The sequence below is a fragment of the Epinephelus lanceolatus genome, chromosome 12, assembly GCF_041903045.1.
Source record: "Epinephelus lanceolatus isolate andai-2023 chromosome 12, ASM4190304v1, whole genome shotgun sequence".
NCBI lineage: Eukaryota > Metazoa > Chordata > Actinopteri > Perciformes > Serranidae > Epinephelus > Epinephelus lanceolatus.
The window spans coordinates 16421733-16482994 of NC_135745.1; the positions used below are offsets into that span (position 1 = coordinate 16421733).

Sequence of the window (61262 nt, forward strand, 5' to 3'; positions counted from 1 at the left end):
GGCTTTTGTTACTTGCTTAGCAGGTACAAAATATAATCAATAAATAAATTATGGTGTAATATTACAGTATAAGACACAACTTTATTGATTTCCAGTGGAAAATTCACAAACTACCCAGCAAAGTATAGAGAGCAGAACAACTGCAACATTAAAGCAATACATGAAGGCGTCAATAATTAGAATCCAGTTACAACATTTATATTATCCAGAAATTGGTCATTCTGTATAATGAATAGCTTTACTTTTGGTACTTTAAGTGTGATGTCCTCACTTTTGCACTTTTACTTACTGAAAAATTGAAAAGAGTTTTACTTGTAACAGAGTATTTTTACACTGTGATATTGCTGCTTTTAGTATATCTTCAAGATCTGAGTACATCCTCAACTACTGTTAATGGCTTATAACTGATCTATGTAGCATTTAATTATGTATTAAGCATTAGTAAATTGCTTACATTTTTTGGTTCAGTATAGTTACTTAACCCTTTAAAAAGTTAATGAAAGTATTGGGATAAGCCACAGGTGATAGTAATACCAACAGGTAGGGATAATACGACCATTAACCCTTTACTGAGCCCAGCAGATACATAGTGAGTCCCTGTAGAAACAGATTAAAAATACATACATGTGATTCGGTAATTTTGTATTTATAAATGCGCTGTAAACTAACACAGATATTCAGAGTGAATTTAATTAGCTGTTTCACATGTTCTGTTCATTAAATCTAAAAAAAATATTTCCCTGTGCGTGCGTGCGTGAGCGCGCGTAGCAAAGCAGATGCAGCCAGTGAGCTCGCGGAGCAGAGAGCGCTGCTGTGACAGTGGGAAGCACAATCCGCGTGCAGCCAGCGCGAGGCAAAGACCTACTAACAAGCTGTGAACTATGACTGGACGCACAACGGTAAGAACAGCCTTCACCACGTTACCCTACTGTACTTAAAATGTGTTTTAAACGTTTAATGTTGTAGTAACCGTGTTGTCATAGAGACTTTTTGTGGCAATGAAGACGTTAGCACATTATTTATGTTGTGTTATGGATTTTAATGCGGACTCAGTGTTTTTACTGTACAGTTTGACCACCTCAACATCTGCCTTTTCTCTTTTGAAAATGAGCATGGTGGAAAAAAATAATAAGCATTAAGAAGTATACATCACTGTAAATGTTGGCAGCTATCTGTAAACATTCAGCGTGACTCCAGCTGGCACAACCATTGTTTGGTGGATTTGCAACAGCTTACAGCCACTAACATGTCAAGAGTTTATGATAAATGAGGAAAAACATCCCCAAATACAGGGAAAAAAGTTCTTCAGTGTTTTTCAAGAAATGTTATTATCAGGTCTAATTGTACCTCTGTATCAGGGATTACACAAGAACTTGTTTTGATTGTGCAACAAGGATTTGAGAGGGGCAATTAATAGACATGCCACTCTATACTGTAGTGAACTCTTACCCAAATGTGATATTTTTTCCCTCTTATTACTTATGGGACTCTTCCTTTCCACTCCTCTGCAGCGCACTGATTTATGTAATGTTGCTGGAATGAAAAGTGCTGCGCAGGGGGTGGAAATCTGGCTTTCTGGAAGCCAAACAGATGAGAAGGCTTGTTTTAATCATTAGTCTCATGGTATCACTGACATGGAGCTTGTGCTGGGGAATCATGGTTTATACTCGCAGGCCTCTGCCAGTGCTCCCATTGCGCAGAGGTGTGTGCAGTGAGTACTGAGTCACAGTTAATTTCATCATTTACCTCATTTAATCTTATATATGTGGCAATTAAAGGGGTAATAAACAACATTTGTACTGTTGCAGACAGCACAGTATTACTTACTTACTAATATGCCTTTTGAGGGGCTGATCAGGTTGTTGATCAATACTAAGCGATTATTTCACCAGATGCTCAGATTGTTTGTTCAAGCACTCAGATGGAGCATAGATGGGTGCTACGAGTGAGAGACAGCAGTGAGCCAAGATTTGTCTCGCCCCCCTAAAAATATGTTTGCCCTGGCAGTGTATGTTCGATTTCAATTTCACACCAGGGGAAGAGAATAACAAAAGCATTTCATTTTTAGTGAATTGTTTTCCTATGCTGACTTTATAAAATGTAAGCAACAGTTTCAAAATGATTACAAGTGAAGTATGAACCCCTAAAACAGGGTCCATTGATTCTATAAGAGAGTTGTGAGGTTCTAGATTACTTAGTCATTCATTTAGACTAAATGAAATTAGTCCACTTGCCTGTGCGTATATATGTGGCCAAAAAACTAACAAAAAACCAACAAAGGGTGAGATGAGGACACATTGTCAGTGAACACTTTTGTCCAGCTTGGCGGTTTATCCTTGACCTTGGAAACATTCTTTGAATTTGCTGAAGAGACTGCGCGATGAGGTCAAATGCTCCCAAACAAGCGAGTAAGTTGATCTTGAGTTAAAACTGTTCCTGATCTTGGAAATAATCATTTGGAAAAAATAATCTTAACTCAAGGTCCACTTACTGTACAAGCGCTTTCTGGAGCATTTAACCCCACAATCCTCATCAGCGAATGAACTGTGACAACTCCGGAAAAAGCTGTAAGTGGATCGTCAGTGAAGATCATTTTGCCAAATGAGCACTACTGTATTTAGGATCCTGATTTATTGCCTCTTCCCTCAGTGTCTGTATGTGTTGGATCCATAACTGGACCATTAATGGCCCAAATCTTTGCTGTGACACGAGGAATCAGAGAAAAACACCTAGATATTAGTACAAAAGTGTTTTCATACTTGGCTGAGGTGGAATAAGTTAACGTATCAATACAGAAAGGTTGATGGGGATGCAAACACTACTTCTTTCCTTCCTTGCTTTATTTTTGACAACATAAGATTCCACATAAAGGAACAATTCAACAGCTTGGGGAACAGGCTTATTGTCTTTTTTGCTGAGAGTTGAGAGAGGCTTTACACCACTCTTATTTCTAGCCAGTATGGCCAGCAGATGGTTGGCTTATCTTAACATAAAGACTGGTAACAGGGGGAAACAGTGAGTCTGGCTCCGTCTGCACACCTCTACGAAAGCTTTCTTATTAACACATATCTTGTTAGCACCAGCCACGACAGCAGGGCTGGTATTGTTCTCACCTTGTGAGTTGGTGTGTGTGTCATCATGGCAAAATCTGGTCCTGGAGACACCTACTGTAGGAACTACCACAGAATCAGTTTGGATTACTTTGGCAGGTGTTTATATAAACGTCTGTCTGTCTTTCTGTGGACAGATTTTATCAGCAGGATAGCGTTGCAACCGTGCAGAATGCAATCACAAAACTTTACAGGTGTGTAGTTGAGATCACAATGAAAGTCGGGTCGAAAGATGGGTGTGGTATGAGCAAGCCACTGTAAGTAGAGGCAATAGGAAGAAGGGAAGGGGCTGTTGCTTCCCTCGACTTTACACCCCGGCCCACATTTTCAGCCTTGGATCGGCATTGCGGCTGGTGTGATCTTATCTCAAGATGGTGATGGTCTGTAGTTTAATCTGCACACAAACAGAAATGTAAAAATGACAATATGTGGTACTATGTTAACAACATGCGGTTATGTCCTGACAAACAGCGTCCAACTCATAGACTGTAAAAATTAATGGACGTAGCCACCATCACGTCACCCTTTGGTTTGTGGACTCCTGTTTTAAAACTTCGAGTTTGGCACTTTATCCGTTGTAGTCTTGTTTTTTTGGAGCCAGAAGTGATCGTATTTGGACGAGAGTTTGGAGCTGTGCAGGAGCGAGGGATGGATTTGACTGGGAAGCTGAGGACAATATCGGCAGAGAGCCTGTCTCTCACAGCGGCCCGCCCTTAACTACGCGTAACTTTAAGCCTTAATAAAATCTAAATGGGTGAGTAATATAAAAAATCACCCCCATACAGTTGTCATAAAGGATGAAATAATCTATAGAGACCAAAATTGTTTTTATACCAGGCTGGGGGTCTAGAGATTGACAGGCTTCTGGAGCCAGCCTCAAGTGGCCACTCAAGCAATGGCAGTTTTTGGTACTTACGTGTGGGCTTAATTTTTCAGGTTGCTGCTTGGTCCAATGGCACTTCTGTTCAACCTCTCAATTGGCTGCCTGGCAATGTCAGTGTAAATGCCAAAAACCAGGAGGTCACTTTGCATTTTTGTTCTTCAATAATTAGTTACAGACTGTAAAACCCTAAATTTTACTTTTACATTTCTATTTCCAGTGACGGAAAGTAACTAAGTACCTTGTATTGTTCCTTAGTACACTTCTGAGGTACTTGTACTTTACTTGAGTATCTCCATTTTATGCTACTTTATACCTCTACTACATCTCAGAGGCAAATATTACACTTAACTCCACTAAGTTTATCTGACACTTATAGTCAGTAGTTACTTTTCACGTAAAAGTAAATGCTCTTACATGTGTTTGTTCACGATAAAAACAGGATAATTAACATTTTGTAATAATATAACACTTTTAAAGGAGCCATTCTGCATAGTGCTTTTACCTTTGATACTTTAAGTACATTTTGCTGATAAAACTTATGTACTTTTACTTTATTAACATTTTGAATTCAGGACTTTTACTTTTAGTTTAGTATATTTAGATTTTTCAATGTTTCTACTTTTACGTAAGTAAAGGATCTGAGTACCTCCTCCACAGCTGTCTATTTCCGTGTGGATAAGGAGATACAAAGCTTTAAAGGTGTTGGTGGGTGTATTTTTGAACTACGGACAGAGCCAGTATATAGCTGTTTCTGGTCTTTATGTGAAGCTATGCTAAACTAATCACCTCCTCTAGCTCAACACTACGTTCACAGATATCACAGTGGTGTCGATCTCTTTGTTCAAACTATTCCCTTATCCAGTGAGCCCCAAAACTAACAAACACAAATGGCAGTAAATTAAAAACATCACATGTAGAAGAAGCCAGTTGTGTTCTTAAAGTAGGGAAAGTTGGAGTTACTGCAGGTCTTTATTTTATTTTGATATGTAATGTTGTTACACCCTCCTCTACTTGCATAAAACCAGCTGATGGAAACACCTGTTGAGGCAAAATTTCTTATGTTGACTTTTAGTAAATTTGATTAAAATCTGAGTAATATTTGGATGAACTTATTACTGCAATTCCCTCTGGTGGCCAACAGAGGTCATTTAAAGTCACAGCTTACTTACTAATGCCCCTTTAATACTTATGTTTACATTACATGGAACAAGATGACCTAATCTATTTAATTAAGGGTTCAAAGTCGCTGAGAAACTCCGATCATATGGGACTTATTAGTGTTAGGCAAGAAACAAATTTGCTTTCTCTTACATAAATATTTGTTGCCATGAAAAAAACAGCCTGGAGTCTGAATTTGTCACATCCGATCTCATGCTAGCTCAACTGCTGTTTTATGACAGCGCTGCCTGTGTTCATGGCATACTGATGAAATGGTTCGTCACTTGTTTTTCTCAGCTGCCTGGTCCCTACATACCTTTCATGGACATTAACAGTGATTGCCCTACAAGCAGAGCTCATTTTGGTTTGGTTCAGAAATATTATTCCTGGCTTGGAGGTGCGTGCTCTTTTGCAACACCCAAGGGTGACACAGCTGGGTAATACGACCCGCTGCAAGTATCAGAGGTAACTGTTTCAACATTGTTTCTGGTGTGTATTAACTGCAGGCCAATGTCTTTTTAAATCATGTTTACTTGGGAAATTATTTCAAGTCGCAGAACTTTTCTTCTTAGCACAGTCCAGTGAATTACTGGGATTATAAACGTTCCAGTTAATACATGGAGGGTAGTTTATCTCTACATGATGATTATAAACTCCAGATTCTTGCTTGGGGTTATTCTCACAATACTTGAATAGAAAACAAATGCATTAAAGATGTATGTGTGTGTATGTTTCTAGTCTCTTTGGTTTGATTCCATATTTAGTTGCAGTCAAACCCTTCTTCTTTCTGGTTGAATGCTTTGTTGGAAGGTGAGGGAGAAAGTATTCAGATCCTTTAAATAAAGTAGCAATACATTACATTACAAGTTAAGTCCTAAATTTAAAAGTACAAACATTAGCAGTAAAACGTTAGTATGAAAATACTTTAAAAGACCTTAAACCTCCTCAGTATGTTCAGCAAAAGTTACTTGGTGTCATTTTAACTGCAAATTTAGCAGTAAATACAAACATCATATAAAAATAAGTTAGAAAATCAAACAAACAAGAAGAATTTGAATGTGTGTTAATACAGTATACCATTTTCGCAACAAAATGAGCGTGTATACTGTAATGCAGGTTTTTTAAGTGCAAAAAACCCCTCTAAAAATAGACAATAGACTAATTTCTCATTGCCAATTGACGAGTATGCCAAACACCACAAGCAGGTAAACAGTAAGAAAGAAAGCATGGACACCAGTGAAAATGTCACAGTGGTTACTTTATTTTTAATGTCCGCTACTTATTCAGTCTTTCTTTCAAACTAGGTGTCAACTAGTTTGGAACACTGTCCGAGTGCTGCTTGGACAGCAATGGACAGAATTTTGTGGCGGCACATCATTGCGCCATGCCAAAAAAGGGGCAAAAATTAGGGTGTTCATCTTGGTATCATATTTCCATTACTGTCGATTTGAGATGATCAAAGCTAGGGCTGATAAATACCCATGACCACTGATTGCAACCTCTCCCATCAAATACAAAAGCCAGAAGTTAGTGGGGTTTTTTTGTCCAGCGGGAAAGGGACTATATTGTCAACAGAGAGGCTGCAGGAAATTTGGGGCAAGTGGCGAAAAAAAGACCCCCTGCTGGCAGCAGAAATAATATGTTTAGTTTTTAAATGGTGTTTTAAATGGCTTGGCTCGAGAGGCCGCCAATTGCTGCACGATGTCAAGTGCTCGGAGTGGGAAAACAAAAACACACATGCCCAAAGTTGATTACTTGTTGCCCCACTGCAGTGCGATTGGGTGTTTGCCTGTTGTCGTCACTGGCTCATAGTCGCCGGATGTTGGTATTTCTTTTAAAGAAGATCGTCACTGCAGTTTATATGATGACGCAGGTTATTTTAACAGCATAAATGTGAAACTCTGCCTTTTGTAGAAAAACCTAAGATTAACCAGCTCAATAAACCACATGTCTGGTAAAAAAGAATGATCAGATTTGACATGGAGTCATTCTCCAGGACAAAACAGCTAACTGCTAGCTTGTCAGAGAAACGTCCCGTGTGTTATCTGGGAAGTGAAATATGTTGCCAAGGGTCAAGTACAAGCTTTCAGGACATGAAACATAATTACCAACCATGAAAGCAGCAGGCAACATGCTTAAATTGGACAAACATGTTAGCCACCCAGACTGAGAGCGAATACAAACAGGGCGTAAATTTGCATTTCCTGGTATAGCGAAGGAATGACTTGCCTCACCCTGCTTTACTCTGCATTTGACTAGCTTACCCTGACATTCTTACCCTAACCAGTCTCACTCCTCATGCCTAAACCTAACCAATCCAAACAATGAAGGCAGCGAGCAGTTGCCAATCACAGGGAGAGTAGGGTCGGTCATTTCTTCGCTATCCTAGGAAACACAAATTCACAAATGGGGCAGGAGTACAGGTATGTGCTCAGCCTTATTATTAACTATGTGGGAAATGTCAATTAGTGCATTGTGTCATATTGTACAGTTTTATAGTTTTCTGACTTTTGATCTGTGTTGCCACATGATTTCTTTACACCTCAGAACGCCACTGTGTGTATAAGTGGGCCAAGCTGAAAGTGTAGGTAGAAACATTAACGTTATTTGAGTAACTGCTTGCCTGATTATTGGTCAGGTAGTGGTTAACTCAGCCATACTGTGTGTCATATTACTGTAGAAGCCTTGTAGCTAAAGTCTTTGACATTTTGAAGCAGTATCAATAGACTTTTGGGGACGACTGAACCAGCTGAAAACACATTATCTGACATTACCTTAAAAAAAGTGATATGCCAAATTTGTTAACAAACCGTTGCCTACACATCCAGCAGACACAGATGCAGACTTGCAGATAGCATTCGATCGGAGTTTTGTTTCTGGCCACCGGATAAATCTAGTCCAATATTCACTCTCTTTTTAGCTCTGGTCCTCTTTCCACCAGCTCCTGAGGGAAATATCTGTCTCTTTAACAGCTAAATGCTCCACTATGTTGTTTTTTGTTCTTGAAAAGTTTACAACTTGGAGATGAAGACACAAGGCTTTTATAAGGATAACACAATAAAGCTAATTAGTTTATTTCCCATGAGGTCTGCAGTGGGAGGTCAGAGTTGCAGCAGCACAACAGCATGAGAGCAGAGAGTTTGATTAAATCAGTGCAGCACCAGCAAACTATATTGCAGCACACATATTGGTAAATAAACTCAAAGAGTAATAGTCTTAAAAAATGAGAATATTATGATGTCAAATTAAAAATATATGTGTTACAGAGCACGTAGTCACAGCCAGTAGCAACATGATGTACTGTTTTGCATGAGTTAGTGTAAAGAGTGGACCGTGTAGAGGGAGTTGTTACAATAAAGTTTAAATATTATTATTGGGAGCTACCTAGAACTAACATACAAGCATAACAAATAGAGCAGTTAAATTAAAGAGATCTGTCAAGATTAATGATGCCTCGCAGAATCGGTGAAGCAGACGTACACATAGCTTTCCTCATTTCATCCGCTCCCAGAGGAAATATGAATTTACATTTCAAAAGTTTAGCACAAAAGAGGATTCAAGGGATTCAGAGGTGCTGCTGGAAACACAGGGAGAAATGTTAAATATGAGCTAAAATTGGAGTTTTCATTGATATTAAACTGTTGTTTTGGCAGGAATACATGTTGTAAAGTTACAACCTGGATCAATTGTGTTTACAGTATTAATTCATTCTGGCCTAACTTAATAAGCCTTTTTTTTTAACCACACTCTCTCAGCTTCATTCCCTCTCCTCTAATCCCAAATGTATTTGAAATATGACTCCAAGACTTTAACTGTCCCTTTTTAGAGAGCTATTGCTATCTGTTGGCAGTGGTCTGGTGCAAAAATCTGGGCCTCATATGTATGTGCAACCCCAGTGGGCCGTCTCCTCCTTTTAATACAGTCATTGTCTTGCATGAACAAATAACTAAATCAAGTAAACACATGCTTTTGTAGTGGTTATTAGTGTCATCAGTAGTGTTTGTAACAAACACACATATTAGAGTGGCGTGCACAGACTTTTTGAAGGGCAGGGGCGAAAAGAAAAACAAGGGCACATACAGCACATTCTCGCCACTGAAGAGGGCACTAAGTTCTGCGTGTTTTCGAGGGCACTTTAGACATGTTTATATGTTATACAAATGGCACATTATATAGCCTTAAAACAGACTAACTAGACAGACTACTCAAGTTAGTTTGTAGTTAGGATCAGTGTGCATGAGAACTGTGTAGATTCAACGTTGGACTGTGAAGAACACACAGAGACATGGATGTATGAAGGAAATAAATCCCTGGAGGGGTCTGGGGGTCCTCCCCTAGAAAATTTTCAATTAAGTAGATGCCATTTCCTGTATTCTAGTGCATTTTAACACCATATTTGCACCAGATAATCCAAACTGGTTCTGTGAGATATAGTTCTGGCTCAATATAGATCAAAAAAGGGCCCAACATAAAAGTCATTGCAACAGAAATGTTTCATAGTATTTCTTGGTCCTAATAGTCTTCTGGAGTTTAGTGTGTTTTCTTCACCCAAGAGAGCAGTTGTGTTTTGGCAACCAGGAGGGCACTTAAGCACACGTTTTTACCGCCCAAGAGGGCAGTTTATCATGTTTTAACCAGCCAAGAGGGCAGTTTAGTGTGTTTTGCCAACCAGGAGGGCACTTTAGCATGCGTTTTGGCTCCCAGGAGGGCACTTTAGCGTGCGTTTTGGCTCCCAACAGGGCACTTTAGCGTGCGTCTTGAGTCCCAGGAGGGCACTTTAGTGCGCATTTTGGCTCCCAGGAGGGCACTTTAGCGTGCGTTTTGGCTCCCAGGAGGGCACTTTAGCGTGCGTTTTGGGTCCCAGGAGGGCACTTTAGCGCGCATTTTGGCTCCCAAGAGGGCACTTTAGCACGCGTTTTTCAACAATTGGGCCATGAGGCATTGTACTCCGATATACTAGCTTCTTATGTTACAGTAATAATAATTAATATTACTAATTACCTTATGTGTATAGACTATTACTGCTACAGATAACCTTCTTCAGTTACATAACAATCCTGTTGTATTGTGGTATGCCTGTGAATACCTGTGTTAGGCCTTACATTGTTTTTTCAGTTAGGCTGGTTGCCTTTTTCCAGAAAAAGACTTAAAATAGCCATGCCAGTTGTTACCTAGCCAAAATTTGCCTACATCTGGGGCATTACTTACCCCCCTTTCCCACAAGCTATGCTGTTATGGTACATACAGCACTGGTGCCAATGGATGCCATACATCAGGGTCGTCCAAACTTTTTGAATTGGGGGCACAAAAAATACCTGGGGGCCAGCTGCTTCTCACATCATACATGTTATTTTAAAAAAATCGATTGAAAAAAATGCAACCGTTTCATCTTTCAGTGAAAAGTATTCAACTTTCCATCGCTCCTGAAAGCAGCAGCCCTGGCTGTCGACTTGCTTCTTTGCTGTGGCCGTGTCTGCTACCTTGCGTGAAATAATGGCTGTTAGGTAACTGTTTGTTAGCCTGTTTGCCATCTGTTTATGAAAACACATTAGTTTATCCATCTTGGTGCATGTCTATGAACTGTATGATAGTCCCGCCATCGTGAGGTGAATGGAAAAAAATGCAAAGTGGTCTTGTTTGATTAACCAGTATTGCGTGGTGGGCTGCATGTAGTTTATTTTGAACAGCCGCGGGCTGTTTAAAATCAGTCCTTGGACCACGATTGGGAGGACCAGACTTTGGACATGCCCGCCTTAGGTTGTCTAGTTTCACAAGATACCACAACCTTTGTGCTTTCTTAAAAAATGAGTGCGCTACAGCCTCTTAAAGTCAGTAATATTAGCCTCTAATTATTTTTCCCTGGGGGAACCGTGGGCGGTCTAGCAATTGTATCAGGGGGCAACAGAGTTGTAGCAGTCTTTTAAAACTGTTTCTTCAGCCAGCAGCAGTAATTGACTCATCAATCTAATAATGTAAAAATTCAAAATTACGTATAAAAACAAACTTTAATTCCAGTCTTTAAGGTACTTAGCTCCACTACTCCCCACACTACTACATCTCTGTCAGCTAGTTGTGTAAAATTTATTCTCCCATGACATCAAATGGTACTGCTTGAAGTGCTGGAAAGTCTTGCTTGATATAGTCCTGCCTGATCTATTGGCAGAAATACTGATGTTTCACTAAATGTAGCTCTATAAAAAAACCCACTAGATGCAAAACATAATCTATTTTCACAAGGTTTCACAGACCAAATACCACCCAAAATTTGTTTTGAAAGACACGTTGGAGTCAGTCAGTACCCACCGCACCAGACTCAGTCCATTGCAGAAGAGTTTTAGCAGACGTCTTGCGAAGCTGCTCCTATTTCAAGACGCTGGCAGGCCGGGGAGTCCAAGTGGAGTCCATAGGCGCTCCTGCTGCTGCTGCTGCTGGCCTCGCTGTATATGGTTCACGGGCTCTGCTCACACTGTCTTGTGGTTTGGACCGAACCACTGTCATTTCACTGGAATTTCCTGCCATCTGCACACAGTCAAAGTTTCTCACAGATCCACACCTGCTTGTAAATGTTTAGGTTTGCCAGGAGGAGACCACGGAGGGATAGGTAAGCACTGATGGAGGAAGAGGGAGAGATCCACACCTGCCATTTGACTTGACTTTAGAAATAATGAGACAAAAACTCACTTGTTTGTAAGACAGAATGATGAGAGGTTAATACTAACCATAGGAAAATAACTGAAACATATACACATTTCCTGCACTCATATGTTATTTCCTGCACCAACACTCTCATGCTTGTATTTACTACACACCAGTGGTGGAGCAAGTTGTCAGATCCTTCGTTTCAACAATGTAAAAACACTAGTTTACAAGAACTTAAAACTTACAAGAAAAGTCTGACATTTTGGAAAATAAGCTGATATGCTTGCAGATATTTAGCTGATAGAATTGATACCACTTTCATTTCTATGCAGTTAATATGACACAAGAGCCATCCAGTTAGCTTAGATTAGCATAAAGACTGAAAACAGAGAGAAACAAATAGCTACCCAAAGGGAGCAAAATCCACCAATTGGCACCAGTATAGTATTATTTATTATGTACATAACTGGCAGCTGCGGAGTTTGAATCTGACGGACTGTAGCTGTGATCATGATGATAGCCATGAGATGAAATAGCTTTAGCTGGTGTTGTCACTTTGATTGTAGCTGTCGTGCTGGCTGTGTTTTGGTTGGAATGAATAGACTGTGGCACATTAGTTTATAAAGCATCAAACACTAACTACATGCAGAGGCTGTGTGCGTGCAGTGAATTGACATGGTTGTGCCCGCTGTATTAAAGCAACCAAACTGCCTTAAACATGCTCCTATTTTACGTTCTGTAGATACATTGAAACTTTATGTTTCTCAACAACACTATGGGGAAGGTGTGGTTAAGTTTAGGCACAAAGATCACTGGGTTATGGTTAGAAAAATATCATATTTTGGTGACAAAACCTGGAAAAGCAGGGACAGGTCAGCGAAAAACACCCAGGTTCAATGGTTCATACGCAGCTGGGAAACACTGCGACGTGTCAGTATAAAACACCAAGGTTCAGGTTCGGTGGTCTTAATTAGAGCAGTATGAGCAGTTGTCATAATACAGCTACTGAAGCCATATCCACACCACCATAGATTCAACCACAGCTGCAGCCAGTCCGAGCAATAACCACATCCAGAGCCACAGCTTCAACCACCACAGCCAGGCAGAGCTGCTGCAGCTGTGCTCACAGCCAGTGGATTTGTAGTACTGTTGGGAGCATGGCCTTGAACAATAGATGCGTAATTAATACATATAATAAGAAACATCTCTTCTTTCTGTAGTATTTGCAGTGTCTTCACTGGCAGTGTAAATTACTGGACTAAACCAACACCCTGACTGCTCTTGAAATGCAAAATTACCATCATGAACTTTTCGGGGCTCTGTACTATTTAAATACTAAAAGTAAAAGTCAACATTTTAAAATAACAGCACCTATTACACAGAAAATGGCTCCTATGACTGTTTTATTGTTTTTTGAAATATATTATTGTATTATTTTTCTGATGCAATAATGTATTCGCAGCATTATACTGTTGTAGTTGGTAAAGGTGAAGCCAGTTTTAACCACTTTATATACTGTTGAGTCATTTATAGCAATGCATCATATTTCATGAGTCTTATGTTTTGTATGTTTAGTGTAAATCAGGAACACATCTAAGGCATGTGGTAGCAAAATAAACAAAGTAAAGGCAACAGCATTTCCCTCTGAAACACTTGAAGTATAAAGAAGCGTAGAATGTTAATACTCAAGTAAAGTACCTCAAAATTGTACTCAAGTGCTGTAGCTGAGTAAATGTTCTTCTTCCCTCTCCGTCTGTACGTGTTAACATGCACTCACATTTAAACAGTGAAGAAATATCTGATGAAACCTCCTAACTAGTTTATAGAAAATGGAAAATGAAGATACGTGTAATACTGAAGAAAGAACATCCAGTAAAAATAAACAATGAGACCAAACTCTACTGCTCGCTCAGAGTCACAGTTGATTTCACTTTTTTTTTTTTAAAAAAAGTGCTATTTGGGGTTTTAAGCCCCGGGAGGATCACTGTGTTTAAAGTTAACAGCAACTCAAGACTCTCGCTCAGATGACATGCATGAATTCTAATCCAATAACACATTCTTATTTTGTGCAACAATGAGACTGTGTTATTCACCTGCTCCCACTGAGTTTACTTTGACCCATATTACCTCTCAAAATCTGGAAGGTGCCAAAGAATTTTTCTGGCTACAACTGAACAATGAAGTAGCCTGCAGTATTATGGAATAGGGAGTGTTCACACATCAGTGATACAAATGATCACATTTATCATAATAACTGAGGTGATGTTTTACCAGTGCAGATGGTGTGAGAGTTTTACAGAGTCTTGCTGCACAGTGTGGCCACACTGATCATGTCTATAACTTGAGCTTAAGCCGAGTTAAAACAATTACAGGCCGCATGCATGCTTCCAGGACATTGTTATTGGGGTGGGTGATACCACAAAATCTGGTTTAGATCAATATCAGTACCGATACCAATACTTTTTTGTGGCTGATGTACTATCATCTAGGTTAGAGAAATGTTACATGATTTATGAGACAAATTAATCACTAACATACCTTTTCTCCTGATTACATTTTCATCAGCACTTAGTGTAAGAAATTGGGTATTATGACTGTTTTCTGCATTTCATTTTCATTTTTTCATTTCACTTTCATGCACGGTAAAACACAAGTCAGTCTCTAAATGTTAAATAACAAGTAACAGGATGTTTGCTGTGTGAATTTGCAGAGAAGCAGAGGGTGCAGCACTAAGAAGAGTGCTCATAGGCCTCAAAGGTGATCTTTCTAGGTTTGAATGAAACCTTTATTGCCCTAGTAGGAATTTGCTTTGCACAATCGACCACAAATAAATATAAAAAAAAAACATAACAAAAAACATAAGCATCATCAACGTTGTAAAACATCATAAATGGCATAATTTGGAAATTGATAAAGGACAATATGTCCAAGAAGTGCTAATTCCATACCATATGATCAGAGCTTGTTAAGCAGCTGAATGCTGCAATGGGACAAACGATGTGATATTGATAAGGGACGCTAGTTCAGAATGCGTTTTGTGACCTCAATAACTGATCATTAACCATTAGGTTGGGGGGTGGTTAAATGTTTAAAATTGGTAAAATTGTAGAATTGTAACTGTAGACCTGCTATTAGCATAATCCTTCGCTTAGCACCACAAATTACAAGGCTAACCATTAGCATCACATGGCTAATGTTACCTAACGGGTTAAATGAGAGAGTCGAGGCGTTTCGGTGTTGGAAGTTAGCTGCTGCTGCTGCGTTAACTAGTGCTAACTGGGCAGATGTTGAACTGACTGTTCTGTGTGATGGCAGCAACAGAAAGTTTGCTGATCCTTTCCACCAGTAAGGAGGATTTGTATCCCACGAGAGGGTGAATTGTCTCTCACACTGTATAGGGTTCAACCTCTGCCTCATCCTGCCCTCGCATAGGAATATTCTTCCACACACATATCACACATAACAGCCCTGTTAATGATATATACTGTATGAATTTGGATCTTGTCTTATCCTTGATGCTTGGCAAAATCTAGAATAATCCAGGATAATTTCTTTTTTTTCAGGGAACCAAAACTGATTTATGGATGTGACAGTTTTTTGTTTTTATTTGTGAATGTTTGTTGTCTTCTAATTTTGGGTTTGAGTTGGGTAAGAGTTGGATTGTCTTAATATGAAATTGTCATTTTTTTCCTGGTAAATGTTGAGGTTATTCGCCATATCCTTACTTTGGATCTTGATTTGTGGGTTATTGTTCAGAGGGAATTACCCTGAAAAAAGTACCTTTATGCCTTTCCCCTCTGCATCATGTCTGCCTCTTCCAGCTGGAGTATCGATATAACCAGGGATGGAAGAGTAATCACCTCTTCTGTTGGGGTCTTGTGGTGGTTTTACATTCCTCACTTCATTTTCAAGCTGTGTTTCCACAATCATCAGTGGTTTTGTCACCTGGACTTTAAGCAAAGCCTCACAGTTTAGACATGACTTAGTGGCATTGGCATCACCATTGAGTTTCGTCACAGTATTGCCACAGCTCCTGATCACTCATTTGGAGGGTGCGGGAAATTTCTACTTGGCATGTCTTGGAATTTCTGGAAAAATGGTCATCAGCACCTTTTTCTGTAGACTTGGCTGCAGGAGTCAGACTGGCACACTGTGCCGTCATGTTCAGTAAAGAGGTGGCAACATGCAGCCATGAGGCCCCTCATCAGTGGGGTTAATATCATTAGACTCCTGGTACACCTGGACATTGGCATGACCTTACTGTCCACAGGTGTTTGATTTCCTGTACGCACTTGAGGTTAACATTAAGTAAATGCCTTCTTGTTCACAGTAGACCTTTTTTATAAGTGCTATATTGTAAGCAACTGAATGATGGTCGTTCTAGTTTGACGTAGATGGCTTCTTTTGCACCTCTTTTAAACATCTGTCTTCTCTGGCCAAGATATGAACATTGCTGCCCTCCTTATACGGAAGAGGTGGCCTACGACACCATTTATCACCCACCTACAATGCAGTCTTGGGATCCCTCCCCAGACGACGGCTAACCCTATAATGACATAAAAGACTCACATCCTCAACGACTCACATGTGATCTTAACAACTCTGTGAGGGTCCACACCCACATGGAGTTTAAAGCCTGCGACTCCGCACCAGTTCATCAGAACTGAAGAAGCCTCTTGGATGAGAGGTGAAACATCATCAAGAAACTCAAGCAAGTCCAGTTGCCTACGATATAGCACTTATGATTACCATGACCTGGATGACTGAGAATCTTCACCGACATGTCATTCACACTATGGCCTCTAGTTTCGCAGACCGGGCGAGGCAGAGGCACAGTGCACCTGCATTTCGCCAACTGGGTGTGGCCAGGCGGATTTTGCAAGTTTTGCACACCGTGCGTGCTGGCGCAGCTACTCCTCTTTCCCACCTCCATCCCTCCTACCTGCGCAAGTCGGAAAGAGGGAGGAGAGAGGGCGTGGAGTGGGTTTTACACCCATCACACCAATCAAATGAGCCCCTCTCCTCACCCCTAAATGTGCCGCGCGAAGGCGAGTTTACTCAATTCACCATGGCAGTAGTCTTGCTCAGCAGACCTTTCTCAAGAAAAGAAAGGTCTGGCTGGGCCGACTCTCACTTTGAGATTGGAGAAAAAAACGCCCTGGCTACTTGTATTTCTTTTAACCAATCACAATCGTTCTGGGCGGTGCCACAGCAACGGTGTGCTTGCAAAAATATTGCTGAGGGGAAACAGGTTTTGGTGTAACACGCCCACAAAAATATCGCCTACAGGATGCGAACCATGGCAGAAAAATGGCTACATCCCCGCAAGATCAAACACCGCAAAAGTTAGTAAAGGACGTGTTGAAAACGGTTGAAAACTGCTACACAACTGGAGGTGGTAGGGCGGGACTTCAGTGGGTGGCTCGTTCCGCCCAATGAGAGGCTGATCTATGCAGCGAACTTCCGCCCACTCAGACTACCATGTCAGAAGAGAGCAGCAGCGTCAGACGGCCAGATTTCTCCCAGGAGGAAACTGATGTTTTGGTCCGGGAGGTCCAAGCTCGCAGTGTCCGAATATACGGAACTGCGAGCAGACCTCCACGGGCTAATGATGCAAAGGTAGCCTGGGAGGAGGTCACCACAATTGTAAATCAATGTTGTGTTTCTTTTGTGCGCGCTCTCTCTCTTTATTTCTCGCAGTCTCACTCTATTTCTTTTCTTTTGACTTTTCTAAGATGACAGATGCTGAATATATACTCCCTATCTGATGCTGTGGCTGTTTGTGGTTGGCTGAGAGGGATGTGAACTCATTAGTTTGCAGCTGTGTTAACCAAATCAGGTTGGGTTTCCATTACGCGTGCCAAACGTGCCAAACAGTGCCAATTCCCTTTGATCTGACATCAGATGTGACGGGACAGTCGATATATAGAGATACATTTATGTGCTGATTGCAGATAGTTGCACTGAATAGTGGTTTTGTGGCTATTTATTGCATCGTTAATGTGCCTGACATTCTGGAAACCTGCCTGTGAGGTTTTGGTGATGTGTGCGCACTGTCCGCCGGTCAGCCAAACTTCCACTTACACCGGCTGTGCTCTGCCTGCACTGGCAGTAGACCTGGTTTCAGCTGATGATCTTTTAGCGCACCTTCGGCGAAGCTTTTTGGCACGAAACTGTCACTGCGCCAAGCTGGATCTGTCGACACCTCCCTCTGCTGCACCGTGACACCCATCTCAGTTTGCCAAACTACCAAACTGAGCGCGCCTCGGGTTGCGCTGCTCGAAACTAGCTCTGCGCAGGGTTCGCCACCCTGCACCACCCTGCGCCGCGCCGGGAAACTAGAGCCCTGTATGTGAATGGTCATGGAAAATGGTCATTTTCAAATAATTTACTCACATTTTGTTACCTTGAATTTGTGAAGGAAGTTTGTTTTTCTAGTTTCTGCTAAACTACAATCCAAAAACTGAGAAAATTCTTGATGAATTTAAGTAAAGGGGGGCTGCATTTAACATGGGCAGAACTATATAAAAAACATCTGTTTACAAACACTCACACAACTGTTACAGTATAATCCATGTCTCAATGATACAGTTGAATGCTCAGTAAGGCTGTTTGGTAGTAGTTGATATTTTAAACCCTTCCACATCTCTACGTGGACAAGTATGCCTGGACAAGCACGTGCATTTGAACCTTGCTCATGCGTTTCACTGAAATCCCACCGCCACGCTCGTTCCTTGGCCAGAGAGAGAGAGACAGGCGTGGGTGAGTAATATCCAGGGCCGACCCTAGACTTTTGGGAGCCCTAAGCAGATTTGGTTTGGGGGCCCTCCTTACAGTAACGTGTTGCTACTTCACATGGCACTAAACCAATGAATGTAAGTCTTGTTTATATTTGTGTAAGCTAATATTATGTACAGTTCCCGGTTCGATCCCAGGTGTGGGAGCCCTTCTGTGTGGAGTTTGCATGCTCTCCCCATGTCCTCCCACAGTCCAAAGACATGCAGGTTGGGGATTAGGTTAATTGATAACTCTAAATTGTCCGTAGGTGTGAATGTGAGCGTGAATGGTTGTCTGTCTCTATGTGTCAGCCCTGGATTAGTCTGGCGACCTGTCCAGGGTGTACCCTGCTTCTCGCCCAATGTCAGCTGGGATAGGCTCCAGCCCCCCCACGACCCTCAAGAGGATGAAGCGGTTAGAAGATGGATGGATGGATGGATGGATGGATCATTATGTACAAATAAGCGTATAAAAACTTAAAGGGATAGTGCACCCAAAAATGAAAATTCAGCAATTATCTACTCACCCATATGCCGATGGAGGCCCTGGTGAAATTTTAGAGTCCTCACATCCCTTGCGGAGATTGGTGGGTGGAGCGGCTAGCACACCTAATGGCTGACGGCGCCCCAGGCTAACGTCCAAGAACACAAAATTGAAGCCACAGAATATCTCCAACATGCTCATCCGTAGTGATCCAAGTGTGCTGAAGCCGCTACATAAAAAATTGTTTGGAAAAACGTCATTTGAACTTTGTTTTTAGCCTCACTGTAGCCTGTAGCTCTGACTGCTTCTCTGTGCTCCGTGCTCACGTTTGCGTGCTCACAGTGATCGGTGATGCACGGTCTCTGAAGAGCAGCAGTCTCGTCAGTACTGATGTCCAGATTCTCAAGTGCAGGCATCGCCAATTCCCAGTCTGGGGCAGCAAAGACTTTCCTCATCCGTTGGCACTACTTTGCATTTGAAACAACTACACCACCAGGTTTCCAGTGCTCGACTCTGGTATTCTGCAGCTGGCTGAGGCTCATGAACTGCGGCGGCTGCTTCCTCCAGTAGCCTGAGTTCCGTCCGTATACTCGGGCTCAAAAAAATACGGCTCAACAAAGAAATGTTCCTCCTCAGTTTCAAAGTCTTCAGACATGTTGGGCTGTCCTTTGCTAAAAGACCGTAGTGCAAATTATCTTTTAGCTCTGTGGTTACTGCTGTCCCCCCCTGCATGTGTCACATGATGTAAACACGGGTAAGCAAAGCTCATGCTTTCACTGGTCTCGCGCAGGCGCACACACGTGAGTGTGGAGCACAGAGAAGCAGTCAGAGCTACAGGCTACAGTGAGACTAAAAACAAAGTTCATATGACGTTTTTCCAAACAACTTTTTATGTCGCGGCTTCAGGACACTTGGATCACTATGGATGAGCATGTTGGAGATATTTTGTGGCTTCAATTTTGTGCTCTTGGACGTTAGTCTGGGCGCCGTCAGCCATTAGGTGTGCTAGCCACTCCACCCGCCGATCTCCGCAAGGGATGTGAGGACTCTAAAACTTCACCAGGGCCTCCATGGGCATATGGGTGAGTAGATAATGGCTGAATTTTCATTTTTGGGTGCACTATCCCTTTAAGTGGGACCTACTAGCAGCAACACCATCTTTAATTAGGCTACAGTAAATACAGTATTTGTCTTTTATCTCCTAACCCCATGAATGTTCCTTCTCAGGGCCCATTGTTTTATCTGGTTAAAGTTTGATGCACATCTGAGTATTGTGTTCTAATCTGAGATGGCTGAATCTCACTGTTTGATAAAGGATATGATAGAAATAAGACATGAAAAAAGACATGCACAAGGCAACCATATAGTAAAGAACATGTATCTATTACAAAAATCTATTGTATAAGGTCTGGTATGGTGGTCAAATGAGAAAGAAGGACAAAAGGAGCAATGTTTCAATAAAATATTAATGTAAAATTGCCCCAAAAAAGGGCGAAAAATATCTAGGAACAGATAAAACATAAGCCTAAACATTTTAATAGTGATAGTATTTGTTGAAGACAGCTGCACTGGGCCTGTGTTAGTACGGGCTGAGGCTGGATGTAGATTTACTGAATCTGTGATTGTACTGGCAGCTCATCCAACAGCTCCTCCACTGACAAACTGAAGCATAGCACCTGCATATTATAGATAACAATACTATTCCTCCAGATTTCCTTTGTTACATTTTCATATATAAAATTATTTATGCTATGGCTTGACTGAATTCTTGACGGTTATTAGCTTATTAACAGAGGTGAACATTCATATTGCCCAGCATGCAGCTAATCAACAGTATATTTACAATATTTAATCAGTAGTTGGTATCAATCTATTACTTTCCTTCCTGCATTAGTCTAGAGTTGTTACTAAACCTTGACTGAGAGAATAGATCATTGTCATGTCTTAAAATAAAATGTGCCTGTGATGAGTGCCATCATCCTCATAGTAGTCTGGACTGGTCACTTAGGTTGCTACTGCAAAGCACAAGTTTAATTTCATGCATGCGCATATGAACGCATATCAACGCACGTTGCGGTTATCTTTTCCGAGCTGCAGTTTATGAACACAGTTGCCTGTTGGTGTTTATCAAATGTAATGAATAGTTGTATTTCACATTCACTTTTGTCAGGCCCAGAACACAGCCCTGGAAGTGACTGGCAAACAAGATATCTACAGACAGGAGAAATTCACTGCCCTCCTCCATTAGCAAGACAGTCAGACAGACTACAGAGAAGGATATGCTGCAATCTAGCAAGACAACTTAACCTAACTGTAATTTGCTGATATCAGTCTTGGAGATGAGAGAATGCAGTTTACCTGATGTTCTCACAATTTTCTCTCATAGTTTTTTTTTTTTTTAATCTCTTTTTGTGACCAGAAGGATAGCTCCGTGTCATCCTCTCCTGGAAGTTTTAAATATTGACACCCACTTTGACATGAGGAGGATGCGGGCACCTTGCGTAAATTGCGGAGAATGCGCAACTTTAGTCATGAGTGGCTTGGCTCTGTTTGTGGGACATTTCAAGTGCTCTTGGGGACCCTGTGCCGGCCCAGGGGGCTCTAAGCAGCCGTATAGTTTGCTTATGCGTCAGATAAGCTCTAGTGACATCAGAGGTAGTGGCCAAGTTATAAATAGTAAGGTTTCAGTCAACATAACTGCCTTTGGGAAGTACTGAGCATACAGTTGGATATGTAATACTCTGATTGTACTGCACAGGTTGTGTGAGAGTTTGTAAATGGATGTTTTGGTATAGTTTTGCTGTTGTTAAATGCGGCCCCTCTTTACTTAAATTCATCAAGAATTTTCGTTTTTGGATTCTTTGTTCGAGAAAAGTTTTCTTCACAAATGTATCGTAACACGGTGTGAGTGAATGATATACAAATGGTCATTTTAGGACTGAAGGATTCCTTTAAGTGATAATCATTCATAGCTGCCATTCAGAGCGACACATGGAAGCATTTTCTGATCTGATGACCGTATTGGCATTTTAAAGAACAAATGTGTTTTAGGATGTGACAACACAGTTAAGGTTTGGTTTAGGCACAAAATCAACTTGGTTGAGGTTTGGAAGGACTGTGGCCATGGTTAAAAGAAACCAATGTTTAGTGTTGGTAGGAAACAAGAATGGTACAGTTGACTCTTGTGTCAATGTCCGACATTAACCAGCTCGACCTCCTTTTTCTACGGACTCAGTTATTCTACAACAATGTCACATTATTTCCTGATTTGCTCCCAATAGGAAAGAGTCATAATTCCTTGGCAACTAGAGGACCTGTGTCACTTGAACATAAACATTTTTTTTGGCCATTTGCTGAAACGAGAGGAAGATCTCTGATGTTATTTTAATGAAATGTCCTTTGGGGTATTAAACCCTATTTTATCAACAAATGAAAAAAATGTAGAAAATGTTACATTTTGCCTGTTGTACATTGTAGAAACTTTGTGTGTTATTTTACAATGTTTTTATAATGTGTCACATCTTGATATACTGCACCTGACAACACTGACAATAGCTTTGAAAGACTAAATTCTTGAGTCAGTTCTCAGAATAATTAATTTGTGCTCAGTTCACTTTTTTTGAGGGGGGTTGGAGGGGCATCATTCACCTCTAATCAACAGTCTGTGTCTTTGTGCAGCTCTGCAGCTTTCAGTGTCAGGTCAGCGGCATCAGGTTGGGCCTCTTCCCTCAGTATAAATAAATGTTTCAGGGGGCTCCACCTTATGATCCTCTTGGTTTCTCAGCTAAAAGCTGTCTGGCAGCTTGTATTGCTGTGAAATTTTTATAGTGATCGAAGACGCAACAAAAACAGAACATTTTGCATACAAAGTACAGCCTGTTATGGGAAGCTCAATCTCCTCTGGATATCCTATAATAGTCAGACCTAAGTTGACCCCCCTTGTTTGAGCAAAAAATCCAGCTGTTCATCCCACAGCAGGCAAGATTGTGCTTCCAACTTAGCAATGTGTTTGATCTCAGGAGACAACTTTTTTTTCACATTTTTGCATTACTTCCTTGACTGTGAAACTTTCCTTTTGAGTCGTCTTATGTAAGTAAAATGTATGTATTTGCCTCTGTCTCCTCTGATGTGGATAAGGTGAACTAAACTGAGTGGTGATCAAAATGTGCAGTGACTTCCTACCATTTGCAATAGAAAAACTGTTTCTGTGGATGAGTGAGAACATCAGCAGCAGAGCTAGAACTATTAGAGCCATTTGATGTGGGGTACTGTTTCATGAGCAGATGGAGAAAAGCATTGTTTTTTAGGGCCTGAAATTAATTAGGTGATGAATACTGTCTACAACACAGTTACAGGTACAACATAGTCACTATGACCTTAGGTGTAATTTCCCCTGGGGACAAGGGGGAAATGTTCCCCGCCCACTTTTCAAAATCCTGTTTGTGTCTCCCCCACTTTAAAAATCGTATTATTTTTTCAACCACAAAAATCTTGTGCAACACACTAGTGTTTGGCCAACTGTCAAATCCTGGCTGAGAATGTGAATTGACCGGCTGATTTTGCTCTAATACGCTCCAAAAAAATGCCACAGAGGACTATCGTATTAAGCATACTAGTACTTTTCTGGAAGAATTTAGTAGGATGACAAGCCTAATTATTTTCCTGGACTTTACTTTGGCTACCTTAGTCCTTAAATGTATGTAGAAATGCAGGAAATGGGATTCAAATCGCAAATTTGTCAAACCAAAGTTGCCTGTCAGTATGATCAATGTAGATTATTATATTTTAACATTACATTACAATGTTTAGTCCAAAGTGACAATAAGTAGAGTCTCTCTAAAAAACACATACTGTATAAAATAGGTGAAAACAAAACCTAGACGTCATGAAAAATTAAGTGAGGTTGGGAGGTGAGGTTTATGTCTTTGGAAAAAATTACAATAGACTTTTGAGGCCAATACTGAGAGTCAAAGAAATGGCTATTATATATTTTTTTGTAGAATGAAAATGAATTGTTCTCAGGGAACTAATAAAGTATTTACATTTATTGCCTGATATTTGAGGATATTTAGAGCTTTTTTCAAGAGGTTACAAGAGAAGCAACTTTGAGAATGGTGTTGTATCTACAAGGGTACTTTTTTATTTTCCCTGTTTTAAATTGTGTCTGCAGAAAATGAATAAGTTACACTGCTCTGTTTTTAAAAATTACTCTCCCTTTTAATCTCCAGCTACTTTGTGTTTAGAATACCAACTCTGTAGTCTTTCTGTTAGTTTCCAAAGTGTTAATGTGTGTGAGTGTAAGAATGTAAAGCAGGCGGCTGTGCTCATTCAATTTCCTCTGGATAAATAAAGGTTAATGGCCAGAAAGTAGAGTAAATTATGATTTATAAGCACACTCATAGCCCACAAAAGTGGTTTCACAGGATTAACCTATTTTGAAAATGGAGGCCCTGAGGCACAAATTATTTAGAGAAGTGTAAACTCTCACCCTCCAGCCAACTTTCTCTGTAACTGGGATACCAGTCTCTGGTGTCATTTATAAAAACACAGGCGACAGCTGTGAAACTAGTTACGTAATTCACGTGTTTTCTTTAATGGCCAGCCAGCGTCATTTATGAGATTTTGTTCTCTTGCAAACATATTGTCTTAACCTGAAATATACTGCACCTGTGGGTATTTCTACCCACAAACCCATTTCTTTAAGTCCAGGAACTTAGATTTACAACACTTATTTTCCCTCTCAAACCCATAAAATCTTATATGATTTATATAAAAATGTAATAAAAAGCAATGTCAGGATTGCAAATCGGTACCTGGAAACACATGTGGCAGTGATATGATAGCAACACCCTGCTCAAAAGAAATGACCAAACCGTACATGCACTCATGCTCATAAAGACATATCTGATAACATATTGTGCATGCAGTAGAGACTGAGTTTATACCACTACCTACTAGATAATTTAATCTTTGCGGAAAAAAAATGTCACAGGTATATTTCTTTAATGATGTTTTTATTTTTTTTATTTTTTGTGTATAGGAACAAGCATATGACATGGACTAATGCCAGATACCTCAGCATTCATAGTCCAAGCTAATTTGCAATGCCCCCTCCTAGATTTAAAATACAAAACACATGATTAATGTTGCTTAACTCCCTTTTAGAATAATTAAAACATTTGAAAAGGAGCTTTAATATGTTTTATTTCTGAAAGTTTTTGGCCACTTGGGGGCAGCAGAACAAGCTGTTTACAACACTGACATGTTATCACCTATTACCATTAGTCACCACCATATGATTGATAAAATAATGGACGTAGCTACCGTGACATTACCCATTGGTTTGTGGGCTCCAGTTTTGAAGCCTCTAGTTCGGCATTTCATCGGTCGCCATCTTGGTTTTTTGGAGCCAGAAGTGACCATATTTGGATGGAGCGAGCCTTGGATCTGACTCATAGTTTGTATCAACGCCTTGCAGACAGCCTGTCACTCAAGCGGCCCCATCCTTAAAAATGTGTAACTTTAGGCCTCGATAAAATGTCAACAGCTGAGTTATATAAAAGTTCATCCCCTGTACAGTTGTTATGAACGGGGAAATAAGCTATAGAGACTAGAATCGTTTCCTGTACCAGGTGGTAAACAGGTTTAATTAAGCTGTAAAGTTTTTTAACATGGGGGTCTATTGGGATTTCTCTGTTTTGGAGCCAGCCTCAAGTGGCCATTCAAGGAACTGCACCTTCACATTGGCACAGCCCCAGAGGTTGCTGCTGGGTCACCATGAGTAACACCTTCACAAAGTAATATGATCCATTGGTAACATAGAAATATAAATTGGTACAGCTTTAAAAGCAGGGAGTAGCAGAAATGGCCAGCTGCTCTGTGGTCAGACTGACATTAATTTTCCACCACTGTATGTAAGTTCTCAGGCGTATAAACATTTTGTCATAGACCCTGTTAACACCCTGTTTAAAATACGGCAATGGGATCACAAGACCACCAAGACACATTGTGTCCCCCACAAGGATGTAATAGGAAAATACAGTGGAGGACACGTGGTTGTTTTGCTGACAGTGTGCCATTGCTGTAAAATTTGGCCAGTTTACGATGAGCTGGACAAATTGTTGCCTGACCATCTATGATTTTGCCCTATGGAAGAAGTGTTGGATTCTGCTGACGATTCTGCGATATCTCCAGCTGAACCGACCTAATCATTAATGTGACTGATGGGCCCTTTGACCTTCTAGCGGATGTGATGTAGGCATTAACAATACCTGAACACACGTGGTCAGCTCGAGACGCATGATAAACACAGGTGTCCAATTGTGTTGGGAAGGTCTTAGTCATGAATTCAAAAACAATGAATCTAAAAAATAAATGAATAAATAAAACTTGCTGGTTTTCCCAGTGGATTAGAGTTTATGCATCTGGTGAACTATCAACTCCACTTCTTTGCACAGACAATGAGATACGGTGTCTGTGCATAAAACTAGATGACAGACATATTTGCCAGTATTGATGCAAGTTCAGCTGCAGGATTCGATGATAATGCATGTGTCTGTGTCAGTGCCTGTCCACTCTGACACCTCTGTAACACTGTCAAGGATTATTGTGGAAGAATAGGATTAGGAAACTGGATTTTGTTTACCCTGTGTGTTCACATCTTCCCTCTCCAATAAGGATCTTTTTCCCATGTTTCTCTTGAACCAAAAAGCACAAAAAAGTTTGTAATTCAAGAACCAAAGTGCTTATTGTTGAGACAAGTACACATTTGCTTGTCCTGAAATGCCACAGCTGTGTTTAGCTAACCTCAGCGAGTGAGTCTTTTAAAGACACCACATGAGATGAGCCTGCTATTTTATAAAGTTTGCTGGCTCAGTTGAGGCTTTGTGGGACACTTTTCTTAGTTTTACTGTCTGACTCTTCTTTCTGGATTAGCACCAAAGTGGTTTGTGATCAGACACTGCTAAAATAAAATCCCCTTTTTGCTATATCTGCTGCTGGTTTTCACTTTGTTGGATGTATGACAGAGTGGATGTTTACATGAGTCGTGGTTTGATGCTAAAAGAGCCAGTTACAGATTAGTTATCAGATGTGTTCTTCGCTGTGAGACTATCATCTTGATGTTTTGTTTGTATCTGAAATCCCAGTTTGCCCTCAAAACTCTAATATTGGTTTTAGCTCTCCTAGCCAACAGGTACTAGGTTACAATTATCATGTTTCAAACACACCAAACCACTTCTGCTACACAAGAATCATTTATCCTGTTCAACTTGTTGACACACAGACACATCGCATTGTCTCTAATTAAGATTCAACCACAGTTCCCATGACTGCTCTGCTACATGACTCTGGTTGGGGGGGGGGGAACTCCAGCGATTTACGGGAAGAATCATAAAACTGTAAACCAGACTATACCAGGAAACTATGGGCATGAACCTACACTTAGTGACTCCTTCGTCAGCTAATTTAACTACAGAAGTGAACTTACTCATCATCTTAGCTGTGTCGGTTTCTGGCTCGTAAAATAACCATCCCATTGAATCTTTCCGATGACTAATTACACGTGGCAGGGATCCTGTTGTAAATTAGATCATCAATATCTGGCAGATGGCAGAAAACAGTGGAACTGAAGTCTTTTCTAATAAACACTCAAGGACTATTGCACAGAAGAGCTACTGTATATGTGACAGGGGTGGAGGAACTTCTGTTTGACCCATGATTTTCCAGCCTCCCTGTCCTGCAGCACTAGCTAGCAGAGAGATGTGGTCCATTACTCGTCCTCTGTTAACAAGCATCTGGACCAGGTTCCAGGCAATCGGCTGCCACACAACGCCTGGCTGTTTGCTGCAAGGGTGGCCTTAATGCCTGCAGAAATGAATCAACCCCGACTGTTACAGCAGCTCAAAGGAAACCAAATATACACTCGCTGTAGCGTCGCACTCAGAGCTGTTTGATTGAAGCCTGCTGACATGAAGGTCGGACACACTGTTTGTTTTGGTTTCACTTCATCTGGGACATTCTCTGCTGGTCACCTTGGTCCATTTGTTGTCAATGATTGAACACAGTTGCCGCTGGCTGGACATGAGGGAGTAACTTTCAGAGTGTGACACATTTTGGGTTTTATGTTTCAGCCCTTTCAAATGGCATGACAAGTTGTCGCAGCAACTGAGTCATAGCTTTGCAGCATTACAATGAGCAAATCCTGCGTGAGTTAACTGATATTAGTTCATTTAAGTGGTGGAATATATTATGTACCGTGCTTAAAGGGGGATTTTACACACCAAACTATTTACAGCTGTTGTGGAAGTACTACTGGATTGTGAAAAAAAGTTGTATAAACCCTTCTGTGGCTCCAGAGGAAGGGGTGTGAGAGGTATTTAGATTATTTATTAAAGGTCCGGTTTGTAGGATTTAGGGGCATCTATTGGCAGAAATGATACACAATATTCATAACTATGTTTCATTAGTGTATAATCACCTGAAAATAAGAATTGTTGTGTTTTGGTTACCTTAGAATGAGCCATTTATATCTACACATGGTCCTCTTCCACAGAGTCCACAATTTGTTTTCTACAAAAGTCCAGAACAGACCAATCAAACACTGGCTCGAGGTAGGGGCATTTGCAATTTTGCATTGGCCACTGTAGTTTTACACATGCAAGCTTGGCACACAGGAGAGGTTTCAGTTGGTTGCAGTCTGCAACCTCACCACTAGATGCCACTGCATCCTACACACTAGAAAATATAGCTTAGGTTCAAGTACCCCTAGGTTGGAAACCACTGGACTGAACCACCTAACTTTATGTACAGAGGTGAAAACTAGCTCCACCTTGACCAGCTACAACAGCCACAGGAGCCATTTGTAAGCCTCCATGCCAGCAATAGCATTATGTTTTCCGGTTGTCGACCCCATTTTTGTGAAATATCTCAAGAGCATCTTGAGGGAATTTCTTCAAATTTGGCACAAATGTCCACTTGGACTTGTCTGTCTAATTCATGTAAATGTGATAAGAACACTGAGGGAATTTTAAAAGAAATTAGCACAAGCTTCCACTTTGAGTCAAGAAAGAACTGATTAGATTTTATTGGTCAAAGGTCAAGGTCACTTTGACCTTGTCCGTTGCATTTTTGTGAAGGCCTTGAGGGAATTTCCTCAAATTTGGCAAAACATCCACCTGGACTCGACTGATTAGAATTTGGTGGTCAAAGGTCAAAAATCAAGGTAACTGTGACCTCACAAAACATGTTTTGGCCATTAATTTAAGAATTCATATGCTAGTTACTAACTAAGTTTCACACAAATGTCTAACAAGATTAAGTGATGAAGTGTTTCTATCAAATAGGTCAAAGGTTAATTTCACTTTATATTGTTCTGCAAAAAAAACTTTTCTGGCTATTAATTAACATCATAGAAGGGGAATATTTGGTCAGACACTGAATTGGTGACACTCATCTTGGGTGTCCACCTTGAAACTGTGCTGATTGTGTAGATCTTCTGTGCTGCCAGAGGGGAAGATTGTCTGATGCATCCATGTTTTCATAGATATGGGTGTAGACTGTAACTGCAACTTGTCTGGTTTGCAGAGGCATAGACCCATGTTTACTTTTACTTTAGATACTTTAAGTTCATTATACTGAAAATACTTCTGTATGTTTACTGAAGTAGGATTTTAATTGCAGGACTTACTGGTTTTAAATTTTTGTATCTGTTCATTTACGTAAGTAAAGGATCTAGTTACTTCTTCACCCGCTGGTTCTCAAAGCTGTTATGTGATATGTTTCACAAAGTGTTTTGTATTCGTATTGTTTGCCTTTTAAGATGACTCATCTGGGTTTGGTTTCTGTCTCCCACAGTGCAGCACGAGAGATGACTGACCACGCAGCAGTTTGGAACAAATGACAGAAGATTACACATGCTGAATGAGAAGATGCCAACCACTGAAAATAAACCTAATCTGATTACATTTAAGAACTGAAAGATGTTGTAGATGGTTTTATCTCCAATGGATACCTAAAGTTGCTCCAAGAGAATCAGTATCAGCGATTTTTCCTAAAGGGATCACTTGGTGGAAGCCAGTGAGCAGGGGGCCAGGATGTGGCCCCCTGATCTTGGGCCTCCAGACGTCCAGCTAACTCTTCCTGGTTTTGGAAGTGTGTTTGAGGATGCTGAGGACCTTCAAGCACCGCTGTCTTCTGGTGGCTTTTGTCAGTCCTCCATACATTCAGGTGGCCTGGGCGTGTGCTGTCTTCCAAGGACATCCTTGTCCCTGTCCTCACTGGGCCGGGACCTCACTTCTCTGCTCAGCTGTAAGACAGCTGGATCCCACATAGAAAAGACTATGGAGGACTTTGCCACCACTGCACACACAGATCCCAAAAACAACACCCAGAGGTTCAGTTGTTACCCCCAACCCTCCCTCCCTTTATCGTATATGCTCACCAGCTGTGCCACATCGTCTCCGTTTGGCTCTCCACCATCCTCTCTTTCCTCCTCCTCCTCCTCCTCAACTTTATTTTTTGCTTCTTCCTTGCCTCCTTCTGATGCACCTGATAGCAACAAGACTCCTAATCTACAAGGAAAGGTTCAGGAAGAGTATCACTCAATAAAACAAGAGCCTGCAGATGATTTTTCGCCCTGTAAGAGGGAAACGTTTCAAATCAACAACCAGCAGGGGGAGCTGTTCCATGTTGGCCAGCCCCTCCAAGGTCAGGCCAGCACCCCGCTTCATTTCCCAAGGCTTAATGGACCTGTAGGCCAGGACCCCACAGTGGACCAACTGGACCAGCCCTGTCACTGGATTGACTGTAGTGCCACTTACAGCAGCCAGGAGGAGCTGGTGAGGCACATCGAGAAGGTGCACATCGACCAGCGCAAAGGGGAAGAGTTTTCCTGTTTCTGGGCCGGCTGCGTGCGACGTCACAAACCCTTCAACGCTCGCTACAAGCTGCTCATTCACATGAGGGTCCACTCTGGGGAAAAACCCAATAAATGCATGGTGAGTCTGTTTGCTTTTGACTGGCTGATCATAATAAACAGATTTTTGATTACTACAGAACCAGAGGAAAAAAACAGGTGTTATTTTTTTTACACTGGCCACGGCATCTAAACTGCGTAACGGCAGCAACAGAAAGTCTGCTAAATTGGCAGGGAGTTGAGGCAGTCTGGGATCCACTGCGTTGGTCTTGTACTGGCTGAATTCAACTTGCTGCAGGGCATTAACTGAAGGTCAGTCTCTGGGCTGCCGCCGCAAGATATATATAACAAAAACACAGCATGTGTGGGTGCAGGTTGTTTGTTAACATAGGCAGGCTTGGTTTCTAAGCTAAGGATAGCTAGTGTTGCACACTGTTGGCACTGTTCAGAGATGAAGAGAGGCAAATTGTCTTCACATCCTTTGGATTTTCCCACAAATGATGTAAAAATGTAAAAAGGTACACACAGAAACTTTAAGGTATTCAGCGAAATGCACAAGCTATAATCTATTTGTATAAATGGCCGTGACAAACACTGTAAAAAAAGAAGAAATTAATTATATACTGGGGTGCACACTGTCAGCCAAGTTTAGGGAGGGCTTTTTATTGACTTCATCCGTGATTTACCCAAAATATGCAGGAATCAAACTGGCAACCTCATCAACTCAGCTCCACCACCACCACTGTTGCAACCTTTTTCAGTCAGTCAAAACAAATCTCATACTTTCCAACTTTAAGTTGTGTTCAAATGGGCCATTTAGAGGTTTAAGAGGGTTTGAGAGGCATTAACCTGCTTACAGTACGTCTGGACTTCTCTCAGACTGTGCAGCCGATGATCAAGAGTCTGTTAGACAGAGAGATGATCAAACGGTTTCCTGTCCCCACGACAGGTTTCCCTTACTCATGCATGCCAGAGGAAGAAACGTGGCAGTATTGAATGAATGGAGGATGTGTCTGCTGCGCTGAGTATCCAAAAACCTGCTGATCGCCCTGTGGTTATTCTGACAAATGCAATTAATTTATAGTTACTAAGTAATTATGTATTAAACTGATCAATCATTCCTTCCTGTAGAAGCTACTGTGTGTTTCAACAGAGAAAAGTGTTGTCCTCTGAAACATGCACATAACGTTTCAGTCCTTCAGTTTCTTGTTGATTTGGTTTAACCTCTGGTTACAATGGTAACAGCAAGTGCAGTTTAATACTACAAGTCCCAGAATTCACCGGGCAGCGAATACTTTTTTGTGCTACTTTGTCAGAAATATAACAAAAGAGAAAATGGTGTAAACAGCAAACTCTTATTGTCTTAATAAAAAAACCTGCTAACAATTAGCCTTTTGCATCATGTCATGAGCAACAGCAATCGTTATCATTGCCAATGCCAAGGATTTTCAAGTTTTGGCTTTTCAGATTTGAGGATTTGTTGCTTTTCTTCAGGGCTGCCCCCAGAAAGTCAAAGATTTGAATCATCAGAGAGGCTTTGTATGGTCACGCTGGGTTCACACTGGATGCAGAAGTGCCCCGTTTTGTTAATTGTCCTTCAGCCGCACAGCAGCAGTCACCTAGCTGTTTACACCACAAGTACATTTCTCTCTCTATGGAGAAAAAGGAACAAATAGTTAAATATTTGTATTGAACAGCCAAATCTTATTCAACTGTCATAATTCTGAGTCAAGTACAGCACTACTTTATTTTGTCACATTTGACTGTAAGTTGACAGTCTAATTGTTGGTTGGACAAAACAAGCAAATTGAAGATATGTCACTGTGGGCTCTGATAAATTATGAATCCATCATTTTCACAGTTTCATAACATTTAAAGGTTAATTGATTAAAAAAAAAAGAAAGATAATCAGCAGATTAATAAAAAAATGAAAAGGTCAGTAAAGTTGGTTACATCGCTGAGGAGTTGCTTCAATTCCTCATCTAACGGATCACTGTGGCTGCCACTTTTTGTTTCATTACTCTCTGCAACATTTAAAACTGATAAAAAAAAATTCCCTAAATAACTTTTCTGACAACTGTGTGTTCCCACAGAGAAAACTCTCTGAGCATTTCCTGCCTTTTCATGTGTCTGAGCAACTTGTCTTGTGAAACGTGCAGGCTGTTTAAAGGATGAACTGAAAAAGACAGAATAAGACAGAGGAAGCAAATGCATTTTGAAAAAATCTAGACACACATTTAAGATAAAGACAAAAACACACTACATTAGGTTTAAGAAAAGACAGAGACTGTGAGGTTTCTGCACCGACCATCACAACGGTGGCCTTTGAGCTCCAGGACAGCATCTCCTCTGTCATGAGTCATTTTTTGAAACACAAATTTTGCTGCTTGAATACATTTGTCTCATGATGACCTTCAGTTTGTCTCCAAATCCCTGTCTCTGAGACTGAGTAACTCTCTCCATAACTCCCCAGCGACTCCACTGCTGTCATCAACCTGAGACTCCGATTAATAATTCATTCAGAAATCTTCACTCAGCGGCACGCTTCCTACTTTAGTGAATTAGTTCATTTAAATGACCTAATCTGTTGCTAGCTTGTAAATATATTACTGTGGAGAGTCACCTGCAAACAGATTAATAAAATTAAATCAACATCAACCCCCAAAAAATGTCAGTCACACTTGAACTACATGAATAACGTCATTTTATTTTTATAAAGCGCTCAGGCCAAAACATGTAAATTAAGTCATTCCTGGTGCACCAATGGAAAAATGAATCCCTCATATGAATGTAGTCAGTGTGTGTTAATGAATTCAGCCTCATTTACCAGCTCGTAACGTCAAGACTCAGATCAGACAGGTGTTCCTCAGGCTGTAAACACCAGTTCCCAAAGCGATTTTAAATCCACCGTGGCAGAGTCATCACTCATAATTTATGGTGCTGACATGACATTAATTTAAAGAATAAGTCTGGTGATTTTCTGTTTTTTTCCTTACTGTCAACAAATCCCATTAAAAGACCAAACCCAACAGTGACCCAACAAGTATTGTCTGTGTATAGTTTAGACTGTTGCGGCTGTCCTCCCAAGAAAAACGACAGCATCAGTCGTTTCAGGAAGTGTCCTCATAACAACATATGTTTACATTCAAGTTACAAAGTCCTCTTGCAGCCGTAGTAATAATTATAATGGATGCAAAGGAAGAAGTCAGGTGACATTATTACAGAGCAAAGAAGGTTGAGGTGGTTGGATGGGTCAACAAAATGTTGGCCTTTTACACAAAAGACTGCAGTTTGTTTCCCGTTTCCCACCGACAGTCCATGTTGAGTTTTTTAAAGCACGACCACGATCGTCTCCTAACTTTAACCCAGTGTCAATTAGTGTCACCATGATGAGGACGCTCCCGTAACCGTAGTAAAGTAGTCATTTTAACCCAAACCATGGTCTTCCCTTAAATCTAGCCAAGTTGTTTTTGTACCTAAACCTAACCAGATCTTAACCAGAGCTTTGTCACATAGAACTGATTTATTTTTCAATGGTGATTTGTTAATGTTATGGCAGCTGTAGACAAATGTCATCCTGCCAATCTCCTATGTGTCATTCAAAAGGCTGCTTATAAATAACATTTTTTGACATTTCATTTGAATGACTTGCTGCCAAAAATAGTCACTAAAGCACCAAATGTGTGTAAATCAGCAGCCGAAAATAGTCCCCAACAAATGCACCATCTTCTCCTGTTTCAGTAATGTTTTCTAAAAACTACAGTGCCCACGTGTTTCAGTAAATTACTGGCTCCTTTTTTTTTTTTTTTTTAATGAAACAGTTTTTTAAAATGCATGTCTGAAGTAGGAACCAATAGACTGAATCACAATGTTTGTTTACAATAACTTCCGGGTAGAAAACCCCACAACAACACTGCCTCAATTGGTTAGTTTTTTTAGGCACCTAAGTTTAAGTGAATGCTATATTTAGAATATTTGCACCACTTAGCCTAGCTGTCAGACAGCCCTTTTCATCAGGGAACTGAAGCTGTTAGGTCAAAGCCACCAGACTCCTTTGACAAATACAATGATTTTACTTCACAGAACACGGGAGTTGCTGGACTATTGCTGCCTCGATCAGTTAGTTTGTAAGGTAAAGTGGTGAAAATATTCCAAACATAGTGTGAACTTGAACTGATAGTAATCTTTTTTTAGGTGGCTTAAATGTGTTTTGCTGGAGCCCCCGTCCACTGCAATACATTGCAAAGCTATTTCGTTTATCAAAGACGCAGTACATAAAATAAGCACAGCAGAAAGGTCAGATAGTTCGGACCACCATGTTTAACAATACATCTTTAAATGTTACAGTTGAAAACTGTGATGAAAATGACAGTAGAAATGAACAAATTTGCAGATTTCACATTTCGCCATTGAAATCAATTGCCCGCTGTCTACCGGGGAGTGACAATTGTTAGCATGACGTCATGGTAATTTGATATATGTTCTTTGAGCTGAGAGCCCCAGACAGGAAATCAGAAAGTAATGAGAGATGGACTAACACATGTAGTTGACAATGCCAAAAAGATAGAATATTACCAGCCTTTTATTCTTTACGTACACGCATTAACTAATGAAAATATTAAATTAGATTAATGGGAAGCATGACAAATAACAGTAACTGATTTTAAGAAATAAACTAAATCTAAAGTTGCAAGATAAACTTTAATCACTGTAAATTTCAGACAGAGTTAAGGTTGATGTGTAGTTTCTTTAACTTTTAGACTTTGTTTTCAGCTCCCCATTTTTGTGTAGAAATAGAGGAAACATTAATCTTCTGGTAAAAGAAACACACTGTACTGTAAATCTACACACTGAACACGATGAGGAAATAAAGTACATCAACTGTAACGGAGCCTAAATTAAGCTGTGCTCATATTTCTACTCTGTCAAAGACTTAAGAAATCTGTTTTTACTTAGGAGCCATATTAGTAAGAGTGGGGTTACATTTGTTTGATTTTTTTGTCGTATAATATTAAATGACAGAAGCCGTGGGGTAAATTGACAAGCAGGACTGAAGAGGCATTACGTCTTTCAGCCTTTCAAACAACTCAAACTAATGTGCTTAAGTTTGTCCCCACAACTCAGTTCACATAAAGCTGCAAAATGTTTAACATGTTATGTCCTCATCACATGATGGGTCTTGATCTATAGTATATACGTGCTAATATCTGTACATTTGTATTCTTATGAGTTTGACTGTTTGATTATTTTTGTCTGTTTTTCATTCTTTTAATTTCTGTTTTTGTTTTCTGTTGTTCGTCAAGGCGATTTCAAGCCTTGAATCAATTAATCACCATGATGTTTTTTATACGCAAAGACTTTTTAACTAAATGAGGTGACTGACATTTACTGACTCATTAGCGAGACCTAATAAAACCCTGGAATGATTACTGGGTAGAAAAACAGTTTCCATATTTTCCTCTGGATTAGTTTAAAAGAGAAGAGACACTTTATTCTTGTATTTTAGTTTAAGTTTCAGATCAGGATTTCATTTGAAGATATGTTTCCAAAACTTTTCCTAAACAAATCTGTACCAGAATTAAATCATTTTAAACTATAAAATACAGGAAGCATTAATCTTATTTAAATGTCATGTTATTGTCCAACAAACACAATGTGTGTTCATTTAGTTTCTTTGTTATTGTCTTTGTTAGTAGATGACACTTACTTTCATCTATTTAATAGATGAAAACATTGAAAACACATTCACAACATCCAGAATGTGCTGGTTTTACCACATTGGGTGAATTCACAAAGTTCTGAATGGTGGAAAAAATGTTAAAAATTCTCTCCTGTGATCGCCTCAATGTTCTTTAATTCCCTGTTGGTGCTCCAGGAGGTTTAAATCAAACCTTGAGAAACATTTCCATTTAAACTCTGACTTACATGCCAGAAATGAAAACACTGGTCATTTTAAGTCTGTGAGATTGAATGTGACACAGTTCCTGTAAAGTTATAAAGCCTTAGTTTACGGGCTGCAGTGTGTAGCCTGCTGACTCCGATATTTGCTCCTTGTCTGGCACGAGTCCAAAAAAAACACTTTTACCAGAACCTACCACAGTCTGATGTGTGTGTGTTTGTGTGTGTGTGTGGTTTTAGTCCAATTTGCTATTTGGGAAAAGGCCATAATCTGAAGTTTATGATTGAGTAACCTAAAATGTGTGAATTTATTACCTCTTTACTAGTTATTTCTGTTGGATCAGACTCCAGCATCAGTCATCCGTAATGCGAAAATGTGATTTTATTATCTGTTAGTTACGGGCCAACATACTTTTAAAAGGTGCAGAAGGGATTTTTATATGATTTGTATAGGAGATAAAAGTTCTGATGCTTTAATTCCTTTTGGTTACTAGAAGTGAGATAATACTAGGATGTTTCCACATATGTATATATGAATTTTAAAGACATAAAATGTCCAACAAATTCAAACCGCCTTGCATATCAATCAATATATGCAAAATGTGCGTCACAGTATTTATTAATGCACAGTAAAATGTGCTAAAAGTTTGGCAAGCATCCCTACGGAGGTCCAGCATTTGTATTAAATGATGTTTTGACCTCTCATGAGACCCTGCAGTGGGTATCAGGCTGTGCGGTCATAAATCTACTGGGCACCATGACAGGCAACACAGTACTGTAGCCCCGACCTTAAAGCTGCCTTTAAGTCCTACTCCTATCACTCTCTTCAAATGGTTGATGTGTCATGTAGCAGTAAGACTGTTTTATTTCCCTTGCCAGTTTGAGGGCTGCACCAAGGCGTTCTCACGTCTAGAGAACCTGAAGATCCACCTAAGGAGCCACACGGGAGAGAAACCCTACATCTGCCAGCATCCTGGCTGCCTCAAGGCCTTCAGCAACTCCAGCGACCGGGCCAAACACCAGCGCACACATCTGGACACGGTCAGTAACACACAGCTCTTATAACACCTTATTCTAGCACGCAAGTTTATGTGTAGTATGAAACCAATTAACAGCATTTTATATCAGTTATCATCTTGCACACAACATCCTTAGTCTCAGTGAAACTCCTCAAAAACAAGCTACCTTTCAGACACACTGCAGGAGCACACAGTAAAACATGAAGAAGAGAGATTAAATGTCTACCTGGTTAAGCACTGTAATGAGTATATCATTTACTGACATCTTTCATGTACAAAGAAAATAAAAACAATTTAACAAACCATACAAAACTGCATATGGGCCGTTTTTAAGTAATTTCCTCCTGTTTTTCCCCCTTCATGGTGCAGAGGAAAGGAGTTTAAACAGCAACATTTTAAAATTACAGCAACAAACAGCTTCATTACTCGTGTCAGGCAGGTTTAAGCTAAATTTGAGGGTGCTATTTTTTCATATAGAACTATATAGCTTTCAGCAAAGACTTTGTTCTAAGATTCATGCCAACTGCACGCTGTGAATGTCAACATCAAAGAGATTAACATAGGTGAACATTTAAGGAATTAAATTTAGAGTCCTAACCCAACATCTTGTCATTCAGTTTGTCAAACTGTATAAAAACAGGCAGCAGAATTCACTATCTAATAATCTAAAATGATGAAACTGGTGGGAGAATTTATCAGGGGATTCAGGGAAGCGGGGGCGATGGTCATAAATGAAGGCTTCTGAAGCAAGACAAGTTATGAAATCCACCACTGATGCAACCTGAGTGAAAACAGAAACACTCTTCTTTCTTGAAATCCAAACTTGTAAATTTGCCATTGGAGCATCAGGTGCCAAATATGGCACCAGTGTTATGTCTCTTTCCATGAAGGTCATTTCGTTTCCTGTGGTGGAAAGGCACTAATGCTGCATTTGCGTGCTCCTCGTATGGTCCTATTTCCTGAGTTGGGAAGTCATTCTTCAGACTTTGGTTTGTTCATGAGCTTTTAAGTTGTAATATGAAAACAATGTGGACACTACAAAAAAAGGGCTTAAACAACACGTTGATAGCTGTTTCTGCACCAGTACATTCCTTCAAACCACTAAAATATTGCTTCACCTGACTTTTGATCGGGGTTTATGCAAATAAATACCTTTTATAACTAGTGTAGGTCACTTTACCTGGAGAGCAACTAACAATTTATAACCTTATACCATCTTACAAATTACACAGGAGCAAAGAATTAATATGCAGAATGTGAATTAATAAAATATTTCTCAATAATCCATCCATTATCGTCCACTATCTTTCTGTGTATATGACATCAAAGTCAACAAGTTGTATACCAAAATTTTTGCCAACTCTGACTTGAGGGGGCATTCACGTGAATTTTTCCAGTCAGAAACTAATTTTTTCAAATATTCCAGTGCCTCATGAATACAACATAGCATATACTTCTGCTTCACTACATTTCAGACGCAGATGCTGTACTTTCAACTCCAATACATTCATTTGACAGACGTAATTAGTTATTCTGATGATGTAGTGTTGGCGGTTGTGTTGCATTGTGGGTAATGTAGGCGCCAGATTTTGACATGGTATGTGTGGGGGGGGGGGGGGGGGAGATATCTTCTCTCAATTTGTTGTATCGAGTACTAAATTGGTGCAGTGCTCTTTTAAGTAAAGAATCTTCCATTACATTACATTTCTGCATTAAGCCATTATGAACATTTACATATAAGTCATCTGTCTACATGACAGTAGGTAAACATATAGATGAAGTAGCGTTTCATATTCCATGTCTGAAACAGGCTGTAGATAATAAAATGTCACTCTCCTGGCTTTAAATACACAGATTTCTTCACGATACAGTATTTGTTGGTAGTAAAAGGTTTACTTAAAGTTAAAGTGCCACTTCTCCCCTCTTTCCACCTCTTTCTGCATACAGTACAGAACATTCTTTAGGATTGTGAAACTACATACCTGCTGTGGATTTATTCTATAAACCACAGTTATTTTTACTCCTGCTGACAAGCGATGAGGACTTAGCTGTAATCCAGCAAATCAGATCTCTTATTACATGGGTGAGATGGAGCTGCGCGTTGCACTCCAGTGTTATTACAACAAGAGGAGAAAGTTATTTTCTCCTTTTTGTGGTTTCATGCTGCCTAATAGCGGCTTCGCAGTTGCGTCACAAATCAAGAATCAGACTCATCTGGCGCCATCGCGAAGCCCCAGATGTGTCCCAGAACTGTCTGAATGTAAATAACTGCTGAATATAGTGTAACAACCAGCCAAGAAAAGACTGGTGTTATACAAGTTATTTAAGTTTGACTGCATATCTTGTATTGTGTTACTAATGTTATAAATAATAATGTGTTATGACAGATTTGTTTCCAAAATCAGGTCAGTCTTATGCAGACGTGTCTCAAATGAAATATACAGCTCACATAATGTGAAAAATCTAAATCAAATCAACATAAACAGCCGCCTCACACCTGTTTCTGCATGAATTGTTAGCTCTATTGTGTTTTTAAGACTGTAATGATTTTCTAGATAAAGATAAAACAGCAAATATTACAGGACAGTTCTGATTTTTTTAAGTTCGTTTGTATGGGGTACTTATCCATAGTCAATGTACAGTAGATCAGTAGTTCCCAACTGGTGGGTCGCGGTACAAAAGTGGGTCATGGGTCCATTCTGAATGGATCGCAAGTGACTCACAAACAAGTCAAGATTGTAAAAAGCACAATTTATTCTCAAGTGCAGTGAATTTCCGGCATAGAGTTTTCATTTCAAAGTGGCATTTCCTGCTGTAGAGCGAGTAAATAACGGACAGGTAACTGGCAGATACAGCAAACTAGCTCAAAGGTGTGGCCAAATGCAAGTATGACGCAGAATATTTTAAACTATGTGGACCTTGAACAAATCTGGATTCCGTGGCTTGACCAGTTGGGAGCCACTGCAGTAGATGTCTGTCGGCATGTCCTCAGTTTGCAGAAGCAGCAGGAGTGCTGACAAAGAAGCTAAGCGGCTGTGGATGGGGTGCAGCAGCAAAACTTATTTAGCCACCTTTAAAACAGTCCTATCTAAAAAAAAATCAATAACAGTTTAAGTGTATTTTCAACTCTCCACCTTTCCGTCAGACAGCCCATTCCAACAGGGAAGCAGTTACTGGCTTTGGTGAATCCAAACTAACACTTTTTTATGCCAAAGTCACACAACAGCACAAACAAACTAACTGTTCGAAGCAACAGTAGATGAGCAGCTCCAGTGTTCAGCAATGTTAAATCACTGTTTTTACTGTTTTTTCACTGTTTTTAAGGTAAAGCACTGAAAATATTCTAAATATAGCATACACATAAACTGATATGATTTTTTTAGGTGGGACTTTTGTATAGGTGGCTAAAATATGTTTTGTCGGTAACCCCGTCCACAGCGGGCCTGCTGCCTGATTCTCCAAACTGATGGTGCGCCAACTGACTTCCACTGTAGGTAATACACTGACTGTGGATAAGTACCTTACAACCCCACTTCAAAAGATCCAATTAACCCTTTGAAATCAACAAGACCAATCAATGGTAAAATGATAAGTGACCACTCAAAACAACAAGTGAAACACTGAATTTCGTTTATTCCTGTTCAACCTTGATGGCTTCGTCACTTTGGTTAGTTATATTTTAGTCATAACATCTTGACTTGCAACCTTACAAAGGAAAGCTTTGTTTAAGCCGTCCTGTCGGTTTATTTATTTCAGTGTTTGTATAATTTTGATACACGTAATTGCAAACTGACATGTATATTCGTCAATTTATGTCCTAATTTGTAGCAGCTGACGTAACCACGATGCATGCAGTCACTAAGCATACAGTTTAACACTTAATTTAGACTTTATCCTTTTCACCTCCCAGGGAATATTGTTCGGAAAGAGTTTCACAAGAGCAAGATATTGCCCAACGTTTACCAGCATGAAACTTGGGGCAGTGTGGAGGAGTAATTGCCTTGATGCCATCTATGCTGGAGTAATTGCATATCTGAAATTTTGAATGCATTTATTTCTTTCTTTATTATAACAGGGAAAACATTTGGGGGCTTAAAAAAACAAGCAAAGAAATGTGCACAATCACTACTACGCTAAAGCCAAAATGCCATTTTAATCATACATTTGTACATTTAAAAAAAAAAAAAAAAGTGTGCTCAACATTGTCAGTTTCTCACACTAGAACTGTTCCCTTAATTCATATAGTGATTTCTTTACATCAGTCCTGGACCTTTGTTTGGTGAACATGCTTATTCCTCACAAATCATACTGACCTCATCTTATTTTAAACAACTGTTGGATACCACTTTGATAGTTGTTTCTTTTTGACCTAATACTGTACATGACAACTCTCTGATCTTTAGAGCCCTTAATTTAATAAACAGTTGTTTAGTTAGTTAGTTTTTGGTACCACTACGTAGATAATTATTTTTGACTTGCAGTGTTTAGATTCCGGTACATAAACCTACAAGATTCCGCTAAATAATGTACATGTGTTTTCATGAGTTACTTAATTCACTCCACCTGGTGAAACACTCAGTTATGACAAAAGGAAAAAAACCTGTGATCAATTAGATTCATGGAAATGAGCTCATTTACTTATCCAGACTTACAGTTTTGATGAGATTGTGAAATACAGAAGACACAATCTCCAAAACAGCAGAAACTTTTAAGTTAAATGGTACAAAAACATGTGCATGAAAGAACTCAATGGTTTTACCGTTAATATAACCACATTTCACTGCATGTGCCTTTATGTTTATTTTAAGGTCTTTTATTTTGAATTTTTTACTCCATCTAGAATTTACCTGCTGATATAAATCGGCTTTCACTGATATGCTGATTGCAGGTAGATGGTGATCTAAAGTTTACCTTATGAATAAGTTGATTTATGGCTGAACAGGAGGAAGTCTATCTGAGCTGTTCCTCTTAACTCTTTTCTCTCGTCCTCTCCTTAAGCCTGCAGACGAAAGGTAAATATACTTCATTTTCAGCTGAGAAGTGCGTGATGTGTAATGTTGACATAATCTTCATCTCCTTCCTCTCTCTGTTAGTACAGATGTCACACTGAGTAACCATATTTACAGAATTTATCCTAAATGTTTGTGTGTATAATACACAGGACTACTGCATGCAGTGTCACACCTGTAAACCATCTGGATGTGACTCAGCTAAACGTATGCTATTATTTGTAAACACAATTATACTTTGTGTTTTACATCATATCCACAAACCATATCGTATATAATAGAGGGTTCAGTCTGTACCATTTTGTCCAGTGGTGGAAAGTAGCAAAGTACTTTAACTCAAAAAAAAGAAAGAAAAAAAAAGAAATACATTTGAGTCCCGGTTGGTTTTTCTCTTAATTGTATTTCAATCAGGAGAGACAGAAGAATGAAGTAAAGATAATATTTAATACAGAATATGAGTGCACAGAGATAGTGAGTGAGCATGCATGCAAAGAGTGAATGGCAGGGTGAGAAAGGAAACTTACAGCCTGAGCATGAAAAGTATTGTCTTCATTTTCTGCGGTTCGGTTCATGGTGGAAAAAAAGAAAATGCAGGTTGGATCATGGGTTATGGATGATAAATATATCAAATTAGACAAGAATATTTATAATTTAATTCAGTGCTTGAATGTTTTAACCCCCTGACTGCTGACTTTGAGTGTTGGCTCTGTCTTCTGCACCAGCTGGAATATGAGAGTCACTTCAGTCAGGTGCGTTACTAACAGGCACATAAATTGTGGAGATGGAATAAGTAAAAACTATTAATTTAAACTGCATCCTGCATTACCATCATTTTAAAATATGTTACCTTAGTTTCACATCTAGGAAATAACCCCAAACAAACACTTTAAACGTGTTGTCTAACCAAATTATTTGAACAGCACATGGTTATTAAAGGATTTGCAGTTTTGTGTCAGGCCCCAGATCTTGTGTCAGCCGGTCGAGTTGGGTTGCAGAACTAATTGGTCATACATGTGGGTAGTTGGGCGGGTGTGTTATTGCTTGTCGCAGTTCTGATTCGGGTACAAGTGCTGAAAATCAGACCGGTGCAGGACCCCTCAGATTTGGAGGGTCCCAACCCTTAAGTTGGGAACCACTGGACTGATCTACCACATTTCATGATATGATGATATATGATATCATTATATTATCATATGATGTAACATAGAAGTACTATATAAGTACTTTTAGTTTTGATGCTTTAATGTGCATTTTGTAATGGAGTGCTTATATACTGTTATATTTGTACTTTTATTTAGGTAAAAAAAAAAAAAAATCCAAGCACTTCTTCCACCACTGATTTTGTCAACCATGAACCTAAAATATCATAAAAGAATGAACACTCTTAAGAAATAAATTTAACATTTTTGATGTGTTGTGTATTTCATGGTCTAATTTGTTGTTTTGTGTCATATATTTTCAAAGTATCCACAGAAAATGTCTTGTTTTTGACATGTTATACGTCATATTATATTTTTGGAACAAGCAAATGCACTTCTGAGTATTTTACAGTATTGTCTGCTCTATAACCTCACAGTTTTCTCTCCTTTTTTTCTTTTCTAACTTCTCTTCACCTCCTCTTGTCTTGGTTCGTTCACAGAAGCCATACGCCTGTCAGATCCCAGGATGCACCAAACGTTACACCGATCCCAGCTCGTTACGAAAGCACGTCAAAGCTCATTCTGCCAAAGGCCTTCAGGAGAGGGAGGTCAAGGTAACAACAGCAATTATCTTCTGACATGTTGGACATTACGCAGAATGCTTATTACTCCTCTGGTCACCAACATCTTTCATAAAACCTCCCTGTGTCTCTAAAACTAGATCAGGTTGGATTATATTATATTAGATGTGGTAGAAAGGCAAGGATATAAATACAAATCCAGCAAAAGGGAAATATATAAACTGTTTTCTTTTATTCTTAAGTAGTTATTATTACATTTAGTGGTACTTTTAAGCTTTTATTAGACAAGGGATGGTGGGGAGTGATATATAACAAAAGTACACCGCTGGACTTGAACCAGTGGCGTTGCGGTTGCACGGTCAGGGTCTTAAACTGCAAGGCCACCACAAAGCCCCTATAAACTATTTTTTTATTAGTTGATGGTCAGGTCATCTTGCTTCTTGACCTCAGATGCACAGCAATATTGTAAAAGTTCACTGAAATTTGATTTTGTATGGAATTAAGCTCCATTTTTATCTAGTGTTTCTTACTGTATTCAATTTACCTTCCTTTTCTTGTTCTAATCTCTGAGTTCCATAAAAGTCCTCATAGGAGCAGTTGATGCAAACTTGTATAAACATTGTATTATAAGCATCGGTTAGCTGTATACTGTATCTGACCCTATCAAATAAACCATAAAAAATTAAATAGTGGTTAACCCAAAGTTAGGGAGCTGATGTTTACTCATCTTGGTTTAAGTGCAGTTTTAAGATGGTGCAAATGCTGTTTCAAAGCTTCTCTGCCAGGACAAGAATAACAATCAACATAAAAACCACAGTTTATGACTTTATGAAATTATAATTAAAATTCAAAGACGTCAACATCAGTGTCAATTTCAGAAACTCTGAAGACATTTTAGGTACAGAAGCAGTGTTGGTTACTGACAGATACACTGAACTGTTTATGGTGACAATAAGGAGAATTTTATTTGGTGAATGTAAAATAAAATAGAACTATTGACACACAAATAAATGATGTAAGTAAGGATCATAAGTGGCTCATACCTCAAGTTACGAATGAGGATCACAGCACATGACATGCTGATTAAAGCTGGAAGGGCAGAAATACAAGCATTAGATATCTCAGATGATGTTTGAACACACAGCTGTTTATGAGGGAAAAAATGAAAAGGACAAAGTAAAGAAAGAGAGAGAGAGAGGAAGATACATCAGATCTCAAAAATGTGAAGAGCAGTATGTATTAACAGCATTTACTTTTGCATTGCTTCTTAATTGGGTCTGATAACAGTCAACATAGCAGGAACAAAATTATATGCAAATTAAGATATAATGGAAGTGTGTTCCCCAACTTTAACCATAAGGACAGAGCAAAATGGTTCCTGTCTCAAAGAACCTCTTTGAACCTGTTGAACCTCAGCAGAGGAAGGGGTTCTCGGTGGTCAGGGGCTTCTATGTAGCACCCTGCCTCTACATGAAAAATCCTTGTTTCTTGGAGAAAGACATGGAGAGCAACAGGAGGAGAGAGTAAGCATGTTTATGATTCAGTAGGATGAAATACAACAAAACAAAGTATTACACACACTCCCTGGAAGTCAGAATAGGGAGCCTATTGTTCAGCGTTATCTGGGCCTTGTTTGTTTTCTATGGACCGTGAGTGACACTGGGGCTTTCTGTGTATTCCCATGCCTTGTTTGGTTTAAACAGAAACACGTGTGCTTGTAAGTTGTGACATGGCTAACACGCCCCGCGCTGCAGTAAACCCTGTGGGGCTAAAGAGGACTTTGAAATATTAAACATGCACTTCATAAACTCCTCACGGTTATACATTTCTTTGAGCTGATGCGTCACAGCTATTGAAGTTTGTATCTTCATAAACACTGGTTTGGGCACATTTTTCGCTGATTATTCATAACTCTTTTGTGGTTCCTGGGTGTCCTTCGCGAGCTTCTCAGCAAGTCCCGGAGCTGTCCATAAATTGTTTTGGAAAGTCCTGGGGGATCCTCTGTTAGCAGTGGATAATAAAGTAAATTGTCTTGCTTTAACTTTGTTAGAACATCTTGGAATAAGATTGCCTAACAAGATTTCTGGATTTTGTACCTCAAGAAGCTGGATCGCAAGACGAAACAAGAACCAGGCATCTGGTTCAAGCATCATTTCTTTGAAAAATGAACAGTAGAAAATCGCCTGCAGAAATCTCACTGTGTTTTCAATTGATCTACTGTATGTAATCAAAATCGAAGTGAATCATTTTAAAGTTTAGCTCCATGGGAGCTGTGTTGCCCAACAGCAAAACACAATTGGAAGACAACTAAGCTGCAGCTTTAACATAATTACTCTCATCCCTACATGCAGGCAGGCATCCACACATGTTCACCAACGTGAAAACTACTAAATGAACCACAATCTACTTTTATCATCTGCGTGAACATCTGTATTTGGTCTGCTTGACAGGTTCAGGTGCACACAATGTTGGAATCGGAAATTTTGAGTGATTGTCTGGCGAGGCAGCATCTCCACCAAGGAAACGGCTCACCTCTTCCCAGCTTAGATGACTTCACAGGTATGCACAGATTACAACAGTAGCAAGAGCAAATGGAAATCTGCGTTTAGCCTCCAACACCTCTCTGGAAATGAATGAAAACAAAGAAAAGGGTAATTGCCTGAACACCTGGGCTGTTAAGCTGTCTCTTTCATTTTCTCCCATGGCCTCATTTGCTCCTTTTCCTCTCCCTCCTCTCCCATTCCTTCGATGATAGCTCATCATGCCAGTGTTTACCTTGTCCAATTACCGGGCACTGACTGCGGGCAAGTTGGCCCTCTCCCCGCCCGTCCCTCAGCTTCTCCAAACCGGTTTTCCAGCCAAGCTCTTTTTCTTTCCCTTTCAATGGCTGAACCGGGATCAAGAAGCTGTCAGGTACACTGAGGCTCAGTTGGCAAAAGAGAGGGGAGAGTGTCCAGGAGAGCTGTCCATGTCTATTACTTCAGACTACTTGCAGTTTTACCCAGAAGACTTAAAGGGAAAAGCCTCAAACGGCACACTACCAGCTATGTTTATTCAGGGTGAAACAAGCATGTCAGTGTTTAATTTTGAAAATATCCCAAGAGGACTTTCTCCTTATCACAAATGGCCAAATGTTACTTTCTGACTGTTATGTATATACCTGTGTATGTGCATTACTGGATGTATGCTGGATTTATGGTGACACAAGCTATCATCATCAGCCGCCGTTAAACTCAAAATCAAAGCCAAGTGTTGAAGGCTCTGCAGGTATTTCTGTTACAGATTGAAATGAACACCACCAAAAAACGTGTGTTTTTACTCCTTGAAGAAACCTGAAGTGTGTCTCTGAAAAGTTTGTAGCTTGATTCTTTGCAGGGAATGGCAGCTGCTGTCAGTCAGATACGAAATGTCACAACAGCCTTCACTTTTACTGTGAAAAAAAATGTTCAAAGAAACTTGTCAAACTAACCTCACAGCACCTTTTAGATGTATATATTCAGTGAAAATACTTGTATTTTTCCCAAATAAGCAAAAATATAGTTCCTGTTTTTTTCCTAACACAGTTAGCCACTTTACCAGAAGCTTCCACGTTTGCTTTAGCACTGAAATGATGAGTTGGTTAATTTACTTTTTGTAATAATTCCTTTTTTTAAAAAAAGCTCCAGCTCTTTTAGATTTGATGATTTGGTCCTTTTCATATTGTTGTTAATTTGACTTTGAAGCAAATTTGACATAGTGGCCAAACTGTGTAACTACAACTCAGGTCTGTCACGTGATGCCATTGGGCCCAAAAAGATTTTTCTCCATAGAGTTACATTGTAAAAAAAAAAAAAGAAAAAAAAAAAAGACACCTTTAGCCTAATCATACGTTGTTGTTTTTTTGAGTGTCACAACCCCTGCAAAATGACTTGTTTCACTATTGGGATTGCATTCAGTCCAATAACATTTCAGACGTCTAGAAGAGCCACACGATCTTATCTCCATTCAGGTTAGCAGAGAGCCAAACCAGAGGAAAGCTGCTCAGCTAACAAAAGTCCCAATGATTGCGCCCAATGATGCAGAAGCGGAGTGGAGGATACAGGAAAATTTGCATCCGTGAAGTCAAATGTTTTCTGACTTCATTCATCCCTGAGCAGCTTTCATAGGAATGAATATGAATCCCGCACAAACATTGTATCCAGTTCTCTTTATACATCCATGTGTTGAACAGGCAAAACTTTGATGAAAATTTGATGAACATTTTTACCTATTTTCTGATACTTTCTAGATGAGATAATAAATTGAACACTTAAAAAGACCAAAAAATTGAGAAGGAAATTATCATTAGATGTAGCCATAGCTTGCTTATGTTGGTAGCAAACGACATCAACGCGTAAATATGCTAATTACAAACTGTAGCTCTGTTTGTTAAGTCATATTTTGGTGAAAATGTAAAGGTGGTTTGGGACAACCTTAGCATTAAGGCAGACAATGTAGAAGGTGAATATGCTGCGGTGGCAGTTTTGGAAGTTTCTATGAATGTTCTTAAACATTTTTTGGGGATCCATTGTAACTACTATAAATCTAAACAAAGTGTAGCTGCACAAACTTCCATCAAGGAGCAACCAACCATCCAAAGCCAGTGGATACTCAAAGGATAAGTAATACTTAAATAAATTTATGTCTCTCTCTCTCTCAGGTGTGTACTCAAACAGCGGCTCCATCCACAACAGGGAAAATTCAGAGTTTCTCCCTCCATCAGCAGACACCTGCTCCAGGTATCGAGGTTTGGAAGGAAACTTTGACGCCAACAGCCCAATATCTTCACTAACAAGTGCAGGGAGCATGAGAGAGGGGTGAGTGTATCATGTGTTGCATCCAAAAAATTATTTATTTACTTATTAAATAAACAGTAAACATGGGCTTCTTCAGGAATGCTACAGTTAGAAACATTTGTTCCTTGAAACTGACTGTTATTTGCCTTGTTCATGGGCAGCTCATCTGTAGCTGTTACAGGAGAGATTGTGTCGTTTACTTTTCCCATTTTTAATCTGTTTTATTGCTTCATAGAGTGAAGTCACCATTAAGAAAAATGACCTTTCAAATCATGAGATGCAGCTGTTAAACAATAAATGTCAAAGGATATATTTTTATGTTCTCACTGTCATGCATTTTAAAATTCAATTGCTTTTGTTTCTTGGAAAACAGAGTATTTTACTACTACTGTACTAATGATGTGCCCAGAGGCAAACTTAAATGGTCAGTTCATCCAAAAAAACGAAACATATTTTCCCTCTGGTTGTGTTTGGCAAGGTTTTAAGTTATCTGCTGCAGGGACTGCTGCTGCCAACCAGATACAATGGAGCTGAATGGGATTTCATTTGCATTTGGCAGTTTTCATCTGGAGCTATTTTCTGCGAAAGATAAAAATAGTGAAAACTGACCACAGACTTCTGTTCCTCTGTGCATTTTCGGGTGTTCACCCAAAAGTCTTTCTTCATTTGTAGAATCTGGCACTAAAACATTTTTTAACTCCTCAAGCCTTCTAAGCATGTCTCCTCCGTGCTAGAAATCATGGTTCAACCTCGAACACCATCAAAACCCTGTTGTGATATGACTTTTCTTCGCCTCTCTCGTCTGTAAAGCACATGCCAGAAATGAGTAGAGTGATGTGAGCTTTTGCATTCTTGAATAAACCAGAGACATTATCACCAGAGATGGAGTTATGGCTTTGTGGTTGCACTGATTGGGTAGTTGGAGGCCACAGAACTTATGTGTTCTGTAAACTGAGACAAATTTTGTCTAGCCCAGTATAAAAGTAGAAGTGAGACTAAAAAGATACAGCTGAAAGCCTTCAGGGCAGCAGTTTCTGGACAATATGGCCTCAAATCATTGGTCATTGAAGAATTGCCTGTAAACTAACTTTTATTGGCACAATAGTAACAACAAAGGCAGTCTATCCAATAAAAGAGAGCTGATAAGGGCCAAACATTTTTGTGGTTTAATAAGTGATATAAAATCTTCACATATAATGCACGTGGTTTCACATAAATTTGTCCAGTATTTCCAGGAAACATTTTCAAATTAGGTTTAAGTCTTGGCGCAGGAGTTAAGATGAGTTGTTCTCAATGAACACAAATTCAAACCTATAAGCTTTAACATGAAGGTTTACTGTTGACCTTGGAAAATTCTTAGCAGAAAGTCCATCTACTGGAAAACAACAGTTCACTTTTTGTCAAATTAAAAAATAATTTTGTTGGGGGCGTTGGTGGCTTAGTGGTAGAGCAGGTGCCCCATGTACAAGGCTGTTTCCACAGAGGCCCGGGTTCGACTCCAGCCTGTGGCCCCTTGCTGCATGTCACTCCCTCTCTCCCCCCTTCCCACTTGTCTGTCCTATCCATTAAAGGCTAAAAAATGCCCCAAAAAATATCTTTAAAAAATAATAATAATTTTGTGATGTTAGTAATGAAACTGCTTCATATTGTTTTTCAGTGTAACACTATGTGTCTGCAGTACTCAAACAGGCCTTAAAAATCCTTGAAAGTTGGTCTTATAGATTACGGTCTTTTGTAAATTCTGGTTTTAAAGGTAGGTACTCCTGGCTGAGGACTGTTTGAAAATACTGTGTTTTTTAAAATTTATGTTAAATTCCTAAAGCTCACTGTGAAAAACACATTTGAAATCTGGCTTGACACAAAAGCAGATTTAAAGGATTTCCCGTGGATCTTTTACTTGAGATAATCATCTTAAGGTTTTAAACTAATCGATGTCAATTATAAGTGCCAGTGGCAAGTTAGAACATCTTTAACTTCTGCACTGGGATGTATTTTCCAGTGAAACAGAATATCTGATCAGTGCATAGCTATAACAGTGTTTGAAATCAAATCACAATCAAATTACATTTGATTGGACTGCTAAAAAAGTGGGCAGGTTTATAATTTAGTGGAGCCACAGTGGAGTGGCTCCACACCATAGACAGTATAATTAAGATGGACAGCATGGCAGCTTCCCAAAAGTGAAGCCAAAATATCTTGATCGCCCTCTGGTGGCTGGCTGCAGTACATGTCACATACCACATCCCCTCTGTGTTAGCAGATGGGACCTTAGCCAAACTAAAAAAATCAAAGAACACATTGATAGTTTCTGTCATTTTTGGTAATTCTTATCTTGCTGGTGTATGTTCAAGCCTTCATTTTGATAAGGATGGTTTTAATTGTTTATTTGATGCTATAAAATGGGGGTTGACGTCATGATTGACAGTTGTGTGTGACAATCGAGTACTTGTGATCAGTGGTGCTGTTCACAATTCACGTAACTATGGGCAGGAACTCAATACCGTGGAGATGATGATTTGGTTCTTTTCATATTGTTCTTAATTTGACTTTGAAGCGAATTTGACATAGTGGCCAAACTGTGTAACTACAACTCAGGTCTGTCACGTGATGCCATTGGGCCCAAAAAGATTTTTCTCCATAGAGTTACATTGTAAAAAAAAAAAAAAAAAAAAAAAAAAAGACACCTTTAGCCTAATCATACGTTGTTGTTTTTGTTGTTGTGTCACAACCCCTGCAAAATGACTTGTTTCACTATTGGGATTTAAGAGTAGGTGCATTATCCATCTTTATAAGCAGATCATGCTCCACACACACCTCCCCCATTGTTATATTGTTAATTAAGTGCACAGTATAACCAGAGATGTGATCTAAAAGCATTAAAAATTGCAAATAGCGAAAACACATATGATACCTTAGCTTGTCCAGTGTTCCATGTATTATTTTCTTTAAGTCTTAGAAAAGGTGTTGAGATGGATTTTTCCATTCTTCCATTCTTCAAGTTGTATTGTTAGTAATAAAACTACATTATATTGTAGTTTGATGTATATGTGCCCACCTCAAACAAGCCTTGAAAATTTGCCATTATAATGAATATCCTTGGAAGTACTTTTGAAAAAACAAACAAACAAAAAATAGCTTAAACACTGAACTTTGTCAAGGTGCTTCACTTCTGTCACCTGCAGCAGGATTTCACCTGAGAATATCAGGTTTAGGTGTTAAACTAACTAATTTAATGTTCTTTGGAGTTCACTAAACAAAGCCGTGTTTTAGAAAAGCACTTTAAATTGATGCTCAGGTAGAGTTTGGTTGTCTATGTGTTTGTATTTTTAGGATATATAACTGTACTCGCCTTAATGCAGCATCTCTTAGCCTCCATCTCCTCAAAGTTTGCAGCCAGAGCTTCCATGCACAGTCTATCCATTGACGTCTCTTTATAGACACTGAGGATGTCATAGAATCCCACTGGTGCCCGCAGTACACGACGGCCTGCCAAAGCCAATACCAGACAAGCACTTGTTTTTCCCCCAAATGACTTAGCGAGACGTTAAACACGTGAAAGTAAATTATCTGTGCTTCACAGCGTCGAGCTCTGACCTCATAGCCAGGCACGTGTTTACTCTGGCTGAGATGAGCCATTTCGACTTCTTTTAATTATTTAATACTTGAGGGATTCAGAGGCCTGCTCTAAGGCTTGTCCATCAGTGGTTATTTGTGATGTGCAGTGTTTGTGTGTTTTGTGGTCGAGGGGAGCTGGATTGGTTTTTTGGAGCAGCGTCTCCATCAGATACAGGCACACTAACCGGGATGGCTCTCACACAGAAACACTATTATACAATTTGAAGGAAAGAGAAGTAATGAAGTTTACTTTGCAGAAGCTCTGACTGACATCAGATCCAAATAGCTGGTTTAACTAAAATGTTTTGACATGTCCACACATTTTTGTATTTACTGTACCTCTAACATGCAATAAGTGTTCTCTAGTTTCTCTAAGTACTTGATTGGTAGTGCTTAGATCACATTAAATCTCCATCTGTGTTACATACATTCAACATGATCCTCTGTGATCCAGTAAATCTATGTCGCAGCATCTTTCCTCTGCCAAAACTGCAAACGGATCAGTTTAGCTTGCACAAGCTGGCACCTTCTGGTAAACCAACTCATCCCCTCCTCTGATCCTGTCCAAGTGTGCTTTTATTAAAAAAGCAGGCATCGGTTGAAGACAGTATAATGTGCATATAAACACAGGAGCTTAAATTCTGCAAGCAGGATTCTTCTCATTCCAGATATAAGAAGGGCAGCTGGCTGCAGTTAGCTTTAAACAAAGAAAAATGATAAAGGGGTTTAGCCGGTAAAATAAAATCAGAGAAACGGTTTCCTGAGGTCGTGCTGACAGCTGCTCCCTCAGGCGTGGGTTCTGTGTTAAGCTTGTGCATCTGAGAAGTTTTGGGTAAACCGGCCACAAAACGACAGATTGACCCAGCAGGGCCACGCACGGGATGGCTCAGTCATCCCAGCTATGTTGTTGCAGCATTGCAAGAATGTAAGCCGTGGAACAGCCGCAGTTGTTTATAGTTAAGGTCAGCTCTGATGGTTCTGGGGCCACCAAGGGGGAATCCAGAGAAGTGTTGAATTCTTGGGGCTTGCAGTCATCGCGGCACATTCATTTCAACAGTTGTGCTATATCAAAGCCCACTTTGTTTGCATAATCCTATACAAAGCCTGGTCTTTATTACCTTGGGAAGCCGTAGCCATCTGTAAGTTATATCAGTTTGGGTTTCAAAAAGTCCTTCTGATTAATTTTGGCTTTTATTGTGTTTCTCCACTGAACGCTGTTAAATTAAATGTAATAGCATTTGACATGGGAAATGGGTAATAAAGAGACCTGGGGATGATAAATGATAGATATGTAAAGAAATCTCCAAACATTTCCTTCTTTTATAGCTGGTCAGATGCGAATATAGAAGGCGCTTTGGGCCCACAGCCATCAGTATCTCTGACAAGGCCTGGCTTGTTTATGAAGCCCACTAAAACCCTTCCAGCAGAAACCAAGGCCATTTGGCTCTCTGGGGACCAATATGCTACAGTACATCATCCAGGAGAGTTCTCAGGCCACATGAAATGCTGAGAGCGAGCTCTTTGAAGGAGCAGGAAGGGGAGGGGGGGGGGCTCAAATACCATATTGGGGGGTTTCAGCTGCATATCTCCTTGGAGAGATATTCGCCTGCCTTTTCTTTCTTCTCGTCGACTTGGCTCCACTGACTCACTCGTTTCCATGTTGAGTCAGAGTGTTCGTGCACAGTCAGCACATTCTTACAGCGTAGCGATGGATACAGCGCCACACAAAGCCCGCCTACATTACCCCCCCTCAATGTGGAAACGCTTCCTTGTCTAAAATGCACTGTTTGTACAAGAGCTTTAAGTATTTACATGTTTGTGTCTGATAATACAGCTGCTGCCACACTGACAGATAATGGTTATCAGTATAAATACTTAGTCTGGGTTTGGTTTGATCAGAGATGTGTGTGTCAAACTTTAATAAAACCTAGTTTTCAATGGGACACTTTGGTGATTTTCAACCAGCATTGTATCATAACAGTGTGGGCAGTATGTGTAAATGAACTGTGGTAAACTTCCCTCCATCTCACCAGCACCCAGATCTCCCTGCTCATCTCTCAGCTTAAATCCAGCATCCAATTGATTTTCACTGGCAATAGGGCTTAAAATACAAATTGCAACTTTTGATGGTACACCATTACAGACACAAGGAGTGTAGAAGCAGATCAAAAAAGAGACCCACCCCTCTCTCTCACTCTTTCAAACTCGAATCAAACTGTAAAACTAAGCAGTGCTGATCAAAGACAAACCAAGATTCTGTTACTCTCTTGCGTACTGCTCACATAAAATGTCTTCAGGAACATATTTAAGTGCACTGTTTAGCTGTAATACGAGAATTTTTAAACAGGAAGTGGGCGCCATACTGTTTCCTGTATTGTAAAAACAGAGGTTGAAAATACTGAGATCAAACGGTAACACGAAGCAGTGTTGATCAAATATGAACCAAGCATTGTTTATTTCTCACCTATAATGTTTTCAGAAACATATTTTAGCTTACTGTTTAACTGTAAATTCAGATTGTTTATTACCAGCCTGGCCGCCATATTGTTTCCTGTGTCAAAATGGCCAAGCTGACATATTTCCACACACCAGCTGGAGCATTTAGTGGTCTGGTGTAGTGCGGTGCATTCTGGTAGTTGTAAGTTTTCTACCACTCTTGAGAAAAAGTAAATGCACCAGCCCTTTTTCTCTGTTTTCTCTGATCATACAGTTTATCAGCTGTTACTTATAATGTGTTACAGCAGATAATCATTGTCAGTCTGTTCCTTTAATGTTTTAAGCAATAGAAAATGTGAATAAAACCTCAGTTAGTCAAGTTTAAACGTACATCATAGTTTTGTCATTTCTCGCACTCACATAAATGTTTATGTTGGGGAGTAATCCAGCTACCTGGTGTTGTGTTGCCAACAGGAACAGACCAACATCGTTGTTCATGTCTGCTGACGTCAGCCCAGCGAGCTCCTCATCAGACAGAGTGGACGTCCAGCTGCAGGGTTACCACAAAACCTACAGCCACCAACAAGTATTCACACAGCAGCAAGGTACTGACAGTGTACAATGAGTATGTGTCAACATCAGCAGCCTCATTACGTTGTTCAAACATATAGGTTTTGGTGTTTTTGACATTTCCTCTGTGGTTCTCCAGGATGTCTGTACGGAGAAGGGAAAGTGGTTCAGCCAGTCAATGATGGAGGCTTTGAACCTGCCAGTTACTTCACAACTCCGTCCGCCTCTCACTCTACAGGTAAGATGGCAATAAAGCAGAGTTTAGGCGTTTATATGCTCCAATAAAAGCACGTGTTGGATGGTCAGGCAACATCTGAACCGCCTCCTGCTACCCACCTTCTATCTGATACCAGCAGTCTCAGAAAAAGACTCAAAATATTGCTGGTATATACACCAATGATAAGAACTGCAATATAGGCATACATTACTCATAACACACATGAAGCAGGTGACTTAAAGGTCTAAGGTGTCTAGGATTTAGAAAAAACTAAACTATGTTTCCTCAGTTTATAATAACCTGAAAATAAACATTGTTGTGGGTTTGTTACCTTAGAATGAGTGGTTTTATCCTCATATGAGTGGGTCTTCTTCCATGGAGTCTGCCATGTTGCTTCATAGCCCAGAACAGATAAACCATACACTGGCTCTACATAGGGCCATTTACATTTTTGTGTCAGCCACTGTAGTTCTCCTACATGCTTGGCACATAGGGGAAGTTTCAGTTCTGTAACCTCACCACTAGATGTCACTAAATCCTATACACTGGAACTTTAAACATCCACTGAAGAAACAAAAATGGCGGTAGACTATCAAATCTGTGTGGATCAGTGAGGAGACAGTAATCTTCTTCAAATTAATACATGACATGAACATGAATGCCTTGTTGCATCCTCTTCTTCTGCAGTGGAAGAGGCATCTGACTGAAGAATTATTGCCACCAGCTGCTAATTTCAATTGACCTACTCCTAAAATTCACTAAAACAGTAGTGGATGGAAATGGTCATATGTTTGCATACTCTTTTTTGCACATTTTTGAAAATTTGGTTAAAATTTGCACTACATTTGGATTAAAATGTGACTTCTGGCTATCTTGACAGAATACTTTCTGTCACTTTCTGGGTGCAAGACGATTAATATCTTGCAGGTGAAACTGTCCGGAAATGTACTCGGTTATCCCCGTATCTCATCTCCCCCTCACTATGACAACACACCTACAACTCATCATACAAACTAGTTCTTCTCTACCATACTGCCTTCCTTAAGAACTAGGCGAGCTAGCTGGACGGGCTTTGTGTCTGTTACCATGGAACTGTTGAATTCCCATCGTACATTTTCTTAACTGGACTGCCATCATACTTTGGATGTTATAGAATCTGTATAGGTCTGGTCTGCTGAGGGATTCCTCTCTTATCTGCTTACTTTGATTTTAAAGGATTTGGTGTTAATGACAACACAAGGTAAGGTAGCTCACTGGCATTAAGCTCTTTATGTGATGATTAACGGTTTATTACTGTCAAAAAAATAGAAAATTTTCTGTTTTCCTCCTCTCAGGGTTCGACTTGCTGCAGGACCTGCAGGGCCAGGCGGGAGGCGGTTACTCCATGTCTCCATGCTCAGACGACAGCTTCCTCTTCCAGGCAGGAGGTGTCGACCGCTGCCTCAACCAGATCTACTCCATCTACCTGGACTCATGATGGGCCACCCAAAACCAAAGAAGAAAAAAACTGCTCCAGAATCACTTTGTTTTCCTAAGGATGAACAATAGCATGTAAATGTGTGGCAGCAGACAATCATAACAACAGTGTACTGTTTGTTCAAGGCTGAAGTTCTTGTTTTGGACAGACATAAATAATATGTCAAAGGGTACAAACCAAAGAGCAAAATTAACCAGAGACAGAGCTACAGCCAGTCAAATTCTAAATGTGAATAGCAGTGACTTTTTTATTCAGAGATGACCACAGTATTTGTGATCTGGATAGGATGAGCTATGAGCCTCTTTTTGGTAATTTGATGTGTAGGAAAGTCAGGTAGCTGGTGCTCTGGCTCTGCGAGTGATGTTAACTAAACCAGTGAGATTCATTCTGCCTCCATGAAATATTAAAAAAAAAAACATTTGTCAGGACGGGATCTTATGATGTCGTGGTTCCCAACCCAGGGTCAATAAATAAATCTGCTGGGGTCAAAAGATGATTAAGAAGATAACAAATAACAAAATAACACAGTTCTGCTTTAGAAATTATTCTAATTTTTGTTTGACTTTTCTGTAATTGTTGCTTTTTTTGTCATTTCAAGGTATCATTAGCCAAAAAACGTTGGGAACCATTATGTTATAATGGATGATGGGCTGGTTTTAAGCAGTCCGAGCAATAGAGCAAAGAATAGCTCAACATTCTGGGAGATATGCTTGTTTGTTTCCTCGCTGTGAGTTAGAGGAGAAGGTTGATATCACTCTCATGTCTGTGTGCTAAAATGTAGCCACAGCCAAGTTATGTTAGCTTACCAGTTTGCCTACCAGTAACTCTAAAGCCCAATTATATCAGGACTATTTCTTGACTGTGATGACTAGTGGCATAAGGTAGTTACAACGGGCTCCAGTGCACGCTACCATACACTTATCGTCTTGTCACGTGGTCAGAAACTTGACATTGGATAACATTAACATACATATTTCCCAGCAATCATCATTGTGTATCTGTATATTACAAAAAATACCAAAGAAAAGAGACATTTTTAATTTAATTTAACAATTTGTAATAGTTTGTTATAGTTTACTTGGAATAAGCGTATCATTTTATTATAGATCCTACTGACTATTTTACAAATAAAAAAAAAAAACATGACAGAGATGGCTTTGCCTTCTTCAAGAGCATATAATAGCACTGTTGTTAATTTAATGAGAGTTCTTTGAAAACAGGCATATTTCCAAGGTGGCAATCACTCATAGGGGCCCAATCTCCACCCAACACATTGTTGGAGGGCCTACTCTCTCTATGCCCCCCCCCCCCCCCCCCCCCCCCCCCCCCCACCTCAAAGGCCCCAGTGCAATCACACTGCCTGCACTCTTTATATTTACAACCCTGGTGATGACTCCACTCCAGGAAGTCACTACACCCAGCCAAGAAGTAGTCCGGCACATAACTACCCGTAAAACCACATCTTGTCATTTATATTCTTTGGATTAAACAAACAAGATATAACTTGTTAATGAGTTAGCTTTAAAGTTGTTGGCCGGCACTTTTTTTTTACTGTTGATGAGTCTAGACAAGTGGTGTCAGTACAGCAAAAGCTTGAGTACTCTCTGACATTAACATGGATTCCAGCTAATGTAAGAGGTCTCTTGGGACAGTAAGGAGTTAAATGTTTATTGATGTGCTGTAAGTAAAGAGTAGGATTTCAAAATAGTGGTAAACAATGCAAAGAGGCTAAACTGGGGTGACGTGAGAACTTTGTGGCTGCTGGAATAGTTTCGATCCTCTTGTCCAACTCTCGGACAGAAAGATAATTGTATATTCCCATATGTCAAGCTATTCTAAACTATTGTCTTTAAGGTCGTAGAGTGTAACCAGAGTGTCATTGAGAAACCTCCAACATCTTGGTAATATGCAGGGAACTGCAGGAAAGTGGCGCGTACAGTAAACTGTAGCACTGCTGCCACCAAGTGTCTGAATGACAGTATATAAATATAGTGTATTTACAGTCTGTGGATCAGTGTGGAGGACTCCTGGGACTTTAAAACTGACACACAAAAAGAAAGAAAAAATGCACTAAAATGTATTGTTTATGATTTGTCTGTAATGGACATAAAGGTGCCAACAAATATGTTTCAATATGTGTAATCTAACAACGATCAAGACCGAAGCATAATCTCCTTTTTTTATACTGTCTCTTCTGTTCCTTTTTTTGTTTTTGTTTATTGTATCAGTGTTATATTCAGTGAGAGGGAGGTGTGCATTGTTTACAATAAGTTCTCTGCACTCTTTTCTGTCTCATCACAGAGACTTTAAGAAAATGACCAACCAGAAAAAATGTTTACACTGATTTTGTAGCAATTCAGAGATTTTCTTATTATTGTCTTTGAACAATGTATATAGACTGTATAAAAAGCACCTGTCTTTTATATCTAAATAAATAACTCTGTTTGTATATGTTTGTGTTGGTTAGTTTTAGGGCCTCAACCAATGCTTACTTTCATTACTGATGATATTTTCTTGAATAATAAGTTTAAAAATGTTAGAAAACAGTGCAAAATGACATTTTCACATTTCTTGTTTCGGCAGAATGTTTAGATGTCTAACGTGTATGACAGAGAATAGCAGCAAATCCTCACTTTTGAGACGCTCCATCAGTGAGTGCTTTTAGCATTTTTGTATATTTTGTGACTGACACAATTATCAGAATAATTCTCTGTCAGTTAACATATCTTTTATTGATTTTATCATTTCAGCTTGTGTTGTTGGAAAGTATGAAAATCTATGTTTACAGTAATTTTTGAACTTTTTTTGAGTGCTGGTTGATACTGCCATCTACTGGTCAAACAAAAAAAACTCAATTGTACAGTGTAAGCAGCCTACAGCTGAAATCAAAATATACGAATGCAAAATACAGCACAGGCAATGAAAGAAGAAAGTTTACTGAAAAATTCCATAAGACAGCTGATGAAGTAATCTGTGGAAAAAATACAATAAATGCTCTAATGTAAGCTCATATCATGTATCATGAATCAGTTAGAATAATGACAAATAGCAACAGCTCTGTGAAATAACATCACATTTCCAAATTTAACTCAATATGAATGCTAAATATTGGAATTAAATCAATGTACTCAAGTTAAATGTAACCGATGAAGTGCTTTAAGTAATTTTTAATGGAGGAGTGGCAATTAATTTATTAATTTAACTGATTAAAGGTGTAGGACTTAGTGGCATCTAGCAGTGAGGTTGAGGAACTGAAACTTATAGAGGAACCATGGTATCCATCACCACCTAGTCTTTATAGATTCATCAGCCTCATCCTCCTCAGGAGTCATCAGCCTCAGAGTCAGCAGCCACCACCACCAGTGTCTGGACTCCATGGGGGGATTTATCCTGCTGTCGCTCAGATGTCCCTCAATCATAAAACATCTCCCTGTGGTGTCAAAGACCCAAAGACTTCTGTTAAATCTTAATCAGCACAAATCACCTGTCAATCTGTACACTCATATTCTGTATTAGATATTAT

At 39.7% G+C, this 61262-nt stretch overlaps 1 protein-coding gene across 2 annotated transcripts; it reads left to right on the forward strand.

Annotated features, from left to right (window-relative positions):
- The first annotated feature begins 771 nt into the window (after window positions 1-771).
- Window positions 772-60190, forward strand: glis1a (GLIS family zinc finger 1a). 2 transcript variants are annotated; one of them, XM_078173030.1, is made up of 9 exons: window positions 772-899; window positions 29905-31046; window positions 37742-37903; window positions 44530-44643; window positions 47061-47169; window positions 49289-49445; window positions 55950-56080; window positions 56185-56283; window positions 57597-60190. In XM_078173030.1, exons 2-9 carry the CDS (start codon window positions 30144-30146, stop codon window positions 57737-57739), a joined length of 1818 nt encoding a protein of 605 aa, XP_078029156.1. In that variant the 5' UTR covers window positions 772-899; window positions 29905-30143; the 3' UTR covers window positions 57740-60190. The 2 variants fall into 2 exon arrangements, with proteins under 2 accessions (XP_078029156.1, XP_033506063.2); XM_033650172.2 differs by having other exon boundaries at window positions 814-899; window positions 29910-31046.
- Window positions 60191-61262: the final 1072 nt, after the last annotated feature.

Bases quoted from the DNA above. Each gene is read 5' to 3' on its own strand.
- glis1a (XM_078173030.1), top strand. From the start codon at position 30,144: ATGTGGCCCCCTGATCTTGGGCCTCCAGACGTCCAGCTAACTCTTCCT. The intron at 49,446-55,949 runs GTGAGTGTATCA...TGTTGCCAACAG, and splicing joins GCAGGGAGCATGAGAGAGGG to GAACAGACCAACATCGTTGT. The intron at 56,284-57,596 runs GTAAGATGGCAA...TCCTCCTCTCAG, and splicing joins GTCCGCCTCTCACTCTACAG to GGTTCGACTTGCTGCAGGAC.